Here is a 71,423-nt window from a genome sequence, read left to right as displayed (position 1 = left end):
CCCAATCAGGTTTGACACCAAAACGACCCCAACAAAACCAGCACCACCCAATATCATATCATTCATCAAAAGAATAAGAAAAAGAAACAAAGAACCAAGGGGAGACATGGAGCCAAACCCTTGGAAGGCCAAACTAAACTCTACTTAAACTTGTAGTAAGACATAGCTATTCTGTCATGTACACAAAGTTTAGTGATAAAAGCGATAATGTAGTCCCACCAACAAAAAGTGTCTAAGTTATTGTTGTGAGGAGCTAGCCTATTGTACATGTATTTCCCTCATGGAATATTTGACTTACTATAAACTACATAGAGTTAGTCGAATTGACAGCATAGTTTTTTTATCAGTAAATTAATATAGCATTATGTTTCGAAAAAAGAGGAAAGACAAATACTATATTTTTAAATTAACAGAGCTATGTAATATTTATAAAAAGAAACAAAAGATTAACACATTAACTAATTTATATTAATTTATTTTTTATTAATTCGATTTTAAAAAATTATTAAATTAGAAAACATTTATTAGAAATGAAAAAATTGTCTTCCCTTCTCTTTCCTTAAAATCTAACTCCTAATCATATCTTCAATAAATTCCAATATTTTTCTATTGTTATGTTTTGGAAGTCGATTTGTCACAGCATGAAATTCATAATGTTCATAGTTGTTAGATAATAAAAAAAGGCGGCCATCTGAGTAATATATTAAAAGTCAATGGAACTTTAATTGAAAAAAAATATGAGTCAAATGTGACAAATAATTTTAAATTTTAAAGGGGGAGGAGAAAGACAAAATATATAAATACCAAGTTACCAAAATAGGTGAATTATATTAAAAAAATGTAGAAATATCCTTATCCCTTCAATAGGAAAAGGAATTGTTGTACATAATATTTTGAATGGAATTTTTTAATACCGATAATCCTTGGGGGGAAAAGGCTCCAAAAGTTTTTCATGTCTTAAAATGAGAATTTTAATTATTTTGGTAAATAGAGTAAACTATTTTTTTACCAAAAAAAAAAACTAACGAATAAATTATGGCTAGGATTAATATTGTTTAGATAGCGTGGATCTTTTGTGGGGCTTTAGCAAAAAACTTTCATTGTGAACACTAAAGATGATATGGGCCTAAATATTGCAATTGTAGATGGATCTTCTGCTGACTGTTGTCACAAACCAACCCAAGCCATATCGACATTTTTACACTTTGTTCTGTACAATACTATCACCAAACAAGTCACAACCACAGAAAATAAATTAATAGTATTCTTTACCAGCATTTCAATGAAAATATCCAAGAGTGGAGATGATAAAATGGAGAAGAAGGGGAATTCTTCTCTTGTACATGATTATCATAACGCTTAATTATACTTAGTCTTTTAGTTTTAGTACTTGTGAGATTTTATTCTCTCAAATTTTAATTGTGTAAATTGAATTTTTTAGATATAGTAATTGTGCCACTTTGATTCCTCATGCAGTCTTTTGTTAAATGTTTAATAGATTTTACTAACGTGATATTAGACCTAGATGTGACTGATAATATTTTACTTGACCCATAGGCTGACGTCATTAATTATATTAGGCTTTTGATATCTCCTTTGTAAGGTTTTTTTTTCCACTGCTTAATGCTTTCAAGAAAATCATAATGCCATGTGGGACTAACCAAGTTGATATAAAATATTCAAAATTTTCTAAAGAGTTAAAAATATAAAATATTCAAATTTTTCTTCACAAAAAAATATTTAAACTGATAATACATAAAATAAAAAAAATTAAGCTTTTGCTTTTAATTCCAACGGTTATTAGCTTATTACGGTTAACAAAAAAATTAGCTGGCGATACCGCAGATAATTAGGTGTAGGGTACAGTTTATGGGCTCCATGGATTTGGGTTTCTCGGCTTGATTGGGCCTTAGATATAGGCTCTGTGATAATTATTTTTCACATCATCGTTTTTGTTTTTCAGTGGTACCAAAATTTTATTTTAAAATATGTTGAATATTCTTTCAAAAATTAAATTCTGGAAATTAATTGAAAAAATAATTTTAAAATCAATTTTGAACTTTAATTTTGGAAATGGCTTATAGTTTTCCTTTTTCCGAAATAATTAAAAATGATCATTTTACTCATTTTTATTAATATTGTTACCAAAAAAACATTAATCTTTCCTGCCGACAAGTTGTTGTTTTTTTGTTTAAGATCTTATAATGCAATAAATCTGACAATCAAATCAATCACATTCTGTCGTAATTATAGTACTATATTGAAGTATCCACCCTTTTCCTCCTTCAATATAATGGGAAAAAAACCTTGAAGACCCGCCAAAATTGAAAAGGTTTTTTCTATTCAAAGAATCGGTATAAGCTTCTTTCGTGGCTTTTGACTTACGAGACTCCTAAATAAAATATTTTGATCCATTCTCCTAACTAAAATATAATACTGTAATTGATTTGAAATAACTTAATAGCATTTTAAGGGGATTGGGAAGGATATGAGTTTGTTGGTGGATAATCTATAAATCTATATGTAAGTATTTATTGAACAAAAAAGACATGGAAATTGTTGCAAAAAAAGACATGTTTATGAAAGAAAAAAAAAATATATATATATATATAATTAAATTTTGTTTTTGTCCTTTAAAAGTATACTTGATAAATCAATTTAATTAGGTTATAACTTATTTAATTATTTTATAATTTTTAATTAAAATAAAAATGTTTGGTAAGCCATTTAATAAATTTTGTTTGGGATACCACTTAAACTTAACGATTATTATTACTATTGTTATTACTATACATCACATTCAAAGTCAATTCTGTAAATATACGAAATTAAATTAATATATTATTTGCAGATTATACTTTTAATTTAACATATCATACTGTAAATGTAATTTTATACTATTTATATGCTAATTTAATTTCCATGAAGTAAGTTTTATATATAAAAAATAATAATTTTAATATTTAATATCTTTTATGCCTTTAATGTATGACATTTTCTTTTGCTGATGGATATGATGGATATGCATGTATTTGTTAAGTGACAAGTTCTTAACACGATTCCTTAAAAAAAAGTTCTTAACCAAATACTAACACTTTAAATTATAGTGAAACTGAAATAATTACAGTTTTTTTCCCCACCTAAACTAATGATGCCGATATATCTTTAAAATAATGGAAATGAGAGTTTGTTCCAAAAATCAATAAATAAAAGGAGATGAAGATGAAGAATTAATGCAGAGAAAAGAACAAGACACATGGGTAGGTCGTCGGGTGGATGGTAGAAAGGTCATTTTGAATTTGATGTATTTTAATTTTAGAGTTGACTTAATAGATTGACAAAGATTGCTAATTGTTGGAGTATAATATAATGACATGACTTGTAAACATACTTTATATTGAAGCATTCATTTTAAATTTTCTGTGCAGAACAGTATTTTTATTTTAACATATACCAATGGAGTTCTTTTGGTGAAGAATTAACCTCTGAAATGGTGAACATTCTTATATGTGATACACTTAATAATAATCAAATGCAGAACAGTATCATTGCAACACAATAAAAATTTGTAGCAAAATAAGAATCAGTGCCATTTTACAATGGCAGTAAAGTGCCAATTAAAAAATTATCTTAGATATATAATTAATGTATAGTTGAATTTTCTCCTAGTTTAACTTTGTGAACAAAACACGCACCATTCTTTTTAAAGTGAACTTGGTTTTTGTTAATGCGAATTTTCAATTGTTTAAATAAAAAGTAATAATTAATTGTTTTTTAACAAACGTACGTTAACCTCTTACTCAACTAAAAAAACTAATTAAGCATACACTTAATTGTTGGATGAAGTATCATAATTAAGCAATGCGATAGTGCGAACTTGTTGTTAAGCTTATAAACATCTAACATCGCAAATATCATACTTGGACAAGCGAAGACAAAACAAGCAATAACCATATATAAAAACTTTTATTACATGTGGTTTATTACACGTGGTTTAAAAAATAAAGAGATAATTTTTTATCTAAATAACATATATCTTTCACCTACAATTTTATTTGAGTTGAATAAAATCATAATAAATAATAAAATCATCTCTTTATCATGATGAACGATAAAGTCAAACTCAAAACTTTTAGTGTAAATGAAATAATCATGCAAGAGTTGATTTATGCACTCGACGAGAGAATGAATTTTATTTATTTTAAAAAACAATTAAAATTATTTTAATAACATAAAAATTAATATGTAAAATTGGGAAAATAAAATAGTGTGAATGGGTTGCAAATTCCAAGAGGCAAAGCATGTCGGTAAGGGAGAAAATGAAAGGTGATAATGGGTTGAATTTGGCAATGGTGATGGTTTCAAGAAGAGATACAAAAGACCAATAAGAAGAGATGAAGCAACAATAAAGAGAGAAGGGGCCACCCAACGTCGCAACGGTGCTGCATGATCATGGGACCCTCATGCTTATCAAATTGGCATCTTTAGTGTCTTTTTTTCAATTGTGTTGCTGCGATGCTGTTTAGTTAATTTGTGTTAATATTTAATTTTATGATTCAATTTAAAATTGTGTAATTTTCAAGAAATAATACCAGAATAACTGAAAAAGAGACAGTAAACTTGTACAATGAGAGAATAGAAGAGAAGACCAGACATAAAATTTCCATGAGACCTTTCCTCTTCTGCATCCCTTTCCATATCCACGTTTTCAATGTTTAATACTATTGATTAAACAAATAATTTATTATCCATTAGTCTATGCGTTTAATGATAAACATTGCATTATCATTATCATGTATCATAGATAAATTAGAATTTCATTTCATGTCTTCTAATTTATTTTCTAAAAGTTTCATCTGCAACTGCAAGATTATTTCCCAAAAATAACTGATATTACTGCATTTTTTATGCGCTTCGAATTCAGTGGTATCTGAAATTTGCGCATCCAGAAAAATACTCTTTAAATGAGATGTTTGCAGAATTAAAATTAAAGAAATATATTATGTGTATAAGAAATTAAAGTAAAAAAAATAAAAAATAAAACAGTGTTCATAATTAACCTCGTAGAAAAAAAAAATGTCGTTTAAAAGTACTTTGCATATTGCTTCCTTTTTGTTTTCGGGTAAGAATAATGGAGATTTTAGACTAATTTTTATACCGTCAACTCCCCAATAGTAAGGAAACATCTCGCATTGACACCGTAAAAGATAAAGATACATTTGATTAACTATTGAGTAGTGTCTTGTTATATTTCTTTTTTTTAGTAAATTACACTAAATCTATCCCAGGTTTCTTGAGATTTCATATAATCCCTTGCTATTTTAACTTTTGAAGCAATATTTTTCAAACAATAAGAAATATTGGGTCAGCTAAAAAGACATGCATGAAAGAAATACTTGTATTTTAATTTTTTGGTGATCTAAGAATAATTACTATAATTATTATAACTTTTCCCTAAAAAAGGAGGATAATTACTATAATTTACTGTTTATATACATATATATTTGCATTTTTTTTATGACTCTTTGTAATTTAATTATAACTAGGTCAACTAAGAAGACAGGAAATTAAGAAATACTAGTATTATTCATAGATATTAGGCTGATAAATTGTGATATTCGAGTGTTTCATGTCACATGCATATATAAATTAATGTGGATGGTTAATTGCTTGTGATTTTATCATTTCAGAAGCATAGAAAGTAACGTAAAGTGATTGCTCCCTCCTGCCGCGTATTGAAAAGAAAGCTTGAGTGTGAAGCTGCGGTTTCAACGACCATTTCCTTTGTGATGGAAATTAAAGAATGCATTAATTCACTTCAAATAATGTAATGCAGCCAAATAGATTCCTCGCATTGACGTGGTTTCAGCATGCATGTGTTAATGCTGGAATGTGTCACCATTGACTTGGGAAACGATAGTAACACATTTCATTGTTTGCATATCTGATTTAGTCTCTACAAAAGCATATATTTACAATCAGAATTATTTAATGAGTTGTTTAACAAAAAAAAATATTAATATACAAATAGTAATAATTATTTATGAGTTACTTAAATTTGTATTAAAATAACCGAAAGAAATAGAATATTTATGAGTTAAATAATTTATTTGATAGATATACTTATTAGAAAGAAAAATAATTTGGTTATTTGAAATTGAGATGGTATAAATTAATTAAGTTGCTTATATAAATACTACTTGGAGACTATCTAATGTGTTGTTGATTCTTAGTTTGATATTATTAAATTAGTTTTATATTCTTAAATGTTATCTATTGATTTAGTTTCTATTACGTTAACTGTTAACCCCTTTATTTATTTTCAATTTGATTCTTATACTTGTAGTACATTTTATTTGGTTTCTAATTTCTATTATAGAAACTAAATTAAGAATGTAATACACATAAATAAATAATGGATCAAATTAAAAATGCATAAAGAGTTAATGATGACATATAGTGGTGAATTTAGGATCTTGAGACGGTGGGACAAATAATAAAAATTAAAATCAACAAGTTAAAATATATAAATGTATATGTAATAAAATACAGAATTAAAAGATTTTATTTATAATTTTCTGTTAAAAAGCTTTTATTTGTGAAATATAGAATGGTGGCAAAGATCAATCAGTAACATTCACATGTATAGGGATTAAATTCACATGTATAGGGATTAAATTAATAGATTTTTACATATTAGAACTAAATTAAAATTCATGACATATGTAAAGATTAAATTATATGTTTAATCTAACACATTTTTTAATAGTGTTTTATTCACTATTTTATAATAGTGAAATATTTATCCGTTTCTGTTTGATGACTATTTTTGTAAAATAGTTAATTAATTTTTTTAATGGAATCTCATATCACATTTTTTTATTTTCAAATTTATAACTTACTTAAATAATTAAAGTTTAATTTGACTTTTACTAATGATTTATAGGATTGATTGACGGAGTTTAATTTTAATGTATTCTAAATGTCAATAAAAAAATATAGTAGTTATAATTTTTAAAATAACTATTATAATTGTAAAAAAAAAATATAGTTATCATAAAAGTTCAGCAACTTGCTGAATATGAAAATTTATGATTACATAATAATGTAAAAATTACAGTGCTAATGGATGAACTATTTCTCTTTATAAGTGTTCTTCTCAACATATTTTTATAATTCTGAGTAATTTATTAGAAATGAAAAAAAAATTACAGGTTTTGCTTTTTATTTAACAAGTCTTACTTATAATTTTATAATTTTTAATAAATATTAATTAATAATAAAAAATATTTAAAAAATATATATTAAAAAGTGTGTTATCAACACTCCCCTAAATTTATTTTGTCTCATGGTAAATGTAAATTTAGTATAAATAGAAATGTTTGATTACTCTAAATAAATTTGATTTTGTCTTCAATTTGACTAAAAAAAATAATTTGTGTTAAAATGAAAATACTACACTGATTTTACAGCAATGTTACTTTTAAAACATTTGAACATTAATAATTTCACTTTGATTTTAAACAAAAATAAGTTTTATAAAAATCAAGTTAAAAAAATGTTTGTTTTTATTATAAAAAGAATTTGATTAAAATAAGAATGTACGAGTTATCAATTGATTAAAGTAAGAATCTACGAGTTATTATAGATTTCTGGGTATAATTTTCCTTTAAAATTGATTTTAAACAAAAATAAAAGTAAATCTCTGGGCATCGTCTTGGTTTGCGTACAACCTTAAACAATTGCTAGTATCTTACTATATTACTATTTCAATCCCTGTCTCTCTCCCTCTCTAAAACTCAACGCATAATTTAAAGCTGCGATCTTTTTCCAGTAACTCTGAAATGGAATGAAAGGGATCAATTTTGCAAAGTTCTAAGATTCTTAGAGGAAACTTTGTCCCCACTGTGCTTCTCTTCATTACTCCTTTTTCGGTTTTGGTCTCATGCTGTTTGGATTCTGAGAAAAAAACCAAGAAAACCCAAAAGTGAAATCATCACCAAAAGAAAAAGCACAAAATACACACACACACACACACTCTCTCTCTGTCTTCCCTCCTCGCCCCACAAACTTGGTTACATCATTTTCTGACGTTGTTGTTGTTGTTTCCAAGAAGCCAAGCACTTCCTTTTGGACCTCTACGTGAAAGTTCTACATTAATAGGATTCTGCTTCTTCTTCTTCTTTGTTTGGTTATAGTGCTTGGTTAGAGCCTTAGAGGAACTTTGTGTGTTTGTGTTGTGTATTATCTCTCAGTTCCAGCAATGGAGGACTCGACCAAGTTGCGTTTGGTGCGGTGCCCCAAGTGTCAAAATGTTCTTCCCGAGCTTGCCAATTACACTATTTATCAATGTGGTGCTTGTAATACTGTTCTTCGAGGTACCCTTTCTTCATCTCCCTCTCTTCCTCAATCAACTTAGCATGAGGGGTAGTTTGATTTAATGTGCTTTGGAGTTTTTTTGTTTGTTTTAGCTGTATTGAGACTTTAGTGTTTTTGGTTTGGTGAAGTTAGGATCTTTTGTGTTCAAAGGTCAAAGGCATGAAAAGGGGTTGGAAATTCTGATTTCTTATTGTGGTTTCCACTTTGTTTTCCTTTGTAGGAAAGCCTAAAGGTTTTGAAGGTGGTGGTAGGTTGTGGCAGACCTCAGATAAGGAACAAGGTGGAGGAGATCAAGGTACACCAAGAAGTTTCTTGGGGAAAGGGGTAGTTGATTTGAGTGATAATTCAGATGTTGAAGTTAGGCCCAGTGGGGGTTCCTTCTGGGAGGGTCAAAGAAGGGATTTGGGGAAACCAAATAAAGGACATGAGAGGTTTTTGGATGATTCTAGGGATGGGGATGAGAAAGGGGTTTTGGAGGATGGTTTTAATGTCAATAAGGACAAAAGGGGCAAGTCAATTGGAAGGGAGCAGAAGGAGCAGAAGACTCACATGGGAGGGGACCAATTCTATGGGAGAATGTCTAATTGGCCAAATGGGGAAAGAGGTGAGATGGAGGGGTTTTGGAGAAAGACACACGCTGATATGGAGGGTGTGAGATTTCCCACTCTAAATTATCCTGATGAGGGATCTTCAAATAGCTTTTCCAGTTTTTCTTACAGTTATGGGGAGCAATGGAGGAATTACAAGGACATGGATGGTGTGAATAGGGTTCAGCACCTTGAGCAAGATCGAGCCGAGATTCTAAGGAAGCTGGGTGAGTTGTCCAATCAGTTGAACAAGTCTTCTGAGGTGGTTAGTAACCCCAAAGAAAAGGTTCTTCCTGAGGGAAAGATGGTTCCTCCAGATCTTTTTGGTGGCCCTGAAAATTGGTTTCCAGATGGATCATCGGCAATGAACAGGTCCTCAGGACAATTCTTTGGCCCTACTAGTAACAAACATATGGCAGGTTCTCCTTATTTCAATTATCATCAAGATCCATATGCTTATGCAAGTGATCATGAAATGGCTATGCACAACTTCCATCCTTCTATGCATAATCCAAATTATGTTCCTGGATATGGGGATCCTTCTGTATCCCAGATGATGAGAAGTTCACATCCTATACCCCGTCAGTTCTTGCAAAAACCAATGCACCCCTACTTTCCTGGACGCTATACTGATACTGTTCCAGATTCCTATGATCCATATGCACAGAATGCTATGCTTCACCCACCTTCTTGCCCATGTTTCCGTTGCTATGACAACAAAATAAGAGGTTCAGTGCCGGCTCCACCTGCTGCATTCGTTAAGAGCAGATTCCCTCGTACCCCAAATGATTCTATGCTATACCATCATGAGATTTCAGGGGCAGTTGGTCCACATGTTCATAATGCTAGAACTGCCATGTCTGCTGTGAGTTTACATGAAAAACAACTGCATACAAGAGGGCCTAGAGACTACAGTTCTGAGATGGGTGGATTTGTTGGAAGCCGTCCTCGAAAAGTGGTGCCTGGTACTGGTAGTCGGCAATGCCTTCCTATAGCTGGTGGTTCTCCTTTCATCACATGTCATATTTGCTTTGAGTTACTGCAACTGCCTAAAAAGACACTGGTCATGGTGAAAAATCGTCAGCTGAAAATGCGATGTGGGGCTTGTTCTACAGAAATAAAATTCTCTGTCATCAATAAGAAGCTAATTATTTCTCCTAATTCAGAAATGGAGGAAACTACCACATCCACAAGGGTTGATGATACCACTAATGAGGTTGTGAATAGTTGTGCATTCCAAGCCTGTGGTGATGTAAACGCAGGTGCTGCGAACTTCTCATCTGATGATTATTCTGGTTATGATTTTCATTCAGTTGATAGAGAATCTCCTGTGCTGGCTGCAGACCCAATCTTGAACTCTACCAAGTCCCGGGAGAGGCAAAGTTTCCATTCTTCATCTCCCTGTATTTCTGATGATGAAAATAGTCCAGAAGTTATGACTGCACCAATTGAAGCTACTAAGTCCATTCATCAGCCATTTAAAGCCTCTCAATCTCCTTCACCTAGTGGTTCATTTAATAATGCTGTAAAACGATTAGGGAAAGGAAACCAGAGTAGTTGCTCAGATCAAGAGACGGAAAAAATAGAAAAGAATGCCTCAAGGCAGAATTCTTTGAAAGAGGTGCTTGCAACTGAGATGGATGTCAATGATTATTCTAACAATGGGGTCTTCCAGGATTCTGGTGATGCAAGCGGAGAACATGATCGTTCTAGATCTAGCAAAAGGGGTGAATCATTTTTAGCAAACATTATCAAGAAAGATAATGGCAAAAGTAATGTTACTGTAAACGGACATCCCATACCAGATCGTATGATTAAGAAGGCTGAAAAGCTAGCCGGGCCAATCCAGCCAGGGAATTACTGGTAAGTATTATTCTTTGCAGTCATCTATGTTAGGCTGACATATACCAGAAGACTCAAATAAAAAGAAATTTATGAAGGATCATAATTAATTGAAAATGGTTCAATGGTTCTAAAGTTGCCTGTCTGATAAATATTTGTGAAATTATTTGATGTACTCACTTAAGTTCTTATCATCTGCAGTGTGTTCATTGACAAAATAACATTAAATTTGATAGTTTTACATGCCTTTTACATATCATTTTGGGAAGAGTTATAACACCTTAGAAGAAAAGTCTTAAATTTATGCTGATTGCTTATGTAGTGTAGTAATTGATTTGCCTATATACTTTTGCTTCCTCAGGTATGATTCTCGGGCTGGATTTTGGGGTGTCATGGGTGGACCATGTCTTGGAATAATTCTGGTAAGTTATTCTAGTCTGGCACATTCCATTTCTCACATGCATATAAATTAATATGTTAGTTTCTCTTGCAGCCATTCATAGAAGAGTTCCAGCATCCCATGCCAGATAAATGTGCTGGTGGAAATACCAGTGTTTATGTAAATGGTAGAGAACTTCACCAAAAAGATTTAGATTTGCTTTCTCGTAGAGGACTCCCTCGTGATAGCAATAGATATTATATCGTTGAAATTTCTGGTAGAGTCCTGGATGAAGACACAGGAGAAGAGCTGGATAGCCTTGGCAAACTTGCACCAACGTAAGTGCTGAGTTTCTGATGATTCTGTTTCTTATGTTTTAATGCCCTTGCGTTTCTTTTTATTAGTTGGAGATAATAAAATGCTGGTTACCTATTATTAGCAACCCATGTTTGTTTTATCCTAGAAGTCAACATATTTCCAATTGGATGTGATCTTGAACATATAGATCAGGTGCAATTTTTCCCCATAACTGCTTGCCTCTTTTAGATATTTTGACATAGTGTAGAGGATTCCTAGGTTAATAACAAACAATGCAAATCAACATGAATATATCTGGGACGGGGTGCATGATTTTGGTGTGCTGTAAGGAAGAGGATATGCTTAAGTTGTTGTTTCCATTAGTCTCTTTGTTGAAGATTTTAAGTGGAAATGAAAAAAAAATAGAGCGAAAAGCTGTGTTTTCTGGAACAAGTGTTGTAGGATTAATTTCTTAATACATTTATGATGTATAATGATCAATCTGCCCAGTACTTGTTATTTCAATTCGGGGTATCAATTTGATGATTCAACAGATGTTTTCTGTAAAGATTGATATTTCAAGCCGATTTCAGTTGTTACTTTTACCCCTTCAATGAATATGGTCTTTGCACTTGACTTGTTAAATAATTTTCTTCCCATTACATAATTTACTAATCTTTAAGAACCTGCAGTTAGGATAGTTGTTAATCCTCTTGTGTTTACAATTTCACAGAGTGGAGAAAGAAAGGCGTGGATTTGGCATGAAAGCACCCAGAACAGCTGCATAATACAAGTATAGAAATAAAAATTCTGCTGAGATTTACTTCAGGAGATTTTTGTTCCACCCTTCTGCAGATTTGGAAACATTATTTCGGATCAGATCATGGGAAATTTTTGAAATCTTTTCATGATTTTTTACTAGAATTTATTCTGTCTGCTGCCACGGTCCAAACCATTTTCCACGTGACTTGCATAGATTATATATATGATATGTAAATTTGTAATTCTTGTACTACAATTTTTTTTGTCATAAATGTTTTACCAAAAAAGAGCATAAACTATTTTGTGCTCGCAATCTTGCTTGTGATCCAGACTCTGATGTGGAAAACAATGTAATATATTTCTTGCTCAGTCGGTAAGTAGTCAAATATTTTTTTATGAACCATAGCAGTTGTATTTTTGTTTTGACAAAGTAGTAGTTGTAGTTTAATCAGCCGCAACAACAATTAACAACAAATTGGCATCTCTAGATTCTATCAAAAACAACTTTTAATAAAACAAAACATTTGGAATATGAAATTGTAATTTTAAAGTGTTTTTTATGCTTGTCTTTTTACAGTAAATTGATACACAATATAAATTTAGTTCTACTTGATTTTGGTTCTTTTAGTCTTATTTTGGGCTGTTATGAAGGATGAATATCATTCACCATAAGCCACTGTACTTTGAAAATATATTTTAACTACTTCATATTCATTTAGTCCCAACGAATCTCGTTATACATAACTACTTATAACCACAAGTTCAATCATGTGTTCAACATTCGAGTAGTGCAGCCTGTAATAGATTTGATCAACGTGACTATGAAATTATGTATGTATTTCTTTTCCCTTCAACTATTAACCTTTCAAATTCGTGAATTCTCTTATTCGTTGAGACACTAGATGCTGGTGGTCCAGTATGCTATAAGCTGTTGTTATTCAACTTTTTTTTTTGTCAAGTGAGAAAGCTTCTATGCATGAATGATGATGTATTAATTTTATAAATGTAACACATTTTAATATAAAGGTAAAGGAAAATGCTAATAGTTATGAAACAATTTTCGTAAAAAAAACATACGAACCATGCCTTCCGTCAAATACCAATTTATATATATATATATATATATATATATATATATATTTTAAATTCTGAATTAATATTTGTTTTTTAAAAAGGGCAGTGCTCCATGTTGCATTTTGTGCAATTTCTGCTTATGCTATTTGTACTAAATAGCAACACTGAAAGGTAAATACATCTCAGGTTAGAGGGTAAAATAATAATCTCAGCAATTGATGAGAAAATTAATGGTCAATATTACATGTACAAGTATAATAAATCATGGATATGTATGCTGAAATATTAACCATTGATTTTCTTATCAATAACTTATATTATTTACTTTATCCTCTATGATGAGTTGTTCATTTAGGGAAGCCAGATATCAATATTAAATATTTGCATGGGTTAACAAAGTGAAAATCCAATTTTAATTGATAACAAAATCAACAATACCTAAAATATTACACTTAAATTTTGTTAAGAAAAATAGAAATAATAGCAAACAAAATTGAGTTGGTAGCAAGTTCCCTTGTAGGGTCAAGAGTTGAGTGGTGCAGAGTGCAAATTTCTAAGAGATGTAATTGGGCATACAAATGATTGGGGAATGAGGGTACACCACAAAAGCTCCAAGACAAGTTTGTTACTGGTTTTCGAGGGCCAAGCACTTGCATGTTCAGAGAGAATAATTAGCCCACAAGGCAGGCACAAACCAAATATGCCTTGGTGTGTTTCATGACTAGGCAGCTCAAATGCTTTAATTTGGAGGTGGATTCCTCACCCTGCTTCTGCTTTACTCATAAGCCACACCCCTTTTCGAAATAAACACACTTTTTTTTATGAGTAAATGTTAATTATTAATTTATTAGTAGAGTGATTGAATTTATAATTTTTCTTTTTAATCATTCGACCAATCTTATATTTCTAACAAACATACACATGAAATAAACGCACACATGAATATTAAATATAACTGGATTTGACTCTTAAAAAATGAGTAACTCATTTTAGTGAGTAAAATCAACAATTTTAATTATTATTGAGAAAATCAGCCGTTAATATTTCAATATATATATGATTGATTATGTATTCCCTAGAATATATGACATTTAAAATTTTTACATAAATATTAAGAAATATAATTAATTTGTTGAATTTCAAAGAAAACATTAGATAACTTTTTAATATATAATTTTATCTCTTTAATTAATAATTTATTTATTCTTCTTATACATTATTTAAAAAATATTTAATGTAACATTAATTTTATAAAATAATTTTTTTTCTCGAAGATGTTGTATATTCAAGAACGGAGGAAGTATACATTATTTTGTACTATAAAGTGAATTACTTACTTTAGTAAAGCCAGATCCCAACTTAACTAACTTTTCAATATCCTTCACTGAGTATAACTAAAAAAGTTTTCTAGAACTTATTAGTATGCTAATGTATCACATGGATGACAGGATGCGATGTCATCACAGTATAAATTAATAATTCTTATATTTCACATACACAACAGATATATACTTTATGAGAGGCAAATAATGGCGTCACAAAAATTGGTATTCAATATTCTGGATTATGTTACAAGCTACTATGAATATAGTTTAGCCAAACACCCATTTTCAAGAGTCTTTTTATTTTTCTCCTTTGAGCTATTTATTATACATATCCGTAGAAGGAATGTTAATAAGACACTTCGTCTGACACATTTTGTTTTATTTGGTGAAATTGATGTATGAGTTAATAACTATGAAACGGGGTACTCACTAAATAAAGAGTAGAACCCACATTACTTACAACTTATATATTTGGAAAAAGAAAAAGAAAAAAAGAGAATTTGTTGTTAGTATTTTTCATATTTTGTTTGGATAACTTTAAATCTTCCTATAGTATTTTTTTTACTAATTTATTTATTTATTAAATAAAGAAAATATTAAATACTTTGTATGATTTGTATGTTTTTCAAATATAAAATATATATATCTTTTAATATTCTTTTTTTTATAAAATATTACTTTGTTCAGTCTCAAATATAAAAAAATATTATTTTCTTAGTTTCAAATATAATAAAATTTCAATTAACTTTATCTGATTTAATATTATTACTATTTTTAAAATATTTTTTATTTTTAATTAAGGTGTTAATTTCAATAACTTTTTTTATTGTTTATATCAAATTTCAATAAAAGATGAGTTAGAAAAAATTATTTTTTAATTAAAATTGATATAAATAAATATAGTTAATTAATTTTTCTTCTTATATTTGAGACCGAAGGAAATGATAAAGATTAATAAAAAAAATATTGTAAGAAAAAATATCCTTTTTTCTTGTATGAAGAAAATATATCCTTACTTTGTCCTTATGTTAGTTTTTTAAATAATGAAATAAAGACGAAAGATATGTATGAGCTAGCATGGAGCTTTATACGGGATTACTTTGGTTATGCAGTGCACGACAGATCAGGAGAAAATAAATATAGACTGAGATAGATCCTTGTGAAGGGACATGAGAGGCCTATCTTCCTCTCAATTAGAAGATAAGGCAAGGAACATTTGGTCCCTACAATAGGACTCAACTCAATGCAAACCATTAATGTTCATCATGTCATACCATACTCATAAAAATCCACCGAAAACTTCATTCTGTAGCTTGGACCTTGGACACATTATTATTTTTTTTTATCACTTTTATAGTAATTTTTGGTTTTGTTAGTGTTAGTTGTTTGAAGAATTTTGAAGTTTGAACACAACTCCAGTCGTGACCTCATGTTGTTGCCAAATTTGTGTCATAAACCAAAATTTTAACACAAAGTATATTATAAACAGTCATGATAAACAGTGACTAGCTGTTGAGGAGTATATTTTGATAACTTATTTATTGATAAGGATCAAATAAATATTAAAATTGATTGTTCAATTAAAAAAGTCAATAAAATAAACTGAACAGCTACTATTTTAATTGATTATTTAGCTCTTATATATCGGTCTTCATTAAATTGACAAAACTACCTCTTCACTCCAACTGTGCCTTGTTTATAACATTCATTAAAAGTAGGTGACTGTTTCATATCAGATTGTTTTAATCAGGTTAAATAAATTATTAAATGGACTTCTTTTTGTTAAGCAAATCATTAAATGAGGGAAAAAAGATTCGTGGTTGTCATTAGCACCGACATCCAAATAATCCCAAAATATTAAGGAATCTGTGTTCAGACTTTATAACCACACACCAAAAAAGAAGCAAAAGAGAGACACTCAAATCACATTCTCTAGCAGGAGAAATTTTAAGTGATATAAAATCATTATAATCCCAACTAATCTCTATACAATATATACATGTGTATTATTATTTTTCCTCACAAATTAAAAAACTTAAAAATATATTATACAACTGGTTAATGTTGTGTGACTATTTAATAATTTCTTATTGAACACATGTTTTTGAATATATATTTTATTATTAATTAAAATTTGTTAGAAATTATACATTCACCTGTGGTCTCACTTCATATTTAATGAACTTTATTTATAATTTTATAATTTTTAATAAATTTTAAACCACGATAAAGACTAAAGAGTGTTAAAATGACATAGTGTCTTGTTAAATGTTAACCCCCTCAAAGCAAAATTACACAAGAAGCTTCCAAATAATGTAATAGGCTAATAGCACAGAAACTGCGAAACTTGAAAGGGTAAACAGTTATATCTCAGAATAAAGTTGGTGGTTTCATCAATTATATGCACAGTCAATGCCTTTGATGTTACTCAACTTTTGTCTATAGACATGCAGCGTGTTTCATCCAAAAATAAAATAAAAGCAATGTTGGTAGCCTACAACATCAAACTACTTTTTTCATTCCATTGTGCTATGCATGAGAGAGAGATAGAGAGAGAGAGAATAGTTACATGTCCAATAAATCATAGTTACAAAAATATATGAACGAATTTACCAAAAGTACAATGTGAAATTCACCAAAATCATAGTTTCAAGGTAAAAATCTTTGAACATCACACGTGCACATGGATTAAAAAAATAAAAAGAGCATTCTATTTGACAGTTAGACCAAATGACACACATTCTTCGCTATCAAAGGAAGTTCACTAATTTATTTTGGTTTTATTTTGACCATTTAAGGCTGCCACATGGTACATGCCACATAATGTGTTTTTGCATCAGCAAACGTTATTATCCCAACAAGGAGTACGCAGAAAACAGGTTCCTTTATTCAATATAATCAGTTGCTTCCATTTCCCTATAATAATTACTCAACAGCACCGTTTCACGAGAAAGTAGCATAGTTTTTTGTGGTTCCATTTCCACCTTTGCTCTGTTTCTGACACAAGATGGTGAAGAGAGTGAGGTCTGATTCGGGTCCATTGTCCCTGCAAAAGCACAACCATTGGTGTGTGAAGTTAGGAGTCTCAATCTTCTTGGTGGGTCTTGTCGTTCGCCTTCTCTTGTGGGATTCATTCAGTTTCTCATCAGTGGTGGTGGAGACACCTCCTCCTCTGGAAGAGGCAAAAGCAGAGTCCCCGGTTTTCGCTTCCTCTGTTCTTCAGGATTCTGATGACTTCCCAGAAAATGATCAGAACCAGACACAAATCTCCAAGAATGGTAAGGGAATTTTGCTTTCTTGTGGTGAGTAAATTTTTGTTTTTTTATGAGATATGCATGAAGTGGCAAGTCTTGTTTGAGTTTCAAAGCAGAAAAATTTGTCTATGGACAAAATCATGAAAATGTACCAACCAACCATTTCTGCTCCTTTCCTCTAATTTTAGTTGCTTGGAACCATTTAGATTTTCTGGCTTTACATGGTTTTTCTTTCAGTTGGTGGGGTTGTCATGGAATGTACCAACCATCCACCAAGGCTTTCTGTTTCTACATTTTTGGGAACTGTTGTTCTTCTTCATCAAGTCTTCTAATGAGTGTTAAAATGAAAATTCAACTAATTTAACTTGTTGATACTTTCCTTCTTGGTAAGGTTTCGCAATTTTGGCCGTAATGTCAAGGTTTTTGGGGTTCATGTGACAATTTATCTGCAATTTTTTCGCAATACCGAGGATCGCGACAAAAATTACAACTGCGGCTACAATTTAAAACCTTGTTTCGTGGGCTACTTGCTTGAAATTGGAAAAGGAGTGGGAATTTAATTTAAATGAAAAGTTTTGATGCTGCCAAATCATATAAAACAACTAGTTCTTTTTCTTAACAAAGAAAGCACAATCTTAGATAAATTTTGAGTAATGTCAAGTGCTTATGTTGGTGTTTAGCTTGTGATGTCAATGGTAATGTGCATTGTAAATGTATAATTGCAGAAAAATGTGATCTTTTTGTGGGAAATTGGGTGCAAGACCTATCTGGGCCAGTGTACACTAATGAGAGCTGCCGTGTGATTGAGCCTCATCAAAATTGTATGAAAAATGGACGTCCTGATTCAGGGTACCTCTACTGGAGGTGGAGCCCACGAGACTGTGTATTGCCTAAGTTCAATCCCAGAAAGTTTCTCAAATTCATGAGAAATAAATCAATGTCCTTTATTGGTGATTCCATCTCCCGCAACCAAGTTCAGTCCCTACTTTGCATTCTCTCTAAGGTATTGTAAATTTTAGCTCATGCAAATTTACTTAGTAGGTGTGCATTGCTTGTGTTTCCCTCCACTTTCTTTTGCTTGCCTATTTTTAATAAATAAGTGTGACATTACCTTTCTTAATTTTTTTGTGTGTTTAGATTTAGTAAAGGCCAAGATTCCAATAATTTAAAATGAAGTCATGTGATTTCATGATAGTATTAACTAAGTAGTTCTGTAGTTGCACCTTCATTGTTTATAGTGTGTCTAGTCTATCGATCATGAATCGTGGTCAAAATCAATCGTCTATTAGTTGTTTTCACTCTATGATTTACAAGCACTAAGGTTCCACAGCTTGGACTGCATGTCATTTTATGCATAATAATCTTTTTCATTGTGATAAAAGATGTTGATTCCATTTGTGGATGACAGCTGTTGCTTATATTATACGATTGGTCCACAGCCTTCAAGACTCAACAGTATATACTACAGTGTCTTTTCCCAAGCAGCTTTACCTACCTTGGATGTTGAAAGACTTGTTTACGTACACAGTATACCAAATCTTCAAGATTAACTTTGAATAATTAGTGTGAAAATTGAGATTTTACTTTCCATGATTATAACACTTACTGCAGTGTGTAAAATAAGTTGTGTCCATCACTACATTACCTATTGCCATTTGATCTTCCTCAATTTGTTGTTGCCACAACATAATATACCATGTTCTTAGTTTTGAGCCATGAACATTTTTTTCTTTTAAATGTTTAGGAACAAGGGATTCATTGGTCTCAATAACTTGGTCTAACTGAATTTATTGCTTCAAATGCTTCTTCCACGAATTGCTGTGCTGTAGTCATTAGTGCCATTAGATTTGTCCCTACAAACATACCTGGCATAACTATTTGTGGCATCGTGTAGTGTCTGCTTATTTGGTCCTACACATTGGGTTATTAGATCAAATTCCAATTATTCTATCTGCAGGTGGAACCAGCTGTTGAGATCTACCATGACAAGGAATATAGATCAAAGATATGGAAATTTCGTTCTCACAACTTCACACTCTCAGTAATCTGGACCCCTTTCCTTGTCAAAGCAGCTATATTTGAGGACTTTAATGGAGTTACCTCTTCAGAGATACAGCTTTATCTGGACACGCTCGACCAGTGGACCAACCAGTATAAGAATTTTGATTATGTTGTCATTGGTGGTGGAAAATGGTTTCTCAAGACTGCAATCTACCATGAAAACAAAACAGTCACGGGCTGCCATTACTGCCCTGGAAAGAACTTAACAGAGCTAGGATTCGACTATGCGTACCGCAGAGTACTACAAGAAGTTTTCAAGTTCTTTACAAAGTCTAACCACAAAGCCACTGTCCTCTTCAGAACCACCACACCAGACCACTTTGAGAATGGGGAGTGGTTTAGTGGAGGGTATTGCAATAGAACTGTACCCTTCAAAGAGGGTCAGATACATATGATAGATGTAGATTCCATCATGAGAGGTATTGAACTTGAAGAGTTTGAGAAGGCTGCTTCTCTGGGATCCAAAAGGGTGAACTTGAAACTTTTGGACACAACTCTCCTTTCACTGCTGAGACCAGATGGACATCCTGGACCTTACAGAAAGTTTCAGCCATTTGCAAAAGACAAGAATGCCAAAGTTCAGAATGATTGTCTACATTGGTGTTTGCCAGGACCAATTGACTCATGGAATGACATAATCTTGCAAATGCTACTCAATGCTTAATAAACAATATGTCACCGGATCATCAGGGTTTGAAGCTGGTTACAAATATGATCATTTGAAATTCAGGATTCTTTGCTGCATGGTAGTTTCTTCCAATACCTTTATTAGTTTGCAAAGGGCAGTTTTATACACAAAGCCATTAGGTTGAGCTTCCATCTGTACATGGAATTGTATAGCTTAATAAAGCTTGCAAGATACAAATGTAAACCGTAGCACTCAAGTATAAACTCATCTTATGTCCTTTTCACCATAATTTTTGTGAGCATGTATACCTATTTATTTTCATATTTAGATGAAGAGGTAAAGTCTCTGGATTGAATAACGCTGAAGCTGGTGTGCTTAGTAAGCTGCAAAGCAAATTTGACTTTTCATGCATAACCACCAAGTTTCTTCCCTTGATTCGTTTCATATGTGTAAGTAAAACATGTATGAAATAGCATTTTTGTTAAAGGCTAATGAAACATCCATATTTGTTGCCATATAGCAAACTGAAATTTCAACCTGTAATTTTGTGCTATTTTGTTGAATGACATCCAATGTTGAAATAACAGTAGCAGATTGCTGCCACCCTATGATGTCCATATAGATGTTTATCAGACATGATAAGTGTTTGATACAACAATATAATTATTCTAAAGATACATATGATACAATACATGTAAGCTTTATATCTAAATGTGTATAAAAATTCATAAAAACATAATATATAATTATGATTTTGCAAATCCAAGTTAAGAACATACTTTTTAGACATTTCTATAAACATTATAAAAATTATAAATCATTGTCATCATAAATCACTTTCACAATTGGGAAAAATATCAATCTCATTCCTTAATATCATTCATAGAGTGGATAATTTCAATTTTTTTATTCATTAAAGAACAATGCTTGTCGTGTTTGATTTAGTTACATTAGATTTTCGTAGCTCTTTTTTTTTTTAAAAGATTTTGATACTTTAAAAATACACACTGGTAAAGTATCTAAGAAGATCAGCATCAAATACGTATTGAATATAGATACAAAATTAGTGAAGCAAATGTCTGTATCGATGTTCATAGCTACCACTCTAAATGCCCAATATCCAAAATTGTATGGGATTTCTGTTTTATAAGACATCTTATGCTTGAAGCTAGGTTAATCACATATGAAAGATACAAGCATCAGTCTAACATTTAAATTTTATAAGCCATCTCTATGAAACAATCCAAGCATTAAGCACAACAAGGTGTAAATTTTGCCATAATAATCCAAAAAGGCAAGCATTAACAGCAAATTGATAGGGATAAAAGAAAGAAAAGGAAGATTAGAAACCATATTAAACATTTGCAGTTGACATTGTACAGAAGAGAAAAATAAGGATCTCTGAAATATGAACCAGTTTTCTAGAACATTGGAAGGTTAGTTCTAAACTAAGGGCCCGTGCTCCAGAGTCCAGACTCCATTCAGAATCTCAATCTTATTAACTACCCAGAGCATGTCTTGCAAAACAGTATACAGAGCTCATAAATCAGGGTTTAAAAGACATCAAAACGCAAACTTCTGTTGTCTCTTTTCTCCTACTTGGTAGCAGGTTCATTTTCATACTTCCTCTCCTCTGGTTTGAGGAAAGGATCCTGTAAAGCACAATAAAAAAATAAATTACAATCACTTAATAATATATTCACTTTTTAAAACAACAACCAGAAAAATGCAACAAAAACTGATCTGAGTGATATAACTCAACCTCTAAATATTAGGACAAACCATTGAGAAAGCAATTCTTACAAATGATTTTTGCTTAGAATTTGTTTTTTGATTCAATAGTCTTGGACTTGGTTGATTCATCAGCAACCTCACCTAGTAGAATATAATTTGGTTGTTACTATAAATTCGATGGTCCCTTGTTTGGCCTATCACAAAGTGAAATAATATGTTTGAGTAGAAAACTTCTGTCTTCTTTATATTAACTGGAAAACCCTACGCAATTGACTCCCATACACCAACAAAACACCCCAGGGAACACACATGCTACACATAAGGAAGAGGAAGGACCCCTTAAAGTTTGAACAACAAAAAATCAAGAATGAAACCCAAACGCGGTTCTCTTGTCTTCCTATGTTATGACATCTAATAATCCATTTCAAAAAAATAGAGCTAAGTTGATTAATACTTCAGCCCAGTACTAGCTCTTAATCAATAAAAAAAACAAACAGGGGACTCCACACAAACCCAATTAATATGCCTTTAATTTTATTTTTATACGGAGGAATCCCTAATCTTCAGGATCAGGAGCAAGCAATTAACATCCATAGTCCAACCGGTGGAGGCAACCAACTAAACTTTCTTAAAAATTCCATTTTCATTCAAAAATCAAAATGAATTAAATGAACACAAATTAGCTAATGAGAGATAGCATATCAGAGACTAGCGAGATTACAGAAGTAAATCTAAAAAAACTAAGAATTTCAATAAATTACTGAAGACCCAGATCATTAATCAGCACCCAAATCCAGAAAAACCAATCAAAATCGCTCCTTTGGAACAAACCAATAAGGGGTTGAATTAAGTGCTCAAAGGGAGTGATGGGATTTGGAGAGTGGAAGAAAGGAACTTACATTCTTGACGAAGATGACGTTTGCGGCGGCGATGGCGACGACTACGCCGCCGAGAATGGCGACCGGGCCGGTAAGGAGACTCCACTTCCTATAGATCATCTTCTTCCTCTGATTCTCTCTCTCAGGTTCCTCTTTTTCACAAATGAAACGAAATCGGCAATGTAAGCTCTCCTGCCCTACCTATGTGACCCCACATAAGACCATAATTTTATGAAACCTCTTACTAATATATAAACAAAAAACAAAAACAATGAGTTGAGATCATTTAATTTTTTTAATCTCAAATAAAAAATAAAAATATTTTTAAAATATATTTCTTTAGAATTTATTATTATAAATAAAAAAGAATGATTAAAAATAAAATTGAATAAATAATATTTTTAAAATGATAATATTAAATATAATAAACTTAATTAAATTTAGTTATATTTAAATTTAACATATAAAATCATTTTTTTATTTACATATGAATCCAGATGAAATATTTTAATTCTCAATTTGTGATGGACTCATGATAATGTAAAAAGTTTATATTTTAATCCCAACAACCATGGTTGTTAAACTTTTGATTTAAATCGTAAAATTTTACGATTCTACAAAGGATTGGCAAGTTAAATCGAAAGTAGAATTGAAATTGGAATAGAACCGTTCGATTTTGCATAGACTAGGACGAGTTTGGATAGACTCGTAAGTCTGCTCCGAGTCCACGAGTTTATAAAAACTCAAAGTGGTGTCGTACAACAACCTCCAAAAATAACTCTCGCGACTCTTTCTACCCACTCACTCTACCTTGTTCAAGCTACTAACCCCCCAAAATGACTCTTGTTGAGCTACTCGCATCGTGGTGGTTGTCGTCATCGCTGTCGTGCTGGACTACTGAACTAATCTCATTGTGGTGGTCTTCGTCATTGTTTGAAACTTGAAAATCCTCATTCGTCGAAAGCTCTCATTTCTTGACCTAGCTCCGAGCTTTGCTCCACGATGCTAAGGTATTTTATTTCTCAAAGCTTCTTTGTTAATTCATCTCTTAATTGAAAGTTTGAAACGATGCTTATCAAGGGAGTATTTGTTAATTGAAATTCTGGCAGGGTTATTGTTAGTTTTATTGTAGTGTTGAATTTTGGGTTTTGTTGCTAAATTAAGGGAGTATCTGTTAATTGAAATCCCTGTTAATTGAAAGTTTGAAACGATGCTTAGTTTTGAATTCTGGCAACACTAAGGTGGTTCCCCAAACATGGACAGATTATCTGTTAATTGAAATTATGGCTTCATCAAGGGTGGGTAGTGGGTTTTGTTGCTGCCTTTTGGGTAGTAGTTTCTATTGCTGCCTTTTGAGTAAACTCTATTTAGTGTGGAATTAGTTGTTGGCATGGTTGTTAAACTCACGATTCTACGTAAAATCGTGGAGATTCCGTAAGCTCAACTGTAGAATAATTGGATTCCATATTCACCACCTAAGTGATATAATAGGATAAATTTTACATTTTGAATTGATAAAAAAAATTCAAACTCTTCACAAAATCCAAAACATCATTAGTTCAGAAAGACAATAACCACTCAAAATTAAGAGATAAAACACTAAAATGACTATTTTACAAGATAAAAGATGAAAACAAATTTTAATAAAAAGATGAAACAATCAAAAGTCTCTTGGAGTGGGGGATGAACTAATTTGATGTAGATACCGGTTCCAGATCTTCTCATGACCTTCCTGTCATTACAGTGAATAATGTAAAACCTACCATAGGTGCAGATGATATAAGGTTGTCAATTGGATGATATAAGGATTTCAGCACAAATTCTGAAAAGGCTAGGAGAGAGTTGCAACCTTAGAAGAGTGTAATGCTGAGATATAAGTAGTCTTTGATTCCATGTCCTGTTGTTTTCAACATTAAGCAAATGTCGCCAGCAAAGGCAGTTGAGCAAGCAAGAGGGATTGGCAGCAATGTCACACTCACGCACTAACAGAGATTTACTCAAAACTTCATTCACTAAATTGATTCGCGTAATGAAATTGATACATGCTACTCTCCTTTTATAAGCAATTAATTCTAGTAAAACTCCTAATCTGTTTATAGCTAAATGGTGCTGTAAAATTAAGATGGAAGGGAGGTAAGGAGGGGGTGAGGGAGATAAGGGTTGGGGATGGGGATGTTTATGTAAATTTAATTTTAAAAAAAAAAATAGAAAAGAGAGGTGCATTAATAATTAAAGGGTGTTATGCTTAACAACTACCCAAATAAAAGCCCAATAAGGCCCAGTCCGTCAATTGGATAGAGCAGATTTTTTTCTCCGTCCACCAGAGTGCAAAGGTGTCCCCTCTTTCAAGTTCTCATGCAACGTTTCCCCCTTCAGCTGGGCTTTACTCGATGTCCAGCGTTGCAAAAATCAGGAGAAAAAAAAAAGGATCTTAAGTAATTTTAAATTAGAAGATAATTAAATTTGAATGAATAATTATTTTTTTAATGATTAAATTTAGTACTACCCAAATAATTCAATCTTAACTTTAATATATTAATGATTTATCATTTATGTCTAATCACTTAATTTGATATTTACATTTTAATATCTTCATTTTTGCAATCTTCACTTTCTCTTAGCCCAAAAGAAATAAACAGAGGTTAATTGTGGGTGGACTTAGGTAATTTTTAGTATTTTATATCCTTTTCTTTATACCATCGCCCTTTTTCCGTATTGTTTATTATGCAAAATATTCTTTTATATAAAAATTGTATAAACTCAATTTTAGAAAAATAAAATAAAATAAATGTTTGGAACCTTTTTTTCTTATTACTATCTCCCTCTTTAGTGTTTTTTTTATTGATAAAAGGATTATACATTATTAAAAGTCATTTAATCACAAATTTAAATTAAGTTTGTTAATTTTTAAAATAATTATTTTAAAGTAATTCAAACGGTAATTTGTGATTAAATGATAATATAGGGATAGACATTAAACTTTTTGTGTTATGTAAAATATTCTTTTTATATAAAAATTGTATAAACTCAATTTTAGAAGAAAAAAAATAAAAAACAAATGTTTGGAACCTCTAATGTATGCATTTGGTTCTCGAACTTGGAGTTGCAACATTTTCCCTAAGTATACAGTATATTGTTAATTATTCCCACAATGGTTGGATAGTTTTGACTCAGTGTGCCACATGAATCAACAAGACATCCTTTATCTTTTTTTTTCTTCCTCGAATGAAACACATCATTAATCTCTGTCATGTAAACATCGTACCAAAAGTAGCAGATGAAGACAAATCCTAATTAGCTGGGACTTCCTCTTGTAACAGACAATTAATCTCTCATGAATTCGAAAAAGCCTCCATTTATTTGCACAAGAGGCGACAAAATATCTTGGACAACACTAACCAGAATTTGGCACCCCACAAAAAATACCTTTGGAACGTGATTAAAAATAATGTCAATTATATCAAAATTTTTGTACGTATAATTTCTTTATTTTATTTTAAGCTTAGTCCAATAGTTTTTCTATAAATTAGTTATTTTTCTTAAATGTAATTTTGAAATAGTCTCTGGCTTTCTGCTGTCAATTAGTTAGCTAGCCCAATATTTGCTTCTCTGTCTAGTAGACACTCCTTTAGATATTCTATTCTTTTTACATAATCATCAGATATTCCATTTTTTTTATGGAACATATAGTAGACGCTCTAGATCTTTTATTCTAGGAGGTGTTCCTTTCTTCTAAGTCTTTTATTTACTTGCTCTTCATTTTAATATTATTTTTTTCATTGAGCACTAAATTAATAGTTGCTGACTTGCTATAACGAAAACATGCTGCAAGGACAATTGGAAGTGTAAGAACTTATTTAATTGAAGAATGGTTGGCGGAATTTATGGTTGGAGTGTGACTCCATCATGGTGGTTCAAGCTTTTAGAAATGATAATTTGGTGTCATGTCCGTTAAAAACAGATGGCTTTATTGTAAAACTTTGGTTAGACAAATATGAATTTTGATGTTGATCATATTTTTAGAGAGGACAATGCTTGTACTTATACGCTTATCTCCATAGTCTCTTCTTTAAATGACTTTCATTGGTGGGAGTTTATCTCAAATTTTTTGGTAGCAACTTATAATACTAACAGAATAGGTCGCCCAAACTGGTTTTGCTTGCATGGGCTTGGTTTTGCCTCCCATGGTTTTGTATTGACCTTTGTTAATTAGTTCTGCTGTGGTGTTAACCTAGTTGTCAGTTGGGATCACCAACATTTCTGACTTCTAATCCACCTTTGCTTATTTAAAAAAAGAACTTATTTAAATTGAAAAACTATAATTGGATAGGATTGAAAATGAGTAAAAACTGCAAAGATTAAGACCTTTTTTCTATCAAAATAGTTGAGAAAAGGAAAGGAAAAAAACGACTTAATATATGTTATTATTCAATTCTTTGTGCTGACTATAAACATCTTAACATTGAACATGATCTTTAAAAAAGACGAAGCAATTCAAACAAAATAAAGAGTTATCTATTATTGTGCAACTTATCACAAATAAACCAACAAATTAGTCAAATTCTGAATTCACATAGTGAATAATTGTTTTCGGTACCAAGATAATAGACATTTGCCCTAGTGCTTTCATTCCCAGTCACAGTTCCCACAGAAAGAGACAAAAATCATCGTGCCACATTAGTTGGTATGACTTGAGTCAAATTGAATTTTTTTTTTTTTTTTGATGTGGTCAGAAATTGAAATGGGGGGTGGCATATTATTTTCATCACCTTTGTCCCACAAAATGAGAATAAGGTTGATGCTTATTCACCAAGATTAACATACATCTTACTATAAGATTCAGAGAAGCATGATTTGTTGGGAATTAAGACAATCCACAAATATTCTAAACGATAGATGAGGTTTGAGAGCCAGATGCATACAATCTCCAATTATCCTTTATGCATTTGTTTCCTTGTGAGGAATTAGGATTCCATTTAGCCTTTTAGAGTCAAGACGAGTGTTGTCTTGATGAATAATAGTTGTGGTCCCAGTTCTAATGGAAGAACAATATGTAGCTGTTTTTGCTCAACTAATAATGCATAATTGAGGAAGTATCTGAAATCTGTCAATAACTAGTAGGCCACTTTTCATAATTCTGTATTTTCTTTGGTGAAATGGTGCATTGATTATAATTAAGGTTTAAAATTGTGGTTCAGTTGCCTACCAAAAAAAATTGTGGTTGCAGTTGCGATTTTGTCATGATCTTTGATGTGCCAAATTGTAGTCAGTTGCAGCCGATGGAGTTGCAATTACAATAATTCTAAAAATCTTGACATGTTGGCTGAAATCGTGATCGTGGGCCAATTTTCAAAATCTTGACCATAATTTTAGACAAAATTCATTTATTTCACAATTTGTTGTTCTGTTTGAAGCACGACAAATGACAATACTACAACTGAAGTGAGAAACCACAAGAGACTAAATTAAGCTACAACCTACAAATTATTTTCACATTTCAGCCTAGGTAAATGAAAACTCTCTTAACTAGCACGAGAGAGAAGTTTCACAGTCTTCATTTATTGACATGATCTATGATTATTATAGACTTCCTTCCCTCGGTTATGCTGGTAGTCAGGATCTACAAAACTCACTGTTAATCCGCATACAAATTATATACTTGGTGTTAACTTTGCAGTGGGACAATTTATCAAGTGCAAAGTTCCGAGGGGATCAAAGGGAAATCTGTGTCGAAATCGATCTTATCGAAGAAATCAAGGTCCATTATTGGAGAATTGGTGACTGAAGTTGGTGCTGAAACTATATCAGTGATATCAGACTCTGAGCTTTGCACACTTTGGCCTATTCCAGTGCTCCCCCAGTGGTAGAAAATGTTTGATTCTATATCTGAACTTGTTGGAGATATGAATGTAGGAGAGAAGTTTTCCATTAAGTTGTTCTCCATCATGGTATATGAGAAAAGGCTGTTGTTGTCCCCATTTTCTGACCCTTCTTTTAATGGAGAAGAAAAGCAAAATGATGGGAACATGTCCTCCTTGTGGTCCATGTCCTCTATTTTAACTTCAAGGCCTGAGGATCCAAAAGTGAAAAATGTCTCTGGTGGTTGTTCTATTTTCTCTTGCTGTATTTGATTCTTAATTTGATGGGTTTGGTGCTTATTTGCTCCCAAAAAATTCACCTTTCTCTTTGATGGGGGTGCCACTGTCTTGTTTAAGTGACCTGCTTGGCTGCATGTGTGCCTTCCTTTGTAGGTTATCTCACATATCATTGGGTCTTCATCTGACTTCTGCACCTGCTTTGTGGCCAGACATCCTTGTACATTTCTATACGTGCATCTGTAATATCCTCTGCAATGCAAACCACAGTTTGTCAGAAAAACATGATCATGGATTGCTTCAATGTAAAATAGAATGCCTCAGTAATTGGAATGATCAATGGTAGCTTTAAAGATTATATAGACTTGTAGTGTTTGTACAGGAGTTACATCAAACGTAATCCGGTTCCACTCAAAGCAAGTTTCCCCGTGCTTCTCCGTTTCTACATTGGAAAGTGAGAAACTCCCATCAAAACATGATTTGAACGGTTTCCCAAACATACCCTAAGGGTACATTGCTCCATATGTTAAAGCCGTATTTTTATCTGTCCCCCTATCCTACAATTGTGAATTCGGCTTGCACATAGTAACCGTTTTTAATGCTAAATAAAAAGGTTACATGGCCTGCCACACCTTTTAAGACCAACATGGCATTTAAACGATCAATGTCCTCAAACTTGATAAGGCTGTCGGATTTTTCTAATGTACCAATGCATCCCTTCTTTATTGCAGGATACATGCTGGAGCCTCAGTATTAATGGCACTTTGTGCATTCATTAAAAAGCTGCAATTGTAGTCAATTCAATCTAGCTAACGTTGTCCTTTGGATAAGTCTTACTTGTCTTTCTAAAAAGCACTTTTGTCCTCACTCACTCGTTCTCACGCGCTGAAAAGTGATAAACATCACAACGAGGGAACATGAGCTAGGCGTGCCAAAATTTGTTTGCTTATTTATTTCCCTCTTTAGACTCCATTGGCCCATTGGCCAACGATATTTTTGTTATTTTTGTTTGAGGGTACCTAACTGTGACCTTTGGCACTAACTACAATAATAGTATATCAAAAGGGCTATATAGATGAAACTTTCTCTAATTTCTGTCATATTCAAATACTACCAAATTATGCAAATTTTCCCTTATGGTAAAAAAAACTTCAATCATGCATATTTGAGAGAAAAAAACACAAATTTTTACCTTGGAAACTTAGCTCCAAGAATGTCCTTCTGTCCATATTTTCTCCAGCTATAGCCATCATCCAGGGATCCTTCATGTGCTGTTCCCAAGCGCACCTTCACTTGTTCTGTCAACTTTGACATGGTCTTTCTGCACAAATTCAGAGAACCCCAAATTGAAATCAGAACATGAACCTTTTCACTCCATGTTCAAAAGAAACAATAATCTGTAAAAAAGAACTTTTGACATTACCTTTTCTTAAAGACATTTTTGTTCTTAACCTCAGGCTCCAAGACCTCACTTTTGGGGCTACCATTTGTGAGAGGACAATGGGAATCCATCATGCTGCCATTCTTGGCCTTACTTTCTCCTACATCAGCCTTGCAATTCAGCATGGCAAGTGCTTTCTCATAGGTGGAAAGTATTTTCTCAATTAGGACTTCATTTGTTTCATGAGAAGATGATGATGATGATGATGAGACTAGAAGATGGTCACAGAGCTGCTTTGCTAGCTCCTTCCCTTGCATTAGCTCATCAATGAGACCAACTTGTTCACACTTAAAGTTCTCTTCCATTGGTGAAGATAAACTAATAAAAACAAGAAAGGCTTACACTTTGAATTTGAGTTGCAGCTAAAGCTTTTCTTAGGCTAAAAAATGTGCCACGTTGATTTGTAGAGAACTAGAGATACTTTGGAAGGAAAATGTATAGGGAAAGGAAGATATAGCATATATCTATAGTGTTGCTGAATTCGTTGGACTCAAACTATTAGCTGATGAAGAACAAGGATTTGTGAAAACAATACGTTAGGAAATCATCCAAGTGGAGTAGGACAAGTGGTGAAATATGATGAAATGCCAAATGGATCATAAATGGGAAATTGGAGGGGAAATTGATGGTGAAGTGGTGAATTATGTTCAGCTAAGTGGAGGGGGGATATAAGGGATTGGTGATAGAGAGAGTGCGGAGGTGTGAATCAAATAGGGAAGAGAATGGCTTTCTTAAGAAAGAAGGTGAGAGGAAGGGGGGGATTTAAGGGTGGGAAAAGAGAAGGAAAAAGAGGTGGATTTGACTGCCTCCAAAACAAGCAAGTTTTCTTCATTTGTGGGTCCCTCAGAAGTGAGATTATGGTTTTATCATATCAATTAGAATAATCCATCGTTAGAGAGAGAAAAAAATGTAAAAGAGAAGAGTAATGATATTGATGGTTGAATTATTGACCACTTCAAATAATATGAAATATCCCACATCGACCCATTGGATGGGTAGAGAAAAGCGCCCACACACACGGTGATGTGCAGTCCCCCCCCCCCCCCCCGTGAGCGAGCAACAACCCGGAAAAGGGGCTGAAGATTCTTGCTTGCATCTCGTTTTAAGAATTTTCCTATATTTAACTATTTTTTTTTTAATTCAACCACAGTAATTGAGACATTTGATTCTCCATAAATTCAATATATATTACTGATTGAACTATATCTATTGGATTAATTATTTTATGTATCTACTTAGTCTCCAATGCACTCCCTCTTTGTTAAATTATGTTTATGTTTGTTAATTGTTGTTAATATCAAATTGCACTCATCATAATATATTACTAAACAACAAGGAAACTGACGTGAAGAGTTATCTTAATGGGCAACACTTTGCTTACGTTGATGTTGATAGTTATACAATGTGAGGCCTCCAATCAAAAGTAGGGTGCCGAGTAATTAATTCTTGAGTTGATTTAATGTTTAATGTCTCTTTTCATAAATTTATTTATCTTTTTTTATAAGATTTTTATAATAAAATTTTTAAATGTATTAATTATTTTTTGCTATATATTTTTACTTAATTATTTTCTCTTCAAGCATTAATAAAAAGCCGATTAAATAGATATATAGAGATAAAAAAATGATAATTTTGAAATGACGGTATAATTAATTGACCGAGTTAATATAATTATTTTTTTTAAAAATAGTGTGAATTAATTGAAAGAGTTTTATAATTAAGGTAAAAGAAATATTAAACATTTCTAATGGATGGTATGGTGTCAAATGGGGCTGTATTTATTAATTATTAAACTTTGGTATGAAGTTGTTTTTGATAGCATGCATCTCATCTCATTTAATTTTTATTAACTTTTTTAACTTGGGAGTGTGGAATGAAATAAAAACCACTCATATAACTGTGATTTCTGGTTGACAAATTTTATCCATGGAACATTGAAAGCCCTTGCTTTATTTTTAGTCCGGTACAATTAAAGACTTACCTAGCAGCCATGCCAATTTCTGAAGGCTAACAAGCATAGTTTTTTAAACATTTTTTTTATATTGGAAGATTTTAATGTAGAAAAAATAGAAATGGTGCTAGTTTATGCATAATAAACACTTGCATACATATTGATATGCTTGGTCATTTGATAATGTATTGGCCATTTCATCAATATGCTAATCATGTTCATGTTACCGAGATGTTGGTATATGTTATATTCATGGGTGTAGGTAGGCGTGTAAAGGAAATTGTTTTTGGGTTTTTTTTTACCCAACACTGAATAAGAAATTAATTTCTTACAATATTAAGATTTTTTTAAAATAGTTGACTTTTTAATATGAAGATTGAACTCCTAACTATAATTACCGCATCATAAGTTGTTTTTATTATATTGGTGATGAAAGTTATTTTCATTTTATTATGGAGCAACCATGATGTGTTAATTTATCAGAAACTAAAAAATATTCAAGATAAAAAAATAAAATTATTATTTTATTAGAGATTTAATAAAAACAATTATTAGGATACAAGACAAAAATTAACCTAAAACATATTTTAATCTAATTAAATTCCATAACTCAAAATGAAAGCATTGAACGCCAGCAGGTCTAAAAATTATATCATGAAATATTCAAGCTACAACTTACGAAGAGCTGTGTGTCATAACTGCTTATAACTAAATGTATAATACTCCTTAAGACCCAATGTCTTCAGAATGATTCACGTGATTACTAAATAATTGTACAAGAAAATAACCAACAAACTCCAGTTGATATTTCTTAAAATGGCAAGACATTAATTAAGTTTTCAATATAATATAAATGTTGCAGAGATTTACACAATTATAGGCAACCCACTTGCCACTAATTTCCAATATTAATATAAATTCTGCAAGTGCGATTATTTTATTAAAGTTTTATGCAGGCTTTTAGAATTTAAAAAGGTATAACAAGGATTAGATATGTGTTGACAACAAAAAAAACAAGTCAAATGATTAAATTGTTAGCATTTTTTTTTTTACAATGAGCTGACATTTCTTAAAATGTTATTACATTAAGTTTTCAATATAAAACAAATAATCTAAACTTCATTTGCACAAATAGCCAGCCAACTTGCCACTTAATTAAACATACTCGATATTTTATTTATGAAAAAAAGTGGTAGAACATACATATATAGTCTACATGTCATTTGACAATATATCGTATAATTAAATTGCATAACTCAAAATGTAGACAACTAAATATTAATTGAACGCCAGCAGGTCTAAAAATTATTTTATGATATCAAGTTCAAGCTGCAAAAATAACGAAGAGTACTAGTTGTATTTTTAATTTTTTGAGGAGGAGTACTAGTTGTGTGTTATATATATATATATATATATATATATATATATATATATATATATATATAATCGGATGTATATATTCCCTAAGCCCCATGTTTTTTTAAACTAAAATGATTCACGTGATTAATTTTCTACCAAATAATAATTGAACAAGAAAATAACCAACAAACTCAAGTTGATATTATTTCTCAAAATGTCATCATTGAGTTATATATATATATATATATATATATATATATATATATATATATATATATATATATATATATATATATATATATATATATATATATATATATATTTACACAAATAGGGAGCCAACTAATTGGCACCTTATAGAATATATAGTCGACAATGTACACTGCATGACTCAAAAGAAAAAAACATTGAACGCCCGCAGCTCTAGAAGAATATATTTTGTAAATTTTCTGTCCCAAAAAACAATTCTGCTATTTAAAAAGGTAAAATAATTCTGTAAATTGTCAATATAATTGCATTAATATTTTAATAATTTAATAAATTTAATTATAACAGTATATTTATACTTAAGTAAAAAAAGATGATGGTTATTTAAGAATCCATTAGGCATTAGCTTTCATTAAATTATAGAAATAACACACCAAAATCTTTGTACTTTATTTGATTTTTTGAACTGTTTTATTTTGTTTTGAAAAGCTAATGATTGATCAAACTTATTTTAAAATACACAAACTACATTAAAGAGTGTGATATGTAACATAAATTCAATAACAACAATGACCATTTTCCATTTCTTTTTCCTTCCTTTTTGATTTTGTCTCTGCAAAGTGCAAAACAGGATATGAATACTGTAGCCGCCTTACACTAACCTGCAGTTGTATAGTCCCAAGTCAATGGTTTTGCAATTTCTTGTTTTAGCATTCCATTGGAAACGCGTTGGCACACTTCAACTTATATGATTGCAGAGATTTAATTTCTATGCTCTAGAAGACAACGTGGACAATTATTCATTCAGAGAAACTGACAAAGAAACGAACAAAAAAAACAAGATATAATATAATAATAACACAGTACTAAAAAAGATTATCATATCATACTTTTTACTTTATTGTACGAATTCATAGTCTATTTAAAATACACGTATACGTGTTTAGTCTTCCGACTTTCAAGATAAATATTTTATTTATTATTTTTATAGATTTTTAATTGAATATTTTAATTTGTCATATGTGTAGTGTACGAGATGCTAATAACTGAATCACTTGCAACTAGCTAATAAGAGCTGCTTTTAATATAAGCAGACAAAAAAAAAAAAAAAATGAGCACCTGGCCCCTCACTCTACATTTAGATATAATATTTAACAAAAGCTACTATTTGATCTCACCTAATAAGATAAGATTTAATTGTGAGTACTTTTTAAGCACAAAATCAAAAACATCACTCACATATTCATTTGATCTCCTGCTTTCTTCCTCGCATTTTTTAAAAATTTAATAGTCATAAGACTAGAATCATCTTTAGTAAGCAATTCAATGACCAAGTATTTGCTTGAATCTCTATATAATCACCCTTTTCCCCTCACTCTACATTCTACAATGTCCCTCATCCCTTTTATTTACCTCTTCCTATTTTCCATTTCCTCCTTTTTCTCCCTCTCCCTTGTTGATGGTTGTTTATGGTGATTGCTCTGCTTGCTATATATGTAGTGACTCGTGGTAAAAGTGGCTTAATGGTTAATGGCTCAAGGGTGGTGGTTTGAGGGGAAATGAAGTGTTTATTTATTTTTTGTTTAGTTTTCATAAATTTACTTCATCTTGAGTGACAACTTAAGCAATGTTATTAAATGTCAATTTCTTTTGGTTTACACAAAATTTTATGGCAATCATCTAAAAGCAATTATGGTGATAACTTTTAATATCTGTCTTTGGATTGACTTTAAAATCATGGTGAAATATGGTGAGGTGGGTCAAACTTCATTAACCAAAACCTTGCATGTTTCATTATTTTAGTAGAATCATTTTTACGGAAAAAATCCTGGCGGAGTTAAAGCAAGTAAGAATGTAAAAGTCACTTTTTCTTCTATCAAAATAAATTTTAATTGAATTTGTCTAATTTACCCTCTCATTAATACCCTAATGCATATGCTTACAATTTGTTGATTTAAAAAAATATAATGAAAAGTCTTGCTATATTTATTTAATTTCCATATTTTTATAAGGGATATGCATTCTATTTCAAAAGTTAACATATTATACATATATTTTCTTAACTTAGTATTTACCATAAAGTGAAAAAATTATTAGATAACTACTTATTTGTAGTCTTGAATCCACTTTTGGTCCTTATAAGTATATAATGGTGCAATTTTAGTCCTCCAAAATAAATTGAAGCCTTATTTTTAGTATATTAATATAAATGTCCACATAGTTATTTATAATAGAAAATAAGTATACATATAAACATATTCAAACCCATTTTGATAATTATATACTAAAAACAATTTTGATTTAAAGAATCCAAACAACATTATCTTTAAAAAAAATAATTTTCTAATATTTGTTATTTAAACAAAAAAAAACTGTTACTTCATAATCAATTATAATCATAATTATATAAAATTAATTTCATTCAAAATCAATTTTATGGTCATCCATTCAAACTTATACTTAGCCATTAGCAACAGCTTTTATTGATGATTTTCTTATAATATTCTCCTCCAATCACGGACACACAAAAGGAATAATGTCAAGTTTGCTTCTCCATCCTCCATTCTTTTAGACTTATAATGTACAAGGGTCTCTCTAAATGAGCCATAGACAAGTTTGCTTTTAAAGTCCTTCTATTTCTAACATAAATTTCTTCTACCTTCCATAATTTGTTGGGTTACTACCTTTGTCTATGGCTCATTTAACTTTCCGACTAATTGGGTAATATTGAGATCGATGGTTCCGAAGATCTTCTTATTCCGGTGTCTTAGTCTAACCTTTAATAACTTGAGTTTCTCTCACAAATTAATCTTAAGATTTTCAATCTGTTTACTTGGGAAACTTAAATACGTTAATGTTTGAAAAGTTCTTTTTCACACGATCAACTTTTGATTATATTTAAATTTTTGTTTTTTATCTCAAATTATGAGATGAGATAATGCATTTATAAATCATATCTATTTATAGATACTACTTTTCGTTTTCGGAATTTTATATTTAGTTTTTTCACGCCGTTTTGTCGAACTATGAAATATTATTTAATTAATAAGAACATTCAACGATCAGATAATCGCAATCATTAATTTAAGAACCCAACTTTAATTATCATTTTTTAAAAGACTTAATTATTAATTTCATCCTCAAATTATTTTAAAAAATTTAATTTACGTCTCAAATTATAGAAAAATATCTTTCCGTCCAATCAGACTGACTCGTTAAGATGGTAAATTTGAATTATTTTTTTTATATAAATAATGAGGATTTTTAACTGTTATTATATTTATTATTTTTTAAAATTTTCAGATTAGCTTTGGTTTCTCATTCCTCTTCCTCTTCTTTCCCTTCTTTTAGATCCAATGTGGCACCCTCTTCATCCCCCACACATGTCCTTCCATCACCTGTCACCACCACACAGCCACCACCATCACGAGAAGAACTGGTTTGCAAAGAAGATTTGCAAGTTCATGAATCTGTTTTGAAAGATGGGGAAGAGGAAGATAGGGAGAGGGAACTAGATCTATTTTTTTTTTTAAAAAAAAAATAAATATAATTATCACTTTTCACAAACAAAAATTCATGTGTAATACTAAATTGATGTATTTTAAAAAAAATTGAGAATTAAATTAAATTTTTTAAAAAATTAAAAATCAAATTAATTCTCTTAAAATAATTTAAGGATCAAATTAACAGTTATTTTTTTAAAAAAAAAATAGTGCATCAATATTTTGAAAAGCTTGAGTTTAAACCAATCATCTTAATAATAAATTAACTTTGAGTAATGAAGGAAAATATTACTAACATGTTTTTGTTGCTTGATTTGGATGGCAATTTGATGATCAATGACAGATCCACATCCGATAAGAAAGAAAAACGTGGAATTCAAACGAATTTTTGGAAGGATATAATCTGAAAATGAGACCCAAAATAGCTCCTCAAAGGTCCCAATTTGGTGAACATATATTTTCCAAATGGTACGAAGCTGTCCACGACAAATATAATACCAAGACAGGGTTTCAAATTTTCCACAACGAAATTACCAGGTTGTTTTGTGGAAACTGAGAGCAGGGAACACTATTCTAGTTATGTATTGTCATGGAAACGTTTTCTTTTACTTCCAATCATATGGTTTCTCAATTAACACCCTTGCTTTTCTAACTTTACTTTTTTTTTTCCCTTGCATTATTTTCTTTTGGGCACAATTATATATTCGAGGTACAATTAAATATTTATGGCATGTTTGCTTTGGCTTTGCAACCCCTGATCTGCATTTAATATTTAGCTTTTGTGTCATTTTAGTGGATTTGACGTGAAAATATGCATATGTACACATTGTTGTAGCTAATCCAAACTCATACTTGATGTAAGCATATCTTCTAATAAAAATTCAAACTTTTGATTTATCACATAAAATGAGATATAAAAAAGTGAAACATTATTACTTTCAACATTATTTTATTTATTAAGTGGATCAAATATGAGATATTTTTTATATCACAATGATCACCACACCTAATCGAGTAATCAATTAAAATTTATTGCATTACCAATATCAAAGATGCATTATTGCGTTGCTCTAAAAGATTAATGAAAAAGAATCTATAAACTTTAGGAAAGCGTTAGACACACAAAGAATCAAACAAGTAGCCAGGTCTATGAACATGTCCCATAGTCCAACAAGTTGAAAATTTCAAAAGATTGGTGTATGTGGACGTGAGTAAAAATGGGTTCGAATTAATGATTTTTAGTTAGTCAGTTCCTTACATTTCCTGAAAAGTTGAATTTTCATATACGTCTCTATCTGATAATAAATTATCGGAATTTTTTTTCACATATTATGCTAAACGATTCAACAACATTTAAAAGGTGTCGACTGTCGATGACATATCAATAAATTGGTTTTCATGTGAATAAAATTTATTTATTATGGCCTTATTATAGAGACTTGCATTCTTTTATCAAGCCCGTCGTGTTTTTTTTTCCTACAATTTGTGAAACTGTTTTTTTAAGTAGGATTGATTTTTTTAAAAAATAAATAAATAAGGTGAATTTAATTTGATTTTTGTAATGTAAATAAATGTGTTTTGTTAGAAGTAATTAATTTGGCCAAACGGGAGATTAATTTCTTTCCCGTTGTAGTTTACCTCTCCGAATACAACTTTCTACAAACAAGATTATTGCTAAAATTTCCATAAAGCACTGTGTATCTAACATGTGTATCAAACAGCATGAAGTTGAAAAATACTTGTACAGGAGATCGAGTATTGTAAACAAAATTTGGTTTCACACATAATGAATGATATTTTTTTTATAGCAACAAATATTAATTTGTTAGTTTGGTTAGAAATATCATTTATACTTTGTAAGAATGCAAATAAAGATATTTTTCTATGTTGTTTTGCTTCTCATACCATTGTTTAAATTGTAATAAAAACTGTGACATACTTCTATATATGTGCAGACAACTAAAAGTAAGATAAGGTTTTAATAAACGTCTTTTTTCCTTTGCTGCTCAGAAGAATAAAAAAACAAGTAAATAAGGTTTTGATTTTAGAATATTACATATTTACATTTCCGTTTCCTTACTTTAATGTTTTTAACAATAAAAGATAACAACAAAAGGAATACGTACTGGGCACTACAAAGTATGGTGATCTGAATGACATAGTGAAATGGAAGCCATCATCAAGTATCTCCAACAAATTAAATAATTGGACTACTTAAACCATGTGACCATTTCTGTTGCACTAAAGGTACGTGTTTAACTAATTAAGAGAATATTGCTTTTATCATTATCACATAATAATACTAATAAATTTTACCTTTACGGGTACTTTTTTTTAATGTATGGTACCCTTTCTCATATATTTATGAGTTGTTATTATTATATATTTTCTTTTTAATCTCATTTCTACTTCATTTTTTTTATCATATCATTTATTATACATTATTATTTTTATCTTCTTTTATTATTTTTTTCTTTTTAAAATATCTTTCTTTCATGCCCATACATATTTTGTGTACGGTAATCATTTTCCAATATATATTAGAGTAATTAAGAGAATGCATTCATAATAGTTACATTACAATTTGATGTCATCTAATTCATTTATAATATTTTTGTAAGGAAACCATATACAATGTTAATATGTTACTAAGGTATCCAATAAATATCATATAATATAATAATGTTTTTTTCCTACTCTCACAGGAATTATTTTTTTAGTAAACTACCAAATTCGTTGGTGTAATATTACTCGAAATTGCACTAACATGTAATTAAGGTGTAAGGGGTGATGTTACTTGATTAAGTTGCAAGTTTAAGCCTTATCTATAAAATTTTACATTAATGTTTTACAAAACTAATTTAGTACATTAACCCATTGTCTCTGTTCACATTGGTTAAACCACATTTTAGGCCGGTTCAAACATGAATGCATTGATTTAGTTAGTTGCATAATTGATCCATAACTTATTAAAATTAGTTATGTAACGGAATCACCAATTTATCTATTAAACCAGTTAATCCAAACTGAGTTTTATTTTCTCTTTGTACCTTTCAGCTTGGTTAGGTAAAGATAGTGTTAAAGCAGATACATCCAATTGCATTTTATGGTCTATTAATTTTCTTAAAAAAATAATGTGATCTCTAAAAGGCATTACACATTAGAATGATCCGAAAATAACATTTTAAATAAGTAGTGTGTGGCTCTTTTGGAAATGGACCCACAGATTGATTTGTTCACTTACAAGGGCGAGAGAGCATGATTAACGACATTTGGACTTTATGAAAGATAAGGGGACACCTTTGTAACGGAATGGATTAATGTCAATGATATGTGTTGGAAGCAATAAATACGAATTAAAGTCGATGTATAATGTATTATACTGTAAAAGTTGAGACTTACATGGAAGATGTATAATTTGAGCATGAAAACATTTGATGAAACTTGCTCATTATGAGTTTCAAGGTTTAATAAAGATGCGAAAGTACTTTATTTATATATCTATTTATTCGAAATTTATATCCTTTGATTCGATGGAATTTAATTTATTTTTTCATTTTTAAATTGATTTAAAAATTAGATGAAAAGGTTATATATGAAGAGCTATCATTAGAAATTTCTCTCACTCTTTATTTTGCCATTTTTTTTAACCTTCCCAAATCAAGAAGTTGCGGGGACGCAATTGTTAAATATCCACTATCGAACTCAGGATTAATAGAAAATTTGGAAGATTAGATTTTTTTTTTTTTGGCAAATTTTAGAAGACTGTAATTACAATTTATTATTGTATAGTGATAAAAAAAACATAAGCATGCAACTCTAACTAATTAGTCATTACATCAAACATTAACAACATTGGTGGACCCTCAATATTGGGTTTTTGAACCTCTATTACATTATTGGTCCCATTAAAATAATTTTTGACCCTCAAGAGACTAAAACTTTTCTATTACAAAAATATCATTTCTATGGAATCATGATTTTATTGAACAAAATGTACAATGAAATCATAATTTCTTCATGCATCAATTTTGCCCCCTTAACATAACGAAGTAATGATTTTGTTATTATATTTTGCAGCAGTCTCCTTAACATAATAAAATTATGATTTCATGCATCCAAATATCTATGCAAAAATGTGATTTCGTTGTAACAAAGGTGTGTGCAACGGTAGATGTACATGAGAGCTCAATGATGGTAGTAAGTGGTAGCAACACGACATGGAGGAGATGGGGTAGGATGGTGGCATAGTGCAAAGGTGATCAGTTTTGATGGTTGTGCAACTGTGGCGAGGGGAGGGTGGTGTTAGGGGGGTTGAGTGAGAAGAAGGTGGGGGACATGGGGAGTAGGTGAGATGATGGGGAAAGAGGATAAGTCAGAAATTGGCTTGCTTAGTGAGATTGGCTCGTTAAGTAAGAATAAGTGAATTGAATTTTGGTTTAACAAGTTAGGCGTGCTGAATGAGCACATCTCTGTGGAAGAAATTTTAAGCCTTGACATTTTGTGGACCCTTGAATTCCTTCTACCACAGAAAATCAACATGAATGACAATAATCTTAGAATACTTCATTGCTACAATGTTACACTATTACCTCACTCATCAATTTAAAGTTATAGTAGCAACCATTCTATAATGGTTGTTTCACCTACAGAGATATAACCATTGGCATACATTAGTTAGTGTCTAGTTCCTAACATTTAATATCAAATAATCACTGCAATTAGAGTGCGGAGTACAGAAGCACCAATGCCTCCCTTCATTGAAATCCCCCTACTGTGTGAACTTTTACAAACAAAAGAACCAATGGTCTTCTACTAGTATCGTCCACTCACCAAGGCCTTCCTATTCCTCCAAGCCTCCGGGCCAACTCAATGTCCTTTTTCACTGAGGGAACAAACAAGAAAAAAAAAAAAAAGAACATATATTGGTGAGGTTACTGAAAAAGAACACAAATATTCACAATGGAAAAGCATAAACCAATTAATAAACAGCAAGAATGATCTTTGCATAATCATAATTATCAATCTAAAATTGTGGTTGCTATTGAAAACTGCTCTGCTTTCTGAATTCCATAGCGGTCTAGGGCCTCTCTGCTCTGCTACTACACTATAGTGCCGCTAATCTATAGACTTGTATGGAATTATGGATCTCTGGCAAATACCACTATGCTAGCAAACCAACGTTGTGTTTAGCATTCTGCCCATTTATTTTCCTCCAAAATAATAGTATGCTCAACTATTCTGTTCATTTAAATTTAGCTACTGAGATCCATCAAGAACAGTATGACACCGGCTCCCCTACCAAAGGGAAGCTTGACTTAAAAATGATTTTTTTTCTATTCCTAACATATGTTGATCACTATGTTTAATTGCCTTCTGGCTTCTGCAACCCTTTACATGACTAGAGGTAACAAACAGTCCACAATGCATATTTATCACTTTCTGAATTCAGCAGATGTAGCATTTTTTTATAAATGGTCACACACACCAATAAAAGGAAGGAAGTGAATGGACATGGCAAGTCAGAACTCGAAGCGCATTTGTCAATTAAAACAATACATGTTTTATAAAAATACACAAATTTTCGCAACCACTACACTACCATGAGTTTTTTCATCTAGAATTTACTGCATCCCCCAAAGAAAATTCCATCATACAGATTACAGACTGTAGAATATTCTTTTGAATGTAATTAATTAATAACATAATAAAATAATCAATTTTTCTGTAACAAAGAAAAAAATACATTCATACACAAATAAAAGCAGCATAGAATTTATGGAAGATAAATTCATGGATGATTTGATGATCGATGAAAGGTAAATCAAGTATAGAATTTAAAAAATTATATCAACTTACTAAGAGTAATACGCCTTGCATGAATTGCACAGAGCATTCCATCTTCAAATAAGTGAACCAGATATTCCTCAGCTGCCTGAGGTATGGTTATATAAAAATCCAAAAGAATGGTCATGTTTTATAGAAATATGGTTATAAATTACACAACAGGTGAAAATAAATAAATGATTCTAAAGCAACAACAAGCATTTTCAAAAAAAATCACAAAAACAGCAGCACTATTGACAAGGACTTGGTACAAGGCATCCATAAAGAACATCAGAGATGTAAATGTAGCAACTGATGAGACACATTAAAGGGGTAGATACGAGTCCATTTGAATGAGGGGTAATTTTGAGGGGCAGAGGTGTAAAGTGCAGGTCAGGTCAGGAGTAGTGCTCCCTGCGTCAAAAATTTATGGAAGAGAAGGTAATTGAGAGGGAGCCACTTAAACTCTACCCCCCCAAACTTGGGAGTTGGTGAAGTGAAATAGGTTTTATTTTAAAATCGTCATTTACAATTTTACCTTTTAAACCGAGTTACTTAAAATAACATTGGAAATTTACACTTATAACCCTTTACCTTCCCCTTCCCTCCCTCATTAATAATAATCCAAACATAGGGATGGCAAATCTTTTTCATTCCATACTCTAATTCGATTTTATAATATCCCATTCCATTCCAAACATGCCTAAGTTGTTGAAAATGTTAGAGCAGCAAGACAAACCTCACAGTATAAGAGAAACTGAACTAATGATGATGAGGGTGATGATCCAGAGAGAGGAAGAGAGAATAATAGTTTGTATTAATTTTTCAAACACAAGGTATCAAAAGCTTACACTTAAACAATGCACATGCCTCTTATTTATAAGGCTTGTTGGTTATAACAAACTTTAACGAACTAACTACCTAACTAACAGAATTAACTACCATATGAATTATCTAACTTCAACCGAAAAAGTATGCTGAAATTGATTACATGAATGGAATAATAAGAGAATAGGAGCATTACTTGCTATCTAAAGAAGCATGCATTGCACTAGTGCGTGTGTGTGCTGTGCTGCTCAACTATAGTGGTAGCAAAATAAAGTTCACATTCTTAAATGGTTTAAAAACAGTCAACATTCTTAATGAGAATTTGATCTCAATTAATAATCACCCTTGGAGATAACTTAGTTGGAAGAGCTCTGAGACATGCAAGGAAAGTGCAAGGGAACATGTTAAAACCCTGCAATACACTCTGCAACCTTTTCCACTCCCCCTCCCTTTTGGAGACACCCATAACCTTTCCCTCTATATACTAAAGAAAGAAAAAAAATTCCAGGTATGCCTATCGAATTCGTAAGGATTTATGAAATACAATTGCCAGGTCTTTGCATAATTGATATATTAATATTGTAATATGAATTAAAATTTAAAAATATAGCCTTCTAATAAAACATATATCACATGGAAGTGGAACACCTCTTAAGAAATAGACAAGTTAATATTCTCATTTCACTAAGAATGCAGATACCTAATGCATATTGTGTTATACTAAAATATTGAATGTCTAAAATCTCAATTTTCATTAATCTATGGGTTCTTCTCTATGCAGATTTGGTAATATCTGACCGAGTTTCAATTATTACATAATCATGTAAAACATACAAATAAAAATAAACAGACAAAAAAAGTGGACAACAGAAACAGTAAGTATGAAAATTTAAATAGTTCAACCAGGAGCAAATTGAAACAAGCCACGTTTTCATTATAATTAGATGAACTGCAAATTTGCAACAAGCACCCTAGCGATAACTCAAATGAGCAAGGAAAAAGTTGCATACCTCCTGAAGTGCTACCACAGCTTCAGGTGTCCAACGAGACACCTCCGTAGAGAATTGATTTGTAATCTGTTTGACCTATAGCCAAAAGTAAAAATATTACCAAAACAGCAAGAACAAACTTCTCACAAGGTTTAGTTCAGCCAAATCAAATCATAATTCCATACAGAGCATCTTCTTCAAGCACTTTCATCGGTGAATAAATAAAACAGCAGCCAAACTATGATGTTCATTTTTACGCCTAAGTTTACATCAAATAGTGTTAGAGTAATAGAGTGAGAGAAGCTGCAAATGAAGAATTATGAAAAGGGAAAAATTTAGATGCAACTCCTTAGATGCTTTTGGAGTTGTTCTCCAATTAGAATTGATGTTTCATCTCAGTAACCTTCACTAACATTTAATGCAAACCTTTATTGTGCATATTATTGAGGTGAAAATTCAATGTTGAATAACATCACCAAAAGTACCCAAAAGACTGTATCCAAGTTTTGTCCTTATAAAAACCAGATTTTGAACTTTAATTACAGTTTCAGCTATTGGTAGCTGTGGTGAATACATGATGAAGGAGAGAACTAATTCTGCTAACTGTCTAGCAAATATAACTAGTATCTACTTACTAACCAAACTGCCTAATTTAACTAGTGTGTGTTTGCATATCCATTCCATCCAATGTAACATAAATCCAACACCTCTTTTACTTTTATGCTTTGGAATTCTAATATGTAAAACTTCCATTCCACACCAATCAAACAGTTTTCCAAACACCCCTAAGCATTAGTAGTAAAAGATAGACAGACAGCCATAACGAATTTTTTGTGGTAAAATTGGCAAAGTTTAGACTAAAATCTAAGCAAGAGCAATGCAACATACCCAAAATCAACACTACATTATCATTATTATTATCATTCCGAGTACAAGCAAACACAAAACCAGCTAATTTTCACTTGAGAGCAAAATGTTGATGGTTGCAGAAAAACTCACACATCTGATAAAGGGAGCAGCCGGGATGAGAAGCTCACAACTCCTCTGAAAATGCCGAATCTCACGAAGCGCCACAGTTCCCGACCTATTGCGCCTCTTCTTCCTTCCCTGAGCCTCAGGCTCTTTTTGTTTTTTTTTAACAAATAATAACAAAACATTAAAACACCATACTTAAGCACCATAACTATTACAACCACAAAACAAAACAAACTCAGAATGTGGGTTTTCGCGAAACTACTTACCCTGCTGCGGCTCCACTTGTTGAGCTCTCCTCCTCTCTCTAGTTGCAGGCTTTGCAGATTCAGAAAAGAAAGGTCAAATTAGGGATTTCGTAAACCAAAACACAGAAGAAGAAAAAAATAGAGAATGAGTTACCGATTGGGATTGTGGTGGCGGCTGCGTGGAAGTGGATGCGCGTGGCGCTTGCTTTTTAGCTGCGAATTTGCATGGCGAAGAAAATGAGGGTTTCATTTGTGAAGTGAAAAAAATGAGAGTGAAGTGATGAATTTTCAGACATACCGGATTTGCGAGAAGCTGGCGTGTGCTTCACTCTCGCCATGGGATTCAACGAACCTTCACTCTTCGGATTTGGTTTTCGGTTTCGCTTTTTGCAATTTTCTTTTTCTTTTCTTCTTCTTTTTCCCTCTCTGTCTCTTTTCACTATTGGTTTGTGAATTTTCAAAATGAAGCGGTTTGCCTCCATTTTTTTTTTACCCAAACTATTGGTTTTGTATAAAAAATGTTTTACTTTTTAGTTTAATTTTGGTAAATTATTGATGTAAGCAAATTTATGCAGTAAATTAATTAAAAGTTACATGACCTCTAAAAAAATTAAAAATCATATGAACATTAATGTAATTATTATAATATAAAAATATTTTATATTACTATTGTATTTTGATTAAATTCTTTATTTTTCAGGATAATTTTTTTAATTATTTTGACTTTTTTATATCATAAGGGGAGATGTTAACGGAAAACAAGGTACATGTTAAAATCGTTTTTTTTACTGCAAAAATTGTGTTTTCCTTCTTTCGTTATATAAGAGAAATAATGTTAGGGTTAAAAAAATACATGTAAATAATATTATTTTTTGAAAATGAAAAACCTTGGAGACATAACTTCATTCCACCAAGGCTCTTGTTTTTGGGTCACCATATGACATTTGGTACAAAATATTTATTAACTTAGATAATCCGATTTATGCATTTAGCTAACCCTAACAAAGATAGTGTAGGCCCCCATTGACATTGCCTTAAACGAAAATCTGTCCAACACTAAACCTTCCAACAATAACAAAGAAATAACAAAACATTTTACACTTTCATTCAATTTTGGATTGTCATGATTATTAACTATTAAACTTTTATAATAGTTGCTTTAAAATTTATACCTAAACTGATTCATAATTGATTAACAGTGTGGAAAGTTTTCACACTATCAGTGTATTTATATTAAATCCATCTATTCACCCAAAAAAAAATCCATCTTATATTGATATTTTCAGAAAAAAGTCTAACATCAGCTCTTTTCTTTTCATTTTGTTTTCCGGGGGCTAAACAAGCCTGGCATAAGCTATTATATTTCACAATTGCAAAGTCAATCTGAGTTGATGAATCAATACAAAGCAGAATTTCATACATAAACCTTATTTGCTTACTCCAAAACTGAAAGATTGAATGTTATACTAAATGTTAAAATAACTACAATGTTAACTTGACACCTACCTCTACAACACATCCATCAATTACAAAAAGTGTACCCAGTAGCACAAGTGGATGGATAATCATAACAAACTTTAAAATTATACAACTTATGTCACGGATCTTATCTGCAAATTAAGATGCATGACTTTTTCTGATAGGATTATAGATTGTAGTATTGTACACCTCTTGATACATGCTGGATATTTGGACAATTGATTTGCCTTCTATGGAATTATGTTCAAGATTAAAAGAAGTGAAGGTCTAGGGCTGTGAAGGGGTAGGAGATGTTGGAGGCTTGAAATCTGGATACTGCAATTCAAGAAAAGAACATAAAAGAAAAAAGGAAAGAAGAAATATCAGGAACATGCAGTATAAACACAGAATATAGTCTTCATAAATTAAACATTCATTTATTAATTTTTTTAAAAATTATGAAATATAATGTTTCCTCTCACATGCAACTTCACATTCTTCCCAAACTTCATTCAATATTTCAGTCTTTTCTTGGGCAGAAGAACCTCACAAATGAGGTTTATTTGTGATTACAAAATGCAGTGTGACATTTGATATTGATTAAAGAGATTCTATTAAATGGAATCATAATGACACTGGAAGAAAAATACGAGTGCTACTGCTAACCACACACTCTTGAATACACTACTTCTATCAAACTCTATATTATTGAGTAAAATGTATAAGAAACTACAAATTACGAGTGAAACTCGTTAAATAAGAAGTGAAACCCACCAAATAATTTTGTGATTTCCAACAAATTTCAACCATTAATAATGTGTTTAAAAGAGTGTTATGGAAAATATGTTACTAGCATTTCTTAAAGAAGAATATATATGGAAAGAAAAGTTCCAAGAAAATTGGCCACACCACAAGCATGACTAATCAGCACCAAAAGTGAAAAAATCATAGAGAAAGGAAATTAAGACATTACATATGGGTATGGTGAAAGTGGCCTTGGTTGTGCAGGAAATGATTCTTCTGCCTTCACTTCAGTTTTGGGCACTGAGTTTACTTCAGGAGCTACTGCATCCGCTTTGGGCTCGGGAGTAGCTACTGCATTCTGTACAGTGCTATCAGCTGTAGCAAGCTCTGAACTTTTCTCTTCTGGAGCAGGAAGAGCCTTATTATTGGTAGAGGATGGTAGAAGAGCCTTTCCAATATCCTAGTGTTCCCAGCAATTTCATTCAAAGAGAAAAGGGTCAGAGAAAGAGTGATAAAAAAGTTCACAAATCATGAGGTAAATTTTCAGAAACAGATATAATATCTCTCAATTAAAATTTAAAATATATGCTCCAAAATGCATCATATCACAATTACATCTAATTTAGATCAAGAAAAATATTAAGTACCTTTATTTCATCAACAAGTTCTTTAGGGGCAACCTTGGTGTTCAAGAACTCATCAAGTTGTTTCACGGTTTGCTTTCGGTCCTGCCATCAAATAAATTGAAATTAATATATATAAAAAAATAATGTGAGCTTGAGACTTTACCCATATAAATGACAATAAACCAGAACAAAGGGCATGATGACCAATGAGACTGGGTTAATTGTCATGCAACAGTCAGCCTCGGTTGTCAAAAAAAGCCATATTGTAAAAATTCTTGAGTGTGCAACTAACCTAATAATTTATTCTAGAGTATATCATACTCCCCTCCCACAAGAGAGGTTTAAACTACACCGCCCTACCCCTCTTATTTTAATATAAACAAATATCTTAGGGTTAATTTTTTCTCTTGTGACTTTCAACATTATCAGCAACTCCTTTTGAATTCTTGCTATGAACTTTGAGACTTTAGAAGATGGATAATGATTCCAAATGAAGTTTCAAAGCTGATAGTAAGAGAATTGAAAATATCATTACATTTATTAAAGTCCAAATATTGATAATACAATGTTCAGAATTAATTATAAGTGACCTTCAAAGTTAAAGAAAAAAGAAAAGTACTCGTAAGAAGTTCGTTCATAGTTTCTCACAACTATTAATAGACTAGTTCACATTAAATAGACTAAAGTGTGACTCATACTGATATCTCAGGAAAAAGAGGAGCAATTTTTTAAATAAAGAGGGGAAGGATGTAATTTAAGAATCTCTCAAGGGAGAAAAGTGTATTTTACTTTATATTCTAACTTCTTTAGTCATCACTACCCACTTTGGAGGATGTTCATAGAATACCACTATGTTATGTGAAATGAAAATTACCCAAAAGGACAATACTACAGGCTATAGCTTTGCATGCTCTAGCAACAATTCTCAAAACTAATGCGTTAAAGAGAGAAAATGTTCTTCACTAAGATTGGTTTTTGAACATGGGAATCTTGACTCACATGACCTATGGAAAACCATCTGTTAATAGCAATCAACATAGTTGACAATCATCATACATCCATTGGAGTAACAGAATATTCAAACATCTATCCCATTTACATCACCAAAAATCAATTATCAGAAATTCATTGGAATAACAGAATATTCAAACATCTATCCCATTTCCATCACCAAAAATCCAAATTACAGTACTAACAAAACTTAAAAGTAACAATAATTTGATAACTTGGGAGAACCACATCATAAAAGCTAGCCATTGCAATTGGGAGTACCCCGGGCCTTATAAACCTCACACTTCCTATGTGGTACTCAAGTCCCATAACTTGAAATTGGATCCTAACATTGATGCCCACACGGGCTAGCTATGGCTATGCACTTGTCCTTTGACTAGTCCCAAGCAATGCTAGTTTGTAAATAAAAGACATGGTGGAAAACTCTAACACCAATTGATAAGATTCTTGGGAGAATCACACTACAAAAGTTAACTGTTACAATTGGAGATTCCAAGCCCTTGTAAACCCCACACTATGATCCCATGCTTATAATGTTGGACTCACAATCACATCTGGGATCACAAACTAACAGGTTAAAATTGTTGGACTGAATGGAAAAACCCTCATACATTCGTCTTTCAGCAATAGAGGGAGACTGGTTTCTCAACCTCAAATGTACCTTGGCCCTTGCTCTTGCTCTCTCTTTCTCCCTCTCTGATAGGAAGAGGAAGATAGAGGATTGTGTTTGTTAGTGTATTCTGTTAAAGCTTAGTGCTGAGGGAACAATTCTGTTAGGGACCTAGTCCTAGGGGTAGTATTGCATGTTAGAAGTAGTGCATTTCTGTAGTGCGGTTCTGTTATCATGCTTTCCGTTATCCTTTGTCCTTTATCGGCACGTGGTGCTTGCGTAGCAGCTCCCCAATATCATGTTATAAATATCCTTGTCTCCATGCAAGGAGGTTCTCTTGGTGAACCTAACACTCTCTTACATATAGTTACAAACACTAAAATGGCTCTTCTCTGATTGATGTAACTAATTTGATTCATGAGCATATCTCTCTACATTTTGATGACATCATTAAAAAAAGAAACGAACATATCCTCCATTCCTTGAAGAGAAATATCTGATGTTTGATGTTTGATTTTTATATAATGTCTCAATAAACTCAACAGAAGGGCATATTGTATAATTAAAGCATGGACATGCAACAAGAGGATGGTTGCCGACTAGAGGCAAAGGAGAATTATTCAAGAAATTGATGATAATAAACAACAAAAATGGAAAAACCATGCATCTTGCTTTGAAAAACATGCCTACCTCAGCAAACAAAAGCTTCTTGCTTGCAAACTGAATGAGCGCAGCTGATCCTACAACTTGGAGGATTGATTCTATCTACAAACAGAAAAAACACCATGAACAAGAAATTTATGTCAGTGGAGTCACATCATAATGGATTATTGCTTTTTCAGAAGAAGGGAGTAAGTGTAAGTAATAACTCATCAGATTAACCTCAGAAAAAGCTAATATACTAAGTCCAGCAGCAGCTGCAGCAATCCCAAGAGTAACTGCCACACCATCAGAGGTATCCTTCAACAAACCTCCATTAATTAGAAAGACATAGAAATGCTCAAACAAGATCATAAATAAAATCTGTTTGTGTTAAAAGCAAGCATGTGTAAATGGATCAATCACCATATTTAGAAAAACAATATCTCATTCTCATATTTAACTTTTCTGATGAGCAAGTCCATTTAATAATTCATTCTAAATTTTTCCTGATTGGTTAGTTTCCTTTATTGCTAGCAAAAATTCTCAATTTGAGAGGGCAAACATTTAAATTTAACAGAACGAAAATGCCTACTATTTTATAATCTGAAAAGCAATAGTAGTAGTTTGCAAGTGCATCAGCATTGAAATAAGAAATGCAATTAGACAAATCCCAGATACTTACTCCTATTGCTTCAGATATAGCATCTGTCAGATTGTCCAAACTCAATGTTTTCCGTGGTGCTATCCAAGGAAGACCACTACTCTGCAGAATTCCAGCCAATGTCAGTATAGTAATCAATAGGAAAAAAAAGTTGGTATTTAAAATGCAAATATTAGAAATATGATTAGAAAAATGGAAGGGGAGAGGAAATACCTTCCATCCTCGCGGTCCTTCTGCACCATCCTTAATTGCATAAGCTGCTTTAAATCCATTAATGGTAACCAACTCTGCAACCAGTTCAGAGTTCCCATCAAATCTGGCTTCCATCACAAGTTCACTCAATCAGGTTCATGAATATTCTCTTGCAATGTGCAATTAGAAACAACAAATATCCATTATAAAATAACACAACAACCTTTGAATGTAAATGAGAATTCTTCAATCTTCCCCTCACCATTAATAGCAAAATTGAGATAACCTAATATTACATTTCTGACCTAATTCATCCTCACAAAATTGACCGTTAAGATAAAGGGTGTCTCAACTTTATAATCTCTTATCAGATACTATCTCTGGTCAATGTAGGAGATGGATTTTTCCCAACACTCAACATGGATTAAAACAACAAATAAAGAAACAACTATATATGAAATTGTTCTGTACTACTCTTACTTGTCAAGAATAAACAATGTGGTATTCTCTGGCTCCTTAAACTTCAATGCAAGCTTCTTCAAGAACCCTGGCTTATCATCACCCTTATAAGGTATTGACACGGCTTTCTTCTTTAGACCCCCAACATCTGGGGACCCCACTTGCCTAATCTCCACCAGTGCCCTTATGTCAAGCAGCTGAGCATTCCCATCAGCCCCAAGTTTAGCATACGCGTTCTTAGCAGACTCAACACCCCAAGCCTTAGGCTTCTTGAAAACCTGAGACAAAACCAATGGCACTGCCAAAACAACCACTCCCCCGGCAACAATTGCAGGGTTCTCAGCTGCAAAGCCAGCGACACTCTCCACAAAGCCATTCACATCAAAGTCCCCAGTACCAGGGAGGCTCAAAGGTTGTCCCAGTGCCTCATCGTACGTTAAGGCTGTGGCAGCTCCACCATTAACAGCCGAAGCTGCAAGAATCAGCCCCCCATGCAAAGTTTTTGATATGCAACTTTGCAGCAATGCTTGTTTCTTGTTGGTGGAGGTGGAAAAGTTTGAGACTTTGCATGCAGAAACAGAAGGGTGTTTAGTTCTTGTTTTTGTTCTATCAGAGAGCACAGATAGAGGGGTCAAGCCAGCAGCATTGAGGGCCTCCATTGGTATATCACAGAATCTGTGTGGTGAGGCACTCAGAGAGAGAGAGTCTGAAGTAGTTGTGCAACTACCATCAGAGTTGTGCAAGCTCAAAAGGGTTGGTTTTGTTTCCTTGTGCTGTTGTGTTGTGGAGGTTGTGAATTGTAATCTATATCTGGTTTGAGTGGAAACTCTTGAGAGAGAGAGAGAGAAAAGTAAAAGGGTAAACCTGTTGTGTTGGTTGGTAGGTGAGGTGCAATTCGGGGGGAGGTGCTGATGTGTTCAGGATATAGGAACAAGGCCAATGATTGCTTGACACGTGGAGAATAAAGATGAGACTCTTCAGCTGATGAGGATTGAGTTGAGGTTTCATGGTCTGCAATTGTGTGGCTCAGAAGCATCCGAGTGATGCTCATGGACTTGGTACACTTGTTGAACAATGGGAGTACTACTCTAGAGTCTAGAGAGTGTAGTACAATTTTATAACTTCTAGTAGCTTCCTAAGAGAAAATCTTAAGATACTTTTTTTCTTTTTAAGTAAGAGATTATAGATCTTTCTTAATCCAGGACATTATAAATTAATTTCATTAGTGATGTGTGATTATTGTTAAGAATATTTTATATATAAAAGGAATTAAAAGTGAGTTATCCTACAAGCGTGATGCTTTTAGTTAAATTTTAATATATTTTATTTTAATTAGTTTTAATTTAATTATTTATTTTAAGTATATAGATTATATTTGTTTCTCTTACATTCTTTTTTTTATTTGATGTACATTGACAAAGTTATTCTTTTCAACAATTATTTGTATATATCTTTTTATTAATTAAGTATGAAATATTTTGATATTAAATCAATGAACATATACACTAAATGTTAGATAAATCAATTAACAAAAAAAATGTTTAATAAATCAGACAATTGTAGCATAGTAATTTTATGATTAATATTCACTTATAATTTTTAAAAATATATCATATATTAAGCTGAATTTATTTTGGAGTATTTAATGGGTTTAAATTTTAAGAGAAATTGAAAACTCTTCAATAAGAACGCTTAATGCAATGGTTAAATTTATAAAAAAAATATAGTTTATACAACAAATTATTAAATGTATTTTTAAGGATATATATATATATATATGCATGAAGGATTATTAATTTATATGAGATTATTTAACTTTTTTTAAAGCACGAAATTATTCCAACCTAATCAATAGATTGAAAGTTTTGTGTTCTTAACTACATTAAATATTCAAAGAAAATTTTCTATCAAAGAGTAATCTTATTCAATTCAAATAGAATTGTCTCTAAGAAAAGATACTTATTATTTACACCAAAAACATCACTAAGAGATATTTTTAGAATAATTTGATGACCATTATATATATGACCATGAATCATTCTCTGTAAGTGCGTATGTGTCACTTATTGATACATCAATCTCTATAATAAAGCAACAAGTTTCTAAATTTTGATATAGGCCGTTGAGAATTCCTATCAAAGCCTGTAGAATCTTTTTTATGAATTCCGTTTATCTCATCAATTCAAACTAAATAACAGGTTAATGAATTTTCTTCTTTTTTGTCATTGAACTTCCTAGTAAAATTCCTCCCTATAGTTGTAGTTACTAATTTTACGTAGTTCCCATTGTCCTTCACTGAAGCTTAAGTTTTGATGATCCCCAATTTATCATTTTCCTTCCATCAACAACACCTATTCCCTCGATCAATTTTTAAAAGTTAGGATTTTACTTAATAAAATTTTTATATTTTTTGTGATGTAGTCACGAGGGATAAGATTTTAATCAATGACTTAACGAATGATAAAATGAATTTTGATGGTCCTCGAACGACTTTGGTGACAACATCTCTAAAGATTTTGACATTCAAATTAGAAATGTATAAGAAATGATAAAAATAAGCAAAGTTATCTATTAGATTGTGTTTTGTAAGTGAAAACATGCAATCACATGTCTAAGTGTTTGTTACTTAAGTGTGAATATTACTCTTATCACAATACATCCAAGTTTAGTGTAAATATCAATTCAAATTATTAGACCTGATTCTCTTCAAGACGATTTGATTTATATCTTGGATTAAATAAGATAAGTCTACTCATAATCTGCTGTCCCCAAGTTAATATTGATTAAAATAAACCATACTAACTTAAGGATAAAGACTGAGACTACCTCCGTAACAGTTGCCCTCAAATTAGTATTGCTTATGGTTGAAATTGATTATGTAATTTGTGCATCCTCTTTCATTCTATTTTATTTCTAAAATATGTTAAACTTTTTGGTGGAAATCTGATCTCCAAAGCATCCTGTTCCATTTTAATTTGGCTAAAATCCAATATCTGAATGTCGAAATCAAAGAAGAACTTACAAACAAGTTAAGAACTCCAACGTTCGAGTTTTTAAACGAGTTCTTAATTTATTTTGTTGGATTGCACAATATCACTTTAATACTAAAGTTCTTAAGATACTACTCTTAACTTACTTTTATAGACCCTTTTATTGATTTTACATCTTTATGCTTTTATTTATATTAACGGTTGTTATGTAAAAATCTAACCTAGTTTACTCCAATTTTTAAAGAACGTTTACAATTTTAACTCATTTAAATAATTCAAAGATAATTTAAGCATGGACTATAAGAATTTATTCGGTCTAAGTGTGAAATGAAGTCTCACATTAAATAAAAGCGAAAAAATTAAATAACATATAAGTAGAAGATTCATAAACTTGAATCTTAAAATTTTGGATTAAAGTGTGACATAGGTTCCTTTACCTGATTGTACCGACACTTGGACTCACTCAAATTAAAACTTATTGTTCTAAGGACTGGTCTTTGGTTTTTAAACATACTCTTCGTGAAGGGAATAACTGATGCTTCCTCTGATTCAGCGTGCACTACTTGTTTCTCTTAGAGACATATCATTAGCTCTTTCTTGTTTCTCTTATGTTTCTCACTGATAAAAAATAAGATACTCTAAGCAATTGATAGATAATAAAGTCTGACAATAACTTCGGTTCTGGACATGTCTTTACCATTGAAATTAACATAGTAAGAACTAGGAACTAGGAACTATATGAACATTTAACTTCGTGTACTAAATCAAAAATCAACTAGTACATCAATCTCACTTATACCAACGATTTTCTCCCTTAACAAAATTTTCCAGGAATATGGAATCAAATTTCTCGTAAAAGATGGTATAATAGCATAACCATGCGCCCCTTAATTTAGACAACCTTGCTCTTGTATTAGAAAATCATTATAACGCAAGAACTGAATTGAAAGTTGTCTCGGTTAAAGCATCAAGTCTACTCAAGCAGTTTGATGGATCGTTAAAAGCATTAACAACTAATGTCTATAAATCTTTTTGTTTACAAAAATGAAAACCTTATCATGACATATTAGAGGACCTGGCATCTAAATGCTTACTTGTAGTATATCATAAAATACATTAAAGAAGCCAATAAGTAATGACATGTACAAACACTGAAGTGTAAAGTGTCAACCCTTTTGTAACACTCCTATTCCTAGTAACAAATATCAGAACCATTGGAACAAAACACGGATCCTGTGAAATCCACAGACCATGATGTTTTACTTGACAGATGCGCTGAAAAATAAAATGTTTTGTCATTCCCTCACAAGCATGAATGCACAGAATTAGTTTTTACCAAAACAAATAAACCCCACAACTTAAACCAAGAAGAAATGAATTATAAGTAATGTGTTTGTGTGTGTATACAAAAGATATCATGGGATCAGGAACCAGTGTACATGTGTACTCCAATAGCCATCAAGAAGATACAAACAAGAGCAAAGTAGAGGATGGAATGAACCAATATGGACACTCCACTTGTCTGAAAGTTGCCAAACTCTACCATTTTGCCTTTACCAGGAATCTGGATCAGCAACCCTGGAGTCAAGAGGATGAAGAGCACCACAGACACAAAAACTGGCCCCCAATCAGCCATGATCTTCACCTATTTTTCCTTCTCTCACTCTTCTGGTGTCATTCAAGTTTCAATGCTTCTTGGTTGGTGGTTTCAATTCAATGAGTGTACTGTGCACATGGGACTTGGAAAAAGGTGAGGTTGGTAGAAAGGGACAAGAAATTGATGCCTAGAAAGGGGAAAAGGCCAAGATTACAAAATCAAGTGATTCTCATTCAAATTTTACAACTCATACCCGCACACATGCCACCAACTGTTGGCATATTTACAATTAACAACTAACGTTTGTACTTCATTTGAGAAAGAATCCTGATGAATATCCTAAAGATCTTATTTTTTAACCTCTTTAAATTTATTTAAGGAACTTATCACTCCTAACATATAATAATAACCTTTAGTGAGCATTTATCTTTGCAATATAAATTATAGTTTTAGTATATTGCCTATAAAAGTCATTAGAATTAGTATCAAATAAGATAATTCAAGGCCTAATAGATCTGATTAACTTGAATTTGATTCTTATATAATACATTTTTTGAATAGACCAAGGCTTATAAAGATAACAGAGTTCTCACTAGAGCACCGAATGCCCTTATTAGAGTGATTTAAAAAAAAATAAGAAAGTTCAAGATTCAAGAGAGTCCCACCTTTAATAACCACCATTTGGTAAGACATATGTTATTTCTAACGTATATTTAATACACATCTAAATTTACATAATAAGTTTTGTGACAATTAATTTTGGTTCATTAAATATATTAGAATAAAATTAATTGTCACAAAATTTATTATGTAAATTTACATGTGCATTAAATATACATTAGAAATTTTAGTATTATATATAGTGATATTAATTATTTTATAACATAATTGACATATTAGCTTAGTTTGTTAGAGTGTTGTGCTAATAATGTGAAAGTTATAGATTTGAATCCTGTATGTTCATACAGATTAACAATCTGTAAGCTTGCAAATTATGAATTCGTAAGTTTGTCAGGGTAATTTTGAAAAAAAAATAAAAAGTGCTGGGTGTACAAGTAATTTACTGGGTGCGTAAAGCAATTCCCATGTGCCAATGCACGTTGTTGGGCAAGAGGCCCGCCCACTCGGTGGCCCAAAGTAAGCAGTTTGGCGAGGACCCAAAGTGTTGGTGCAGAGAAAGGCCATCTTTGATGAGTGACACCTACTATTTTGAATGGAATACTACTATTGACCCCTACCTTAGTGTGAAAATATCCTTCAGTCTTTATCTTCTAATTTCTCCACCCTTCCTTCTTCCCTCTTTCCCTTTCCCCCACCTTTTTGCCCCCTTCTACTTCTCTTCCCCCATATCCTCCTTCCCTTCCCAACCCTCTTCCTTCCCTTTCTAACCCGAGTTCTAGGGGTGGGAATAGGTCAGACCAGACCAGACTTTAAAAGATCTAAGTCTAGCTTACGATGAATTTTTGAGGTTTGAGTCTGACCTATGACCTATAAAAGACTTTTATTTTGACTCAGCCTGACCTTTTTAAAAGCCTAGTCTACCCTGATAGCCTTTTTAAAAGTCTTCATCACATTAAATCTTTAATATTCCTTTGCTCGTGGATAGTAACATAATAGGAAAGTTAAAGTAAAAAAAAAACGTTAACAGGAATAGGAAAGTCAATAAAAATAATGAGGAATATAAAGGGGCACATGACTCACACCTAAATTGTAATTAAAATCGTACTTGATTATAGGAATGAAAGTTATGGAGTAGTAATGTGTAATGAAAGTCTGCTAGTTTAAAAAAAAATTAATTGTACCAAAAAAATAATATAAGTATATATTATTACCCAAAAAATAATATAAGTATATATACATATATATAGGTTGACCCTATCAGGCTTATAAGGTTTTTTAATAAACTTAAGTCTGGTCTATTTAATTTAATAGGCTTTTAAAAAAGTCTAAGTCTAACCTTTTAATTAAATAGGTTAGTTCAGACTAGACTTTATATAGGCTACATCGTAAATCCCTATAGATCGGTCTGACCTATTCCCATCCCTACCGTGTTCAAACCAACTTGCCTCTAAGGTAGGCATTTTTTCACAATTTATTGTTGATTTTGTTGTAGACATATTTTCAAAAGAATCATTATTACATTTGTATTTTTTCTAGAAAAATAGGTAAAGAAATCTTTTTGTTTAGAAAAAAGTACAACATAATTGTTTAATGTTGAATTATGATTCCATTAATGTGTGAAAATAAATTAAACAATAAAATCATAATTCTATTGTATTATTATATTAAAGAAGTACAAAAATAATTGTATTCTATTGTATTATTATATTAAAGAAGTACAAAAATAATTGTAGCATAATATTATGCATTTTATTCGACAAAATCATATTCTTTCATAATTACATTCTTGGAATAAAAAAAAGGAGAATAATCCCCATAAACAAAAGTAATTAGAATGGACCAATAGCAACGCTGTTATGGATGAAGAGGAACATTGCTCTGCCAAAAAAATCAGTTTGACGGATAGGATAAACCTTATCAACAGATAAAATCTTGCAACCCACACGCTCATAAACTTTCTAACATCCCCACCAATTACTCAGCTTTTATTAGATTAAGAACAAATTTGCAAATAGATCATTGGAGTTACAGCTCAAGTTAGAGCTCTCTCAGTATATAACTGTCCCTACCATTTCATCACTACTCATACAACACTCGCATGACATTTTGCATCTCCTTTCAGTACCATAGCTTCATGGATAACTTAGCAGCACCTTTCCATCATCTTAATTCTTATTTTGTTCATAACCCACAAGGCCACATGCCACCCAGAAGGCATTCACCCTCTTCAGTTTCTCTCGGAACGTCAGAAACTCAGATTGTTTCTTCTCCTCAATTTTCCTCACCAAAATTTTCTCCGTTCTTTCACCCTTTGGGTGGGATAAGGACTTTGAATTCCGTGAGGGAATTGCATGCCCAGATGATCAAAATGCCAAAAAAAGGGAACTTGGTTACAATGGATGGAAGCATGATGAGAAACTACTTGGAATTTGGAGACTTTGAGTCAGCTACAAAGGTATTCTTTGTGGGTTTTGCAAGGAATTACCTTCTGTGGAACTCTTTTCTTGAGGAGTTTGCAAGTTTTGGAGGTGACTCACATGAGATTCTGGAGGTCTTCAAGGAATTGCATGATAAAGGAGTGAAATTTGACAGTAAAGCTCTCACTGTTGTTCTGAAAATTTGTTTGGCTTTGATGGAGTTGTGGCTTGGGATGGAAGTTCATGCTTGTTTGCTTAAGAGAGGCTTCCAAGTTGATGTACACTTGAGTTGTGCATTGATCAATCTCTATGAGAAGTGCTTGGGAATAGATAGGGCAAATCAAGTTTTTGATGAGACCCCACTACAAGAAGATTTCTTATGGAATACAATTGTTATGGCAAACTTGAGGAGTGAGAGGTGGGAGGATGCCTTAGAACTGTCTCGTCGAATGCAATCAGCTTCTGCCAAAGCCACTGATGGCACCATTGTCAAGCTGCTGCAAGCATGTGGAAAATTGAGAGCTCTCAATGAAGGGAAGCAGATTCATGGGTATGTTATAAGATTTGGAAGAGTGTCAAATACTTCAATTTGCAACTCCATAGTTAGCATGTACTCTAGGAACAATAGACTTGAGCTAGCAAGAGCAGTTTTTGATTCAACTGAGGATCATAACTTGGCATCATGGAACTCAATAATTTCGAGTTATGCAGTCAATGGCTGTTTGAATGGTGCTTGGGATCTCTTCCGAGAAATGGAGTCTTCCAGCATCAAGCCAGACATTATAACTTGGAATTCTCTTTTGTCTGGCCATCTTCTTCAGGGGTCATATGAAAATGTTCTCACCAATATCCGGAGCCTGCAAAGCGCAGGCTTCAAGCCAGATTCATGTTCGATAACTAGTGCTCTACAAGCAGTTATTGAATTGGGTTACTTTAATTTAGGGAAAGAAATCCATGGTTACATAATGAGAAGTAAGCTTGAGTATGATGTCTATGTTTGTACTTCTTTGGTGGATATGTATATTAAGAATGATTGCTTAGAAAAAGCTGAAGTAGTGTTCCATCATACAAAGAACAAAAATATTTGTGCCTGGAATTCATTGATATCTGGTTACACCTACAAGGGCTTGTTTGACAATGCTGAAAAACTACTCATCCAGATGAAGGAGGAAGGAATAAAAGCTGATTTGGTGACATGGAATAGTTTGGTTTCAGGTTATTCGATGAGTGGCTGCAGTGAGGAAGCATTGGCTGTGATCAATCGGATCAAGAGTTTGGGATTAACTCCTAATGTGGTGTCCTGGACTGCTATGATATCAGGCTGTTGTCAAAATGAGAACTACACGGATGCCCTACAGTTTTTCAGCCAAATGCAAGAAGAAAATGTAAAACCTAACTCTACTACCATTTCCACCCTTCTTCGGGCATGTGCTGGCCCATCACTGTTAAAGAAAGGTGAGGAGATACACTGCTTCAGTATGAAACATGGGTTTGTGGATGACATATATATAGCCACAGCCCTCATTGACATGTATAGTAAGGGAGGAAAACTTAAAGTAGCTCATGAGGTTTTCAGGAATATTAAGGAGAAAACACTACCATGTTGGAATTGCATGATGATGGGATATGCTATTTATGGCCATGGGGAAGAGGTATTTACTCTATTTGACAACATGTGCAAAACTGGTATCAGACCTGATGCTATAACCTTCACAGCTCTTCTATCTGGCTGCAAGAATTCAGGTTTAGTTATGGATGGGTGGAAGTACTTTGACAGCATGAAGACAGATTACAGTATTAATCCAACAATTGAGCACTACTCTTGCATGGTAGATCTTCTTGGAAAAGCTGGTTTTCTTGATGAAGCTTTGGATTTCATCCATGCCATGCCACAAAAGGCAGATGCTAGTATTTGGGGTGCTGTTCTTGCAGCCTGCAGACTTCACAAAGACATTAAGATAGCAGAGATTGCAGCAAGGAATCTTTTCAGGTTGGAGCCATATAATTCTGCTAACTATGTGTTGATGATGAACATATATTCCACTTTTGAGAGATGGGGGGACGTGGAGCGCCTTAAAGAGTCAATGACTGCCATGGGGGTGAAAATCCCAAATGTTTGGAGTTGGATACAAGTTAGGCAGACTATTCATGTGTTCTCCACAGAAGGGAAATCACATCCAGAAGAAGGAGAAATATATTTTGACTTGTATCAATTAATCTCTGAGATAAAAAAGCTGGGGTATGTACCTGATACTAATTGTGTGCATCAGAACATTGATGACAGTGAGAAGGAGAAGGTTCTGCTCAGTCACACAGAGAAGTTGGCTATGACGTATGGACTGATGAAAATTAAAGGAGGAACACCAATCAGGGTAGTGAAGAACACAAGAATTTGTCAAGACTGTCACACAGCAGCAAAGTACATCTCCTTGGCTCGAAACCGCGAGATTTTCCTCAGAGATGGTGGTCGTTTTCACCATTTCATGAATGGAGAATGCTCCTGTAATGATCGTTGGTAACAAGATAGCCAAAGCCTGAAGCATTTTCCTGCAGGCTATTATTGTGCTCTAGTCTTGTATATCAACAGAGGGAGTGTCTTCATGAAGGGAACTTTGTAATAATTTAAGGAATGACTAAGTTACTTGGGGAATCATAGAATACCCTTTTTGCAAGTGGCAATCTTCACCTGAAATAGTTTACCTTTTTTGCAAGTCACAGTATGAAGGAGTTAGAATAGATACGTTACATGGGAGCCAGCATCACCAACAACGTGGCTTAGCTCTCACTTTAAGGTGTTGCACGCTATCTGAAGAAAAATATCATGCAAGTTACTAAACTGTGGTGCAAAATGTGCCTTGTGCTGCTTCTGCAACAAGTTCTTGTACTTCCAGGTTTTACCATTGACAAGAGTGGCATCTGTTGGCTTCAACAGCAAATGAAAACTGAAGTATAAAATATATTTTTCAAAGTCACGTAGCTAGCAATCCAGTTTGACAAAAAAAAAATCATTTATTTCATAGAAATTTTGTCTATGGCTATTATAGTATTTTTCTTCACATCCTTTCCTCTTCTCCACCTTTCACATAAGTTCAATGTCTGAAACACTATTTTATTAGCATGCACTTGTAAATAATATATATGTGAAGGCAATTTTCAGGGCATGTATAAGATAAAAACTTAATATTACAAGTTTGACAAGTTATTCAGACTCTCACTCAAGTTAGTAAGTGATGTACACGGAAACAAGGGCATTGAAAATTGAGTGCGGAATCGAGTGAGTTGATTATATAAATGAAAAAAGGACAATTATCAACGTGAACCTCATTTTGAGGTGAATTTGAGTGGTAGGAAGAAAGAAATTAGTAGGGAGAAAATGAGAGAAAATAAACACACGCACGTAAAAGGAGAAAATGAGCACTTGATCACTTATGGTTTGAGAGGAAAAAATTAATAAAGTTGCATGTGCTTATTAAGGTTAATGTGTGAATAATGGATTGTCACTGGTGTAAATGTTTCCATTGTCACTGGTTTGCCTCCATCTACTGAATCAACACATGACGAACAGACATACTCTTTGTTACTCTATCTTTTGTCTTTGTAATTTGGAATACATATAGCCAATGAAGGGATAAAATAAGCAACATTCATTCAATTGAATAATTGAAGTACCATAATAACAACAACAAAAATTAAATATTTGAAGTACTATAATGTAATAAATATAACAAACAACAGATTAAGAAGAAAAAAAATTAGAAGGAGATGTGACTAGACTCTTGAAAAAGGAAAATGAAGGATTAAACCAAGACGTGATATCAATGATAAAATGTTGATGTGCCAAAATGTAAATCGATCACGTAACTGAAACGTCAATCCCACAAATTATGTTTCTGTTTTTATATTACAAATAGATCAATTTATACAGTAATACTAGCAGTTAACCATGTCAATGGAGTAATATTTTTTGCACTTACTATTTACATCCCCCATTGTTTATAAGTACACCCCATTCCCCTTTGTATATTTTAATTACTCATTTCTTTTTCCTTAAAGGGGTACACCCCTTGTAACCTCCTTTTCTCTTCTGAAGATGTCTTTTGGATAGCACATACCTATTTTGGAAATGTATTTATGAAGGAAAAAAAACATTTCTAAGATAGGTATATGTTCCAAAAAAGTCATTCCATAAGTATAAACAAAATTAATCTAGTTTGGAGGCCTGGAATAGAGCCAAGTTTTACAGCTTTCTTTCATTCTCGACTCCATTGGCACTGTTTTTCTACATAAGGGTAGTAGAGTGCAGTGTTGAATGGAGGCCAAGCTTAGTTGGGAGAGACAGGATATTTGGGTTCTTTTAGGTTTGTTGGAGGTGTAGGGAACAAAAACCTTTCTAATATTACTATTTTCAAAGCTGTTCACATGGAGTAACAACTCCAAAACCAGAAAATCCACTGGCAATTTAATCACATAACTAGTAGTTTTAGAATATTCTTCTACTACAACCCCCAACAATTGGTTGTGACATTGATAACTACACTCCCTACACATAGGCAAGTTAAGGCACATCAATTGTTATATGCAATCTATTCTAAGCACAGTTACTTCACCGACATAAACATTGAGCATTACAATACCTTCTTAATTATCTCCACCCCCTCCCTACTTGAACTCACGAACCTTCTAGAGTATTGATTGTTTGTGTTGTTACCTCAACGTCAAGGTTCAGGCACAACACTTACAAACGTGATCCGGTTAAACTGCACGGTATTAAATGCAATCTTATCTCATGTATGGACACCATGAAAGTGATATATATATATATATATATATATATATATATATATATATATATATATATATATATATGAGAGAAAAAAGTACCATGAAAACTTCACTCGCAAATTCAATCCTTCTGATTGGCACAACTCTCCAAACTTTTCTTTTCAGTACGATTGAATTTTAGATTAGAGAAGCCACCAGGATTAAGGATCCACCGATTGCTTTAAACCCTTTTACCCTTTTTTTTTCCGTATGAGTAGCATATTATCTTGGTTTAATTATAACTTTTTATTTTTAATTTTGATAAATTTTATCTTCATTAAATTAATTTGATGTAAACTTTTTAAAAAATTATAAGTTTTATCTTCTGTTATTCCTAACTTCATTATACTTTTACTCCCTGCTTTTTTTTATATTTTTGACAAATTCTACCACTATCATTTTTATTTTTTCACAAAATTTATACAACTTTTTATTTTTTTTCCCACAAATTTTGCCCTCGATTTTTATTTGTATTAAAAAGTAAATTTTCTTAAAAATTGAAAATAAATTGTGCAAAGTTAAAAAAATTGAAATAAAATTCACCAAAAATTTAAAAGTTAGAAGTAAAAAAATACAATTAAGCCTTTTATCTTCCCAACAAAACGACAAAAAAAAACTGAATTTGGAAGCGCTTGCAATACTTGGAAGAAGAAACTATGTATCTTTGGAGTTCCTCAAAGTAAGGTGCATGAAGAAAGAGTAACTCTGAAATTCCACACAGCAAGGTGCATGACACCAACCGAGAGCCAGAAACAAAATCATTTTGATTAAGTGTTCTGAACATAGTCCTAAACAAGGAGAATATGGAATAGATAACTTCTTACAAAAGCTACACTACTTATTAAAGAAAATAACAAGGCAGTATCCACTATTTGGAGTTTCCTTGTGCCAGCACATAAATCTGGCAAAAAGTTGCTACTAAACATGAAACATGAAAACTGAAGAAACTGTCTTTGGTCCAACAAAAATATTTACAAATAACTATAGTAACACACCACCATCCACAAAATCCAGGAAGAATATAGCAGGTAAAAACTTCCCCCTCACATCCTTGTGCTTTCATGAGGCACTGAATCTCATCTTACAAATATTGAAGAAGAGACACTTAGCAGTTCAAAAGAGTGATTACACAGCTAAAAATGCAAGAAGGATGGTAGGGGGAATGTATCCATGATACAGATGAAAAAAGTTCCAAAACTTCTGGGAACATAGAAGGAATACTCCAACCAATGTCCACACTTGAGCTAGGATCAGAGAGCAATGGATCATATAATTTGTATGAACCCAACTTCATTCTCCCCTAGACATGCTTAATGGTTGATAGGATTGGTTCGACCTTGCACGGCCATCCTCTCTGAGACATCAGCTAAAGAGCTTAGGTTACACCTGATCAAAGCCTCCACAAAGTAACAAGTTTCATCCCTGGTGTTCCCATCAGGCACATCCACCACAAATGATTCGATCACCATTGTACCGGGTCTCCCATCGATGACCTCTGGATGGACGGTGATTATGGAAGAATAGTTCTGCAAATTCCACAACATGATTGAGTATTAAACCTGGTGATAGAGCTAGCAAAAATACATCTCTTAGTGACAACATAACAACATAGGAAATGAATCAACAAACTTAATTAAAATCAGCATTTGATCTTGGTAATCCTTGTTTTCATCTCAATGATTAAAATCAGCCACACTAACCACAATCAAATGTTGATTTTAATTAAAGAACACTAGCAACGGTACTTATGGTACTGTATCTATGTTTTATCCATAAATTTGCAAGATTTGATAAATAAATAAATAATCCTCCAATTAATGATATATTTGGGAAAATCAAGAGACAATTGTAAGAAGTTGAAAAATAAGGTAATCATTACGCAAATTAAACTGAGAAACCAAGGTTGCAAGACATTACAAATTATAGACTAAACAGAGTAAATACCAACAACAAAGAGTAGACTGCAATGCACAATCCTTTCAAACTACTACTATTTTCTAAATAAAATACATGATGGGGAGAGCTGATCAAAGACTTTTTTAATAGAAAAGTCAAATATTTTTTAATAGAAAAGTCAAATGTAATTATAAAAAAAAGAAGTAAAATCCCCAAAAATTATACCAATTTAATAACATATGCAGGCAAGTGATACTTTGATCCATCTCCAACATTTCTAACAAATTTCAGATTATTGTTTGTAACAAATTTCTAACATATGCAGTACTCCTACATTCTTCTGGAAAACAAACTTTAACAAGAAAACAAAAGAGGAAGTATCCTTGTCAAAGTTCTAAAACACAACCTAAACAATATCTTCAAACGTGCTTCGTTTCCTATCACCCCAAATTTAACCATTAATATTTAGCTCTCATGATAGGCTTTCCAAAAGGCAGTAGTATTATTAGATTACAATTTGTTTTCCGTTTGTACAGATAAGAATGCTTTCAGTTAATAACTCAACACTCACATTTTATATATACAAATACAATATTGTGACCTCGTAGAAAAGAGCAATATTTGGTTTTCAAAATCTAATTATAGAAAAATAAAACCGAATAAGGAACAACAAAGTATCATACCCTCAGCCTATGGTCACCTCCAACAATCCTGATGCCGAGAATGTGTTCCTCATCATCCAGTTGTTCCAACCTCTCAGTACTTGTTGTGGCAGGAAGGCCAGATTTAACATTCACTTCTCGAACACTTCCGATGCCAAGATCCCCTTGCATGATACACCTGCTAACAAATGGTTTATATTTCTGAGGTTGATCAAATCTTCTCACCAGTGACCACACCTGAGAAGGGAAATAACCAAACCACATCAAACAATAATCATTCTTTCCTTTACATCTACAAAATCCACAAAATAACAAACCACACCATCACATATACTTATTTCTTCAATTTCACTAAATTCCAATAGAAAGTCCCCTAAAAAGAATAAAATTGGAAGATAATTTTGTAAAAGTTAAGAATGTTACATATTACTTGGTCTACTGAAAACAAGTCTGCAAGGAAAAAACAATTAAAGGGCATTATAGAGATGAGAAACTCAAATGAGTGAAGGACTCTCATCAGCTTCTAAGCAAAATGTATTGCATCCAAAATCCAGCCGTAAAATTTTCAGATTTCCTTCTTTTCCACTCAAGCTCTATAACCAAAAGAATTGAAACGCAAAATTTGACAAACAAATCCACACAAAAAAAAAACAAGGAAACAGCCAACAACATCATCGTTTTTAGAGTCATTGAACTGCATCACAACTGAAATTGTGGCCGATAACCAGCATCAATGTTTTGTAGTCACTGCAATTGATGATGCCAGCACAACTGCTTCGTAACTGCAATTGTGGCCGTTACCACAGCGACAAAGTTTTTGATGTCACTGCAACTGCATCACTTGCGACTGCATCAATCATATTTCTCCACAATTTTCCACAACAGCAAGGATGGTGATGCTGTCGCAGCGGCGAATGCAATTTAAAATCTTGCCAAAACCCAACAAAAAACTCGCACCTCATGAGCTGAAAAATTCAACTTTTGTAAAATTTGACAAACAAATCCACACACACAAAAGAAAAACTTCAATTATGTAACTATGTTTCCCTCAAAACTGATTTCATCACCAAAACGCACGGTTTTAAAAAAACCGCAATTTCGGCCGTAACATCATTGTTTTTGTGCATCATGACAGCAATTGTGACCGCATCAGTCATATTTGTCCACAATTGCCTGCAATAGCAATAATGATGACGAAACTGCAATCGCAACCACGATTTTTAAAATATTGCCAAAACTCAACAAAAAACATCATCTAATGAGCTGAAAAATCCAACTTTTGCAACACCCTGACAGAACCAAAATTCTAGAATAACCAGTTAACCACCCATCCCCAAGAAAGAGACAAAAAAAAACAAGAGAAATGCTAATAGTCACACACCCAGATAACTATACAAAATTGGAAACTCAAAGAAGACACCACAAAACAAGCATAGCCTCACAGATCTCCAAAGAACAAAAAAGTAAAAAACTTCCTCCCACCACACCACACAAATCAGACCCACCCACCAGACACACCCAATTCAGAAGAAAAACAAAACAAAAAACCATGATATTGGTCAAAAAAGTTTAAGATGGAAAAACAAACTAACAAGGTGAACAGGAGCTCTTATGTGTTTAACAAGTGCAGAGGTGCACTGGTTTTCCCTTGGTTCATGTTTGTGATGCCTCCTTATGTATTGTGTCTCAATAGCACCGTAAGATTCACCACCGTTCATCTTCTCCTCTATCTCTCTATCTCTCTCAACACAACTCAACTCTCTCTCTAACTTCCCTTGATGGTTGGTTGTGTTTATGTTTCTCTCTCTCACACACCCTTTTGGCTATAACATACGGCAGAGGCAACAAGTGGGGAGGGATAAGCTTAAGCTTAGGCTGTACACAGAGAGAGAGAAAAGTTGGTGTAAAAAAGTGTCAACCTTAGCTTAGCTTGGCTTTACATCAAAAATCCATGAATCCACCGACAATGTTATATTTTAATTGTTTTTGTTCAACTATGCTTAGCACACATCAATATCTAAACATTAAGCATATTATGAGTGGATGTTATTATTTTATCTATCTCATGTTCCCAAATGACCTTCCCTTTGCCCCATTATTGCCTCTTTAAATAAGCTTCAGACAGAAGGGATCCTCGATCACATCGTGTATATATCATCATTTTAATAGATAATTTTATCATTCAAAATAATTTTTATATTTGTATTTATACAAAAATATTTGTTATTATAGTAAAAATCAACCTTTTAAATAAATATTAGTATTTTAAAAAATAAGTATTTTAACTGGGCGACAGAATGCGTGTTTGAATTGGCTTTCAAAACGCAAGCAAACGGTTAAACTCACATTCAAATGCGAAAAACGACAAAAAATATATATAATAAAAAGAGTGACTTCAGATTGACGCGCTCTTAACTATAGAGGAACACTTAAATCCAGATATTCTATGAAAGATACCCTAAATTCATCAAAAAATTAAATTAATGTTTTTATGAATTTAAAATAATATAACAATGGTGGGATTCGTATTTAGATGATATGATAATAGATGTAAATGATAGTAGCTATAATAGAGTACTTTATTTTGGTATTTGCTTTTGTTAGGTTAAAAAATTGGAAAAAGGAAGTGCAAGTACAGGTCCAGTGGTGTCACCAAGTGTATAAGGTCTTTTTGGAGTCACAGCCAATCCCTGCTGTCCATTTAGGAAAAGCAAGAGCACTTAGTTAAAGTCAAACTATATAGTGGGATTGACTTAACCTTCAAACACTTCCCTCAGTTTTAACAATAGTTCAAACTTCAAACTTCAAACCAATGTCAATCGGATTAATTTTCAACATGGACTTTTATTAATAAAAAATCGATCATCAACTGAAAAATGGAGCTTTTTATATTTTTTAAAAAACTAATTAAATTCATTTAATAAAAAAATAGACATCATTTTTAGTTTGTTATTGATTGTATATATATGTCCGTAGATTGGCATTAATAAAACCTTGAAATATTTAAGTTCTTGCTTAGAATTAAATTAATTTTATTTATACATATTATTAATGCAAATATATTATTTAAATGTGTTTAATAATATATTGTAATGTTAATTTTATGTTAACATATAGTATCACTTAATCTCGTGACTATAATGTTAATATAAAAATAAATGATAATATGAAATGTTTTATATTAATAACGTATTAAAGTTAAATTACTGTATATTTTTTAGACTTCAGTAGCTATTTTATCTTTATATTTTCCACTCTTTGGATTTTAGTCACTATGCTTTTTTTTTAATCATTTATGTTCCCTATTATTTAAGAGTAAATATTTATAATTCATGTCGTCAATTTAAAATAGTAAATTAAAACACAATTAATGATAAATTGCATCATCATTATCATG

The 71,423-nt window shown here is 32.1% G+C and overlaps 8 protein-coding genes across 8 annotated transcripts; 3 read left to right on the top strand and 5 right to left on the bottom strand.

Moving 5' to 3' along the window:
* The first annotated feature begins 7,734 nt into the window (after nucleotides 1-7,734).
* On the top strand, nucleotides 7,735-12,615 carry LOC100812957 (uncharacterized). The gene is made up of 5 exons (XM_003528753.5): nucleotides 7,735-8,378; nucleotides 8,600-10,829; nucleotides 11,170-11,230; nucleotides 11,302-11,525; nucleotides 12,218-12,615. The coding sequence occupies exons 1-5, from the start codon at nucleotides 8,264-8,266 to the stop codon at nucleotides 12,270-12,272; spliced, it is 2,685 nt and encodes an 894-aa protein (XP_003528801.2). The 5' UTR covers nucleotides 7,735-8,263; the 3' UTR covers nucleotides 12,273-12,615.
* A 4,828-nt stretch (nucleotides 12,616-17,443) lies between these two features.
* On the top strand, nucleotides 17,444-20,950 carry LOC100305942 (PMR5N/PC-Estrase domain-containing protein). Its single transcript, NM_001248360.2, has 3 exons — nucleotides 17,444-17,923; nucleotides 18,625-18,902; nucleotides 19,857-20,950. The coding sequence occupies exons 1-3, from the start codon at nucleotides 17,653-17,655 to the stop codon at nucleotides 20,622-20,624; spliced, it is 1,317 nt and encodes a 438-aa protein (NP_001235289.2). The 5' UTR covers nucleotides 17,444-17,652; the 3' UTR covers nucleotides 20,625-20,950.
* A 7,637-nt stretch (nucleotides 20,951-28,587) lies between these two features.
* WRKY55 (WRKY transcription factor 55) lies at nucleotides 28,588-31,469 on the bottom strand. The gene is made up of 3 exons (NM_001255746.2): nucleotides 30,719-31,469; nucleotides 30,488-30,616; nucleotides 28,588-29,547 (listed from the first exon to the last, which is right to left on the bottom strand). Exons 1-3 carry the CDS (start codon nucleotides 31,039-31,041, stop codon nucleotides 28,890-28,892), a joined length of 1,110 nt encoding a protein of 369 aa, NP_001242675.2. The 5' UTR covers nucleotides 31,042-31,469; the 3' UTR covers nucleotides 28,588-28,889.
* A 10,832-nt stretch (nucleotides 31,470-42,301) lies between these two features.
* LOC100811872 (histone H3-like centromeric protein HTR12) lies at nucleotides 42,302-47,094 on the bottom strand. The gene is made up of 7 exons (XM_003528751.5): nucleotides 46,918-47,094; nucleotides 46,774-46,832; nucleotides 46,641-46,689; nucleotides 46,399-46,520; nucleotides 45,421-45,495; nucleotides 43,616-43,691; nucleotides 42,302-42,641 (listed from the first exon to the last, which is right to left on the bottom strand). The coding sequence occupies exons 1-7, from the start codon at nucleotides 46,955-46,957 to the stop codon at nucleotides 42,586-42,588; spliced, it is 477 nt and encodes a 158-aa protein (XP_003528799.1). The 5' UTR covers nucleotides 46,958-47,094; the 3' UTR covers nucleotides 42,302-42,585.
* Nucleotides 47,095-48,031: 937 nt separating this feature from the next.
* LOC100810796 (rhodanese-like domain-containing protein 4, chloroplastic) lies at nucleotides 48,032-53,914 on the bottom strand. The gene is made up of 8 exons (XM_003528749.5): nucleotides 53,044-53,914; nucleotides 52,585-52,687; nucleotides 52,393-52,473; nucleotides 51,951-52,028; nucleotides 51,759-51,833; nucleotides 49,469-49,549; nucleotides 49,051-49,281; nucleotides 48,032-48,413 (listed from the first exon to the last, which is right to left on the bottom strand). The coding sequence occupies exons 1-8, from the start codon at nucleotides 53,679-53,681 to the stop codon at nucleotides 48,366-48,368; spliced, it is 1,335 nt and encodes a 444-aa protein (XP_003528797.1). The 5' UTR covers nucleotides 53,682-53,914; the 3' UTR covers nucleotides 48,032-48,365.
* A 3,317-nt stretch (nucleotides 53,915-57,231) lies between these two features.
* LOC100305821 (uncharacterized) lies at nucleotides 57,232-57,789 on the bottom strand. The gene has a single exon (XM_003528750.5). The coding sequence runs from the start codon at nucleotides 57,646-57,648 to the stop codon at nucleotides 57,436-57,438; it is 213 nt and encodes a 70-aa protein (XP_003528798.1). The 5' UTR covers nucleotides 57,649-57,789; the 3' UTR covers nucleotides 57,232-57,435.
* Nucleotides 57,790-60,180: 2,391 nt separating this feature from the next.
* On the top strand, nucleotides 60,181-63,894 carry LOC100796795 (pentatricopeptide repeat-containing protein At4g01030, mitochondrial). Its single transcript, XM_003529847.5, has one exon. It carries the CDS (start codon nucleotides 60,329-60,331, stop codon nucleotides 63,164-63,166), a length of 2,838 nt encoding a protein of 945 aa, XP_003529895.2. The 5' UTR covers nucleotides 60,181-60,328; the 3' UTR covers nucleotides 63,167-63,894.
* Nucleotides 63,895-66,075: 2,181 nt separating this feature from the next.
* LOC100810273 (abscisic acid receptor PYL9-like) lies at nucleotides 66,076-70,165 on the bottom strand. Its single transcript, NM_001255075.3, has 3 exons — nucleotides 69,619-70,165; nucleotides 68,048-68,263; nucleotides 66,076-66,994 (listed from the first exon to the last, which is right to left on the bottom strand). Exons 1-3 carry the CDS (start codon nucleotides 69,742-69,744, stop codon nucleotides 66,779-66,781), a joined length of 558 nt encoding a protein of 185 aa, NP_001242004.2. The 5' UTR covers nucleotides 69,745-70,165; the 3' UTR covers nucleotides 66,076-66,778.
* Nucleotides 70,166-71,423: the final 1,258 nt, after the last annotated feature.

This window comes from Glycine max, chromosome 7 (genome assembly GCF_000004515.6).
Source record: "Glycine max cultivar Williams 82 chromosome 7, Glycine_max_v4.0, whole genome shotgun sequence".
Classification (NCBI taxonomy): Eukaryota; Viridiplantae; Streptophyta; class Magnoliopsida; order Fabales; family Fabaceae; genus Glycine; species Glycine max.
The sequence above is the reverse complement of the archived record's forward strand: the minus strand, read 5'-3'. Positions and strand labels throughout refer to the sequence as shown.

Excerpts from the sequence above, each read along its gene's own strand:
- LOC100810273 (NM_001255075.3), bottom strand. The coding sequence starts at position 69,744 with ATGAACGGTGGTGAATCTTACGGTGCTATTGAGACACAATACATAAGG. Across the intron at positions 68,264-69,618 it reads TAAGAGCTCCTGTTCACCTT|GTGTGGTCACTGGTGAGAAG; the intron begins GTTAGTTTGTTT and ends TTCCCTTCTCAG. Across the intron at positions 66,995-68,047 it reads GAGGTGACCATAGGCTGAGG|AACTATTCTTCCATAATCAC; the intron begins GTATGATACTTT and ends TGGAATTTGCAG.
- LOC100305821 (XM_003528750.5), bottom strand. The coding sequence starts at position 57,648 with ATGGCTGATTGGGGGCCAGTTTTTGTGTCTGTGGTGCTCTTCATCCTC.
- LOC100812957 (XM_003528753.5), top strand. The coding sequence starts at position 8,264 with ATGGAGGACTCGACCAAGTTGCGTTTGGTGCGGTGCCCCAAGTGTCAA. Across the intron at positions 8,379-8,599 it reads TTGTAATACTGTTCTTCGAG|GAAAGCCTAAAGGTTTTGAA; the intron begins GTACCCTTTCTT and ends TTTCCTTTGTAG. Across the intron at positions 11,526-12,217 it reads CTTGGCAAACTTGCACCAAC|AGTGGAGAAAGAAAGGCGTG; the intron begins GTAAGTGCTGAG and ends ACAATTTCACAG.
- LOC100811872 (XM_003528751.5), bottom strand. The coding sequence starts at position 46,957 with ATGGCGAGAGTGAAGCACACGCCAGCTTCTCGCAAATCCG. Across the intron at positions 46,690-46,773 it reads CGCCACCACAATCCCAATCG|CCTGCAACTAGAGAGAGGAG; the intron begins GTAACTCATTCT and ends GAATCTGCAAAG. Across the intron at positions 46,521-46,640 it reads ACAAGTGGAGCCGCAGCAGG|AGCCTGAGGCTCAGGGAAGG; the intron begins GTAAGTAGTTTC and ends AAAAACAAAAAG.
- LOC100796795 (XM_003529847.5), top strand. The coding sequence starts at position 60,329 with ATGACATTTTGCATCTCCTTTCAGTACCATAGCTTCATGGATAACTTA.
- LOC100305942 (NM_001248360.2), top strand. The coding sequence starts at position 17,653 with ATGGTGAAGAGAGTGAGGTCTGATTCGGGTCCATTGTCCCTGCAAAAG. Across the intron at positions 17,924-18,624 it reads GACACAAATCTCCAAGAATG|AAAAATGTGATCTTTTTGTG; the intron begins GTAAGGGAATTT and ends GTATAATTGCAG. Across the intron at positions 18,903-19,856 it reads TACTTTGCATTCTCTCTAAG|GTGGAACCAGCTGTTGAGAT; the intron begins GTATTGTAAATT and ends TTCTATCTGCAG.
- WRKY55 (NM_001255746.2), bottom strand. The coding sequence starts at position 31,041 with ATGGAAGAGAACTTTAAGTGTGAACAAGTTGGTCTCATTGATGAGCTA. Across the intron at positions 30,617-30,718 it reads AAAAATGTCTTTAAGAAAAG|AAAGACCATGTCAAAGTTGA; the intron begins GTAATGTCAAAA and ends GAATTTGTGCAG. Across the intron at positions 29,548-30,487 it reads CTTGGAGCTAAGTTTCCAAG|AGGATATTACAGATGCACGT; the intron begins GTAAAAATTTGT and ends TTTGCATTGCAG.
- LOC100810796 (XM_003528749.5), bottom strand. The coding sequence starts at position 53,681 with ATGGAGGCCCTCAATGCTGCTGGCTTGACCCCTCTATCTGTGCTCTCT. Across the intron at positions 49,550-51,758 it reads AGAAGCTTTTGTTTGCTGAG|GACCGAAAGCAAACCGTGAA; the intron begins GTAGGCATGTTT and ends ATTTGATGGCAG. Across the intron at positions 49,282-49,468 it reads AACTTGTTGATGAAATAAAG|GATATTGGAAAGGCTCTTCT; the intron begins GTACTTAATATT and ends TGGGAACACTAG.